The sequence below is a fragment of the Callorhinus ursinus genome, unplaced genomic scaffold (genome assembly GCF_003265705.2).
Source record: "Callorhinus ursinus isolate GAN/ISIS: 27379988/994484 unplaced genomic scaffold, GSC_fseal_2.0 scaffold22, whole genome shotgun sequence".
NCBI classification, from domain to species: domain Eukaryota; kingdom Metazoa; phylum Chordata; class Mammalia; order Carnivora; family Otariidae; genus Callorhinus; species Callorhinus ursinus.
Window position 1 is genome coordinate 13,092,565 of NW_027397084.1, and position 72,089 is coordinate 13,164,653.

Here is a 72,089-nt window from a genome sequence, read left to right on the forward strand (position 1 = left end):
TTATTTATTAGGATGTAAGGTTGGTGTTTTAGAAATAGTGTAGGCATTGAATTAAACTGATCTGAGTTCAAACACTAGCTGAAATACTTGGTATGGCTACCTCATGGTGTCATCATGAGGATTAAAGGAGATGTTTCATTTAAATGTCTGCTCGAAAAAACACTTGCAAAGTTTACAAGTGAGTTCAACTTTAGAAGGACTGGTTCAGAAAACAAACACCCCCAAAGGTTATATAGTTCATGATGGAAAAAATAACTTTCTCATATGATTGCCATACTCCCCCAAATTATTGTGTATCATCAGACTTATAAAAGACAGAAGCCGGCATTATAAAATCCAGTAATTAAATTGTTTTTGTTAAGGAATCAGAAGCATGTAAGAAAGACTACAGGTTTCATTCATTTTGGAGAGTATGGATAGTATGACACTGTTCTTTTTTGGCTTACCTCAGAGCACAAAGTGTTTTGTTTTTCCTAACTGTGGTATGTGACATTTATATTTGTTCATATTGGAAGCAGGGCAAGGTGCCGATTTTGCTTTACAAAGATAAATCTGGGCATGATCTGGCTACTTCTGATGTCTTCATCCTCAACTTATGCTACTCTCTCCCTCATTTCTATGTTCCAGCCAGCTGGCCTTCTTTCAGGTTCACAAGCTCTTCCCTAGTACAGTATTCCCTCTCTGGTACACACTCCCCTATAACCTTTATCCAGCCAAATTTTGCTCATCTTCCCAGTTGCAACCTAAATGTCACTTCCTCCAAATCCCAATCTAAATCAATACTCCTATTATTCATTCAATCATAGTGTCTTTATTATCAGTTAGGATGCCTTTGGTTGTCAGTAACTCAAAGACTAATTCAAAGGCATTGCCAGTGTCTTTAAGGCCAGGGAGGTTTTGAGTGTAGAGAACACTCACCACTACGTGTACTTTTGTTTAAAGCTCACTATATAAACCTTAATATGTAGTAAACAGTATTTCCTGGAAATACTTTGCTGTGTTGTCCAAAACAGTATCCACTAAACACATGTGGCTATTGAGCACTTGAAATATAGCTAATGCAAGTGAGGAATTAAATTTTAATTTTGCTTTTAATTAAAATTTAAAGCTGATAATTGCTTCAGTGATTGTAAATTTTTAAGTGCATTAGGAAAAACTCAAGTATGTGATTCTGTCTTTTCAACTGTAAATTTTATGAAATCTAATTCAGTTCCAGTGTTTCCAGTTGAAATTAAGCAATTAAGAATAAAGTATATACACATTCTGCGTGGAGCACTGGGTGTTATGCACAAACGATGAATCATGGAACACTACATCAAAAACTAATGATGTAATGTATGGTGATTAACATAACAATAAAAAATTAAAAAAAGAATAAAGTATATAGATGGAACTAGAGGGTATTATGCTAAGCTTTCTCAATCAGAGAAAGACAATTATCATATGATCTCACTGATATGTGGAATTTGAGAAACAAGGCAGAGGATCATAGGGGAAGAGAGGAAAAAATAAAACAAGATGAAACCGGAGAGGTAGACAAACCATAAGAGACTCTTAATCACAGAAAACAAACTGAGGGTTGCTGGAGGGGAGGGGAATGAAGGGTTGGGGTAACTGGGTGATAGACATTAAGGAGGGCATGTGATGTAATGAGCACTGGGTATTATGTAAGACCTCTACCTCTGAAAACAATAATACATTATATATATGTTAATTGAATTTAAATTAAAAAAATAAAAAAAATAAAGTATATAAGTGTAAAGTACATACTGGATTTCCAAAATAAATAAATAAATGAATGAATGAATGAATGTATGTCCGGCTCAGTGTCACAAAGAAGGTAGCAATTAATATTAGATATACTCACCCAAATATACAGCAGCACATAGTAAAGGAATCCAGTTGGATGAGAATCTTTCATGTAAATGCAGATAAAAATAAATTGTATAGGCTACTGGAGATCAACTTTAGGAAAATAGCAGGTATATTAATATTTTTGCTGTGATGGGCAAAAGTAATTATGAAAAATGCAAAAACTTAAGTCAACAAAACCAACATGGGAGGGGAAAAAAAGAGGTGCATCTTTTTCTCTCTAAAATACAATTTAATATGAATGAGGATAGAATGTCTTTTTGAATATGTTTTATAGCTTTTTATGAAAAATTTTACTTAACCACATTTAAGAAAATAAAATATTCAAACATGTTCCTTTTTGCTTTTAATACTCAGAATAAATGATGTTTTGTTTGTGCCTCACTTTATTTGAAGAAACATTATCTAAAGGCACAGTTAGAAAGAAATTTGATTTACTTTGAGGATGTTAAGTTTAATATGATGGATGGGTATATATATATATATATATTTGTGAGGCTTCTTTTTGATAGAAATAGGGAGCTGAACTAAAGTCAGGGAGAACGAGAGGTGAGGAGTGAGGTATGTAAAGCTTTGAACAGAATCTTGGCTCACAGAATCAGACGGCAAAAAGAAATTGACAAATGAAGTGTCAGCAGTGCAGGAGACTCAGAAAAGCATAGGGTCATAGAAACTACAGGAAGGAAATGTTTCTTCCAAGTTGTTAGATAGGAGTGTGAATGTGTGGTTCACGAGTCCAATAGCAAAGAAATGTCTATAGTTACAGGTAATCACAAATCCCTTAGTAAAGTTCTTTCAGAGCTTGAGTAAGTGACAATGCAGGCAGTGGGACTTAAACCAGTAAACCACACTCTACTAATGTGTTGTCTTTCTTGGAAATATCAAGCCCTAAAATAAAAGAAAATGTAGGTAGCTTCCATTGGCATGCTTAGATATAATTTGGTCCATTTCCTGTGTCATCAGTTTAGTGGAAATGTGTTAAGGAAACACAAGGTTGTTGTTGATGAAACTGACCTATGCTAGGTCCTGGTATTCAGTCTATTTTGAAATCATTCTGTGTTAAGGAAGACTTCTTGGAAAAGTATTGCAGATATGATGTAGTTTGGATACTATTTAAGAATATAACTTGTTACTACATGAACTCACTGAGTTCATAGTTTCAGAATCAATAGAGAGTGATTGCCAAACCCAACAAAGACCAGAGCCATGTAGCAGCCTGCCTCAGGAATGACTATATAGAGAATGAATTCAGAAGTGCCACTGGGTTCTGCCACCTGGGTAGCATACTACTTCAGAGCTTTGCTGAGAGACAGAAAAATAGAAAATAAAATTGTGAACGCCATCTGTGCTTTGGAAAGCTAGGGCTAGACATTTTTATACCATGTCTATGATAGGATTTGGTGATAAAATAAATTGATACAAATATTTTACTTTTAATTTCTCATTCTTCGTCAGATAAAATTCAACAAACATTGAGTATCTTGCATGTGTAAGTATTCTCACATATAGCTAATATCTTAAATTGTAGTCTAGCTATTTTTTAACTAAATGCTAAGAATGACTTTATATTCTTTTTACATTCAGTTTTATATAGTACATTGTTCTGTTTTTTTCTTTTTTTAATTCCCTCCACCACCATGCTGGTTTCAGGATTTTGTAGTTTTCAGTGACAGAAATCCAAATTACCACTTAGCTCTGCTTTCTGTTGGGTTAGCTTTTTAAGCTTACTCTTTTCATGCTACAGAAAAGATGCCCCAGCTCAGACTTATATGATCCTTAGCACTGGCTTTCCTGCAAGAAGAAAGATGATCTTTTCCTCAGCACCCCATCAGCCCCTCAAAAAGAACTGGTTTGTCATCTTTACTTAATAATATATATTGGTATGTTATTCACTCCAGGGCCAATACAGTGATGAGAAAGGTGGCTAGTCTGGCATTGAACCCCAGGAAAGGAAGAATGGTGCTAGCTTCAAAAACACCATTTAGATTAGGAATAGGAATGGGATATCCCCTAAAGAGATGAAGGACGAAATTAAAAATATACTCACTGTATGTGAATCACCATGGTAGCCTTTATTATTATTACTTTTTATTATTATGTTCAGTTAGCCAGCATATATTAGCCTTTATACTCATCTTTTCACATCCAATTTTCCTCCTCTCTGATCATTTTCCAAGAAAAAGTTATTTTTTAAAAGTCACGGTGACTATTATCTTAAAATCATTAAAAAAAACCCAAAAGACAACAACAAAAATTAGTATGACCACATTATTCCCAAATTTGAAGTCCTTCAATGGAATCCTATTATCCTTAACAGTCATATCCCAAATCCTGAATGTATTTATAAGGCTTTGATGGTATAGCCTCCGCCTCAGCCTCTTTGGCTTTTCTGTGAGCAGCTCCTCTGGTCCAGGCTTCCATTCAGCTATGCTGGTCTTATTTCTTTGGCATCATATTCAACCAAGCATCTTAGTGTTCACTTTCAGAAACATTCTCCTAAATCCATTTTTCCACTCCCACCTCTATTCTTTTCCTTCCACTCCTCTCCCCACTTTGCTCCTTAGCCTGGTCAACATGTGTTGATTTTTCAGGTCTTAGAATAAAAATCACTTTCTCAGGGGAGCGGTATTAGTCAGCATTCTCCAAAGAAACAGAACCAATAGACTATATATGAATATATAAAAAGAGATTTATTATGAGGGCTTGGCTCATCACAATTAAGGAGGCTGAAAAGTCCCACCAATGTCTATCAGCAAACTAGAACCCGAGGAAAGCTGGTGGTATAGCTCCATGACAAACCTGAAGCCATGAACAGTTTGGGGCAGGCTGAGTCCCAGGCCCAGTCTGAAGTCTTGAAAACCGGGAGCACTGATGTCTGAGGGTAGCAGGAGATGGTTGTCCCAGCTCAAGCAGAGAGAGCAAAGTCACACTTCCTCCTCCTTTTTGTTCTATTCAGGCCCTCAATAGATTGGATGATATCCACCAGCACTTGGGAGAGCAGTCTTCTTTACTAATTCAAATGCTAATTTCTCCTGGAAATACCTTCATAGATATACCCAGAATTAATGTTATATCAGCTGCCTGTGCATCCCTTAGCTTGATCAAGTTGACCCATAAAATTAACTATCACAGAAGCCCTTTCCTTCTGTGTTAAATTCTCTCAATACATGCTGCCATGGTACTGTGTATCTCTTCTTTATAACACTCATGATATTTGTTATTTCTTTTCTAAATGTCTGTCTCTATTTCCTTTACCAGATTATTAATCCCATGAGGTTAGGAACTATGTCTAGTTTTTCTCATTACAGTATCCTCACTGTCTAACATGGTGCTGGGTACAGACCAGGACATACAGAAATATTTATTTCATAAATGAATATGTGAATAAATTGTAATTTATTCTCCTTAGGGAAGTTAGTCCACTTTCTTGAAGATGTTTTTACCTCTTTGCATGGAGAACCCAGCTCTGTGATGAGTTCTGTTTGACCTTATTTTGATTTCCCTTTCTAAAATACAATTCTAATATTACAAGGTACTTGGTGTGTGCCCAGTGCTACCTATCCCAAGGCAGTGTAAATCACATGTTAAATAGATAAATCTATTTCATTCTTGAGACACCTTTTGGAGGTTGATATGATAGTCTGAATTGTTATTTTCAGCTTATAACTAAGGACTATGGAATTCTGTGCTTAAAGAATTTGATTCTGATCTCACAACAATCAGGTGGTGGTAGGTAGGGATCCAAATGTTGGTCTGTCTGAATGTCATCAAAAACTAAGTGTATTTCAACACACTCTCTCTCACCCAGTGTGTTGCTGGTTCCTTCCCCTGTTCAAAGATTCTTTATCTTGATTAACAATTAGACTATATGGCGTTGGTTTTTTTGATTTATATGATTCAATTCACTTCATTTAAAAAATATGTTTAATAAAATACCATATACTGCCTACCACATTGCTGAATATGCAGAAGAAAACCTAGTTTGTACCATGGATGTGTCTATGTCCTACTAGGAGATAGAGAATTATGGATGGAAAAACAGAAGCTAAGAGGAAATAATTAGCATTGTGTCATTAGATAATCAGCACTAAATGGTCTTGGTAAAGAGAGAGATCATTAATCATAGAGGGTAAAGGAAAACCCTAAGTCTTCCAAAAGAAGTAGCTTGGGGAAGGTGGCAAAAAGAGACCCAAAATGTGTTATGGTTCTAAGGATAAGCTCCAGAATATCCTGACAAGACCAATAAGTGTGTATAGGTAAGTAAAAAGGTAAATGAATTTAGGAAAATTACTCTGGTTAGTTAAGTTTGGGGTTCAGTTTTGGAAGAAAGGTCGGGAACTAAGCTAGGAGTCTGCTCAAAGTAATATAGGCATGAAATCTTATGTCCGATGAGGTCAATGATAGTACTTTTTTTTTTTTTTTAAAGATTTCATTTATTTATTTGACAGAGAGAGATACAGCGAGAGAGGGAACACAAGCAGGGGGAGTGGGAGAGGGAGAAGCAGGCTTCCCGCAGAGCAGGGAGCCCAATGCAGGGCTCTGTCCCAGGACCCTGGGATCATGACCTGAGCCGAAGGCAGATGCTCAATGACTGAGCCACCCAGGCGCCCCAATGATAGTATGTCTTATGGACATGTGGACTCTGTGACTGATTGGAGATGGATAAAGGATAAACATAGAATGGAAAAAAAAAAAGACTGAAAAATTGTTTGAGCTTAAGCTATGTAAATGGGTGTGCCATGAACAGAAATGTGGAAATTTGGAGGATGGAACTTGGGGAAGGGCAAGAGTTGTAAACTCAGATGCTTGTAGCAATGAGGCCAAAAGTAGGCAGAAGTAAAGCAGGCTGGGGAAAGAAGTGAAGAGGACAGTGGGATGTGAAGAGGGGCAGTTGCTATTCAGTGGCAGCCACCAAATGGGGGATCAGATTTACCAGAAAGAAAATCTAAAATATCAGAAATATCCTCATTTTAAATGTTGATAAATAATTCCGTTAAAAAAAAAAGCCAACACGGTATGGTCTAAGTAAGATATTTCCATAGGCTTTGGGAAACAATTCATGACGTCTGGCATAGAGAATAAATTCTTTTCCTTAGGATTCTATGGGGCTACTGTTAGCTCACTGGTTCTTGGGCATAGCTCCTGATGGGACTCAGTGAGTTCCTCTTTCACAACTCAAGGAAAAGAACAAAGGAAAACAAAAACAAAACCATTTACATGCTTTTATCTTGTTCTTTGAAGTTCTACAATATGTTGCAGTTTTGAGTAGTTTTCCAAGCCTTTGTATACAATCTCAAATGGAATATATTATACAACCTAAGCTTCTGAAATATCTTTTTTTTTTTTTTGTATTTTTGACTCAATTTCAGTAGCAGCTTTGATTTGTATGGTTTGTGTTGATCTGCCATATACATTTAGCATGCTCTCTTTAATTATCTCAAAATAATAATCCTATGGTGTGAATACTCATCCTGTGTTGATGTTTAAGTAGAAACAAATTAGAGCATGTGCTCAGGAAAATAAACTTCTTAACTAAGTAAACATTTCTTTTATACAAAGGAGGATGAAAGGGCCATGTGATTTTTGTGTTAAAAGAAATGGCTTATTTTTCTGTAATAATGGTGCACCCGAAAGGCATGCATTTGAGGGAAGGATGGTTTTGTTTCTTTTCATTTTAAGACCATATTTAAGCATATTGTGTCACGGTATGTTCTTAGTAAATGCTCTTACATATTTAGAGAAAGTGAGCAAGAGAGAGCATGAATGAGGGTGGGGATGTAGGAGTAGGGGCAGAAGGAGAGGAAGAGAGAGAATCTCAAGCAGGCCCCACACCCAGCACAGAGCTTGACGTGGGGCTTTATCTCACGACACTGAGAGCATGACCTGAGCCAAAATCAAGAGTCAGACGCTTAACTGACTGAGCCGCCCAGGTGCCCTGATGCACTTACATATTTATACCACCTTATTGTTTTAATACTACCTTTTTTTTTTTAGATTTCATTTATTTGAAAGAGAGAGAGAGCAAGAGACAGAGCACAAGCAGAGGGAGCTGCAGGCAGAGGGAGAAGCAGACTCCCCACTGAGCAAGGAGCCCGATGCAGGACTTGATCCCAGGACTCTGGGATTATGACCTGAACTGAAGGCAAACACTTAAGAGCCTGAGCCACCCAGGCATTCCTAATACTACCTTTTTATTTTTTTTTAAAGAATTTTTTTTTAATCTATTTATTATTTGAGAGAGAGAGAATGAGAGCTAGAGAGCACGAGAGGGAAGAGGGTCAGAGGGAGAAGCAGACTCCCTGCTGAGCAGGGAGCCCGATGCGGGACTCGATCCCGGGACTCCAGGATCATGACCTGAGCCGAAGGCAGTCGCTTAACCAACTGAGCCACCCAGGCGCCCAATATACTACCTTTTTAAATGTAGCTCAAACTCTAGGTTCATATGGTAAACTCACTACTACACTATTTTCTTTCTTTCTTTTTTTTTTTTTTTAAGATTTTATTTATTTATTTGACAGAGAGAGGGAGAAAGACAGCGAGAGAGGGAACACAAGTAGGGGGAGTGGGAGAGGGAGAAGCAGGCTTCCCGCGGAGCAGGGAGCCTGATATGGGGCTCGATCCCAGGACCCTGGGATCATGACCTGAGCTGAAGGCAGACGCTTAACAACGGAGCCACCCAGGTGCCCCACTACGACACTATTTTCATATGCCCCATGAAATTATCCATGTTTTGATACCCTCCTCCAAATTTGAAATTGGTCAGAGATGAAGGTACCACACCAGAGGTGTTGATCCAGGCACAGCAGGAGATTTTTTGCTGTAGCACAGACTCTTCCTTGTTAAGCTACTATGTAATCTTAAACAATTCTATTATTGAAAAGCACTATCAAGAAAGCCTAGGGATTTTGTTGTATAGCTATGGCCTTAGCAGTAGATTCAGTGATAGTTGTCAAAGTCAAGGAGCACTATCTTCCCATGCACTGACCGGAAGAACCAATTAGTAAAAAGGCGAAAGAAATAAAGGTTTCATGTTGGAGATGAAGATCTTGACCTGTGATCTTGAGAGAGCTGTCCACCTGAAGATGCCATCTGCTTCTGGGGAGATGCCTCTTTGGTTGATTGTAATTTTAAATCTCCAGCTGGTAAACAGTTCCCAGGGTCTGGATGAGCCATACTTAATTGGGGGATGTGGAGCCATGATTCAATGCCCTGAAGTGTGGTTGCATTGAGGTAGTGAGGAAGACCTGATGTGGTCCTTTCTAAGAAGGCTCAAGAGCAGCTTTTGTTCTTAGTGATTCAAATCAGAAGAGTGGGAGAAAATTGTAAACATTAGTCTGGAGAGTTGTAGCCAGATATTTGAGAGAAGTAGAATTCAGGATCCAATTCAGTTTATAGATATTTTACAAAACCACAAAGACAATGAACAGGACTAGAATCAGATATCCATAAGGTTGTGTTATAATTTTCTACTGAAACATAATTTTGTCCTCTACAATCACCCTCATTTCTATCAAAGATAATCACAGTAAGGCTAATTGGTTTGCAAAATACGTCTAACTTTGTTAAACTTGTCTTGATTACTTATGTAATCAGTTCTGATTGGATGGGGGTTGGTGGTGAGGGAGATCAAAGAATTTACCTGAGTCAGAACAAAGGAGTTTACTGAATACACAAGGGTATTGAATACAATACAAGGGAGTGGCAGGCAAGACAGCAAAGGAGACTTGTCTGCCATGAGGCAGTGGTGAGGAGGCTATAGTTATAGGGTTGAGTGAGGAAGTACGGGGACATATGGAATTTTCCCTTTTTCCATAACTGTGCCTGGTTGTAAGTAGCCCATTGATCAGTTAAGGTCTGTGGCTATTTTTTTTTTTTAAAGATTTTATTTATTTATTTGAGAGAGAGAGAGAATGAGAGATAGAAAGCACGAGAGGGAAGAGGGTCAGAGGGAGAAGCAGACTCTCTGCCGAGCAGGGAGCCTGATGTGGGACTCGATCCCGGGACTCCAGGATCATGACCTGAGCTGAAGGCAGTTGCTTTAACCAACTGAGCCACCCAGGTGCCCCGGTCTGTGGCTATTTTGAGGTGAGTCGCTTAGTGGACCTGTTGTGTGGGCCCTTTTGCTTTGCTCATGTTTCCATTGCTCAAGCCTGGTGTGTAAAAGCAGCCTCTACATTGAAGTGTAGCAACAATAGTGATCATACAGATTTTTTTAAGTCTGCTTTGCTACAATCTTTCATAAGAAATCTTAGCTTGAACTTTTAAAACCCTATCCATCTCCAAGCCAAGAAGACAAGCCAGGAACTCACCATCAGACTTCACCTGCAGTACATATAGATTTGGGTAAATTTCTCTTTTCTTGAGAGTCACAAGATAATCTGAGGCTTCTGGGCCTACCAGGAAGTGACCTTCCTTCCTTACCCGGTAAGGCTGCTGGGAACCTCTTAAGCAAGGTTCCAGACTTTTCTCCCAAAGGGATTTTATTGGCTCTGTAAAATCAATCAGAGTTCCTTGAAACTGTCTGGCCATATCTGATTTTACTCAAATTCTCAAATATGGCCAGTCAAAGCCTTGGGAATATAATTAATGTTCCTATTTGTGACCTATTATATAAGGGACTAAATTCTTATTGAATTGATACAATAACTGTATTGCCATGAAAATAAGAATACTCAATAAGTTTCTGAATTCCAGAGGGATCAGGTAGGGAGAAGAGTAAATGTTTCAGTTCTGTTTATAGAGACATAACTTCGCAAAATTACTGTAAGTCACAATAACTTAAAGAGGAATAAAAGGTTTCCTTAAATCTGGAGAAATAAAACATTAAGGAACTAGCAATGTTTCAAAGGAAAGGTGGTAAAAAAAAATGTTAATCACCTTCATTAGTTCATTCAATCATGTTATTAATCCTTGTTCTACTTAAATCTAGTTTTTCCATTAGTTCTAGAAATTCTTACCCAGTTCACTTTTATGTTCTTAAAGTTATCAGAAACCTATCTATTGGTAAGACACAAGATTTTTTGCTCTCCAGGTAGATTACCCAAAAGGTAAAACAAACAAACAAAACACTTTCACGATATCTCATCAAAAGAAAACCAGTAAAAAAAATTAAAAAAAGAAAAAAAAAAAAGAAAACCAGTAGTTCAAGAAACTGTCCTTTTAAAAGAGAGAAAATAAAATTCTAATTCTGCACCACTGTACTTTTAATATTAGAATCCATTCTTTAAAAACTTAAATCCATTCTAATTTTAGACAGCTCAACCACACATAAAATTCCTTTTCCAAGATTCCATTTCCACAAATCTTGTACAATTTTTTTTTTTTTTTTTTAAGTATCTGTTCAGGTTTGTCTCATGAGAATCTCCTCCCTGAAGTTTGCATTTTAAGACGTGGCTTTGGGGCCCTAGAGAAGACCAGGTAGAATATCTACATCTCACAACCAGAGAGAAAGGATTTAAGTTTCTCCAGAAGGTCTGTGTTTCCCAAATCCAGACCTTTTAAAATATCTGCATACCTTTTGAGATGAGTAAGGGAGGTTTGGGGATTGGCAAAAAGGAAAGGTGGGCTTTGCATTGTTCCTAGAGCCATGTTTCTATTCTTGCAAAGACTTCATTTGTAAGACAAATACAGTTGTTTTAATTCCTCAAAGAACTGAGTTGCAACCTGAATACTAAGGAGACTGACCAAGCCATTCAACTACAGGATTCTTAGTTTGCTTCTTTATATTAGGGATGCGAATTTAAACCAAGACTGAAATCAAAGGATCCCTGTGTTCTAGATTTAGAGCTGTGTGTCTTTGACATATTTTAGTAAATTCTTCCACAATGGCTTCAGAATGTTTTTTCTTTCCATCTGGGTATACAGTTTTATTTTAGCCTAGAGGAGAAGACCTAAAAAAAGTTTCTATCAGGCTCTGAATATCAGTCTCTAATTTAGCCAGCTTCTAACCATAGAGCTGCTTAAGAAAACTCCTTTTACATATCTTTTCAGGTTTTACTAGGACAAATAGTAAATATTCCTCGTAGCACTGAACATAAGAGGAGTCCTCAAAGAGGATGCAAAAGATGCCACACTTCCAAGATCCAGAGCAACTTCCAAAGATAACCAAAAGAAAGGAAGACCTAGACAATTCCCCTGAGAACTGGCAATGGTCAGTGGGACCCTAGCCGTAAATGGAGTGGAACCCACAATATCTAGCCATATCTGGCCAGAAATGGGAGGCAACCCACAGTTCTGTTGAAGGGGCAGGATATTTTTTTCCCCTTCTTCTAGGTTTTTTGACTGGTCTAGTAGTTAAATTAATATAGACAGATTAACAGGAGTTAAATTTTGTAGTACAGGAGTCCCATAAAAATATGAGGACCCACGGGGCAGCCAGGTAACATGGCTTATGTAATATCCAGAGCTAAGGAAAGGTGTAGGAGTCTGGGGATACAAAAGGAAGAAAGGCCATTCACAGGAAGGCAAGAAATGGTTAGAAAACCTTTTAGGCAGATAAAATTTTAGATAAAAAGGTATCCCTGATAATAGCTCCCTTTCTGGTTAGGAACCCTTTCCAGTGTAAACTTAGGTCGTTGAAGGTGAGGGAAAGCGCTTCTCCTGATTCTGCTGGGTTTTGACTGTTTTTGGCTCAAAGTAATCCTTATGCTAAGGAGACCTATTCTGGGGTAGAAAAGTCTGCTTCCCTTTACTATCTGGCCATATTTTGAGGGCCCCCAACCTGACAGTTGCCAAGCCAAGTCTTCAAGACACAAGTAAGACAAACAAGAAGGCAATGGCTATTCCTCCGAGAGAAAAAAAACATCAATAACCAATGTTTTTTCATGTCAGTCTGAATTTGGAAAGGGGCGTTGTAAAATTCTGCCTTTCTCTATCAACTAGGCACGGTAGGTAGAGATCTGGGAGAGTTGTCTTTGTTAAGAATTCTTACCCTTTGCTGGCTTGTCCCGGGGTACTGTTGGCAGGCTCCACAGTGAGTGGGGTATCCTGGAGGGTCTCACCCTGGTCACTAGACACTGTATAGGAGGAAAAATAATTTTCCCTTTACCCTTTGTACTGAGTGCCTGACTGAAAGGCTTTTCTCTCCGGGGCATTTTGTAAATGTATAAGCTTATCTAACATGGTTAAAAGTTCTCTACTGTGGCCACAGAAATTCAAGATTATCCTTGGTAAGGTTAAGGTTAACCTACTTGTTTAGCCTTAAAACAAAATTTTATTTACCTGATGCCTCACACTAGCCCTGGTCCAGTTTCTGTGTTGGATCCAGACTGACACAGACATAGTTTGGTTTCTAAGTCAGACCCAGAACCTACTGGACACTGGCTGGTTTCTGGATGAGAAATGCGCAAATTAAGTCTAAAAACTCATAACACAAAAGCTGGGGAGCTAGGATCCAGGATCATACAGGGACTTACCTACTACCTCCAGAGGCAGCAAGAAAACATCGAGCCTAAGGGCCCATAAATGATGTCTGGCTGCTTTGTTGCTCCTGGGGGGTTGCCAGGGGCAGGTGCAAGGGGTGGGAGGGTCTCATTTGGTTCTCTCTTCTGACACCAGAACTGTTAAAAGATAAACTGAGGCATATTTAAAATTTTCCAGGGGCTCCTGGGTGGCTCAGTTGGTTAAGCGACTGCCTTAGGCTCAGGTCATGATCCTGGAGTCCCAGGATCGAGTCCCGCATTGGGCTCCCTGCTGTCAGCAGGGAGTCTGCTTCTCCCTCTGACCCTCTTCCCTCTCGTGCTCTCTCTTTCTATCTCATTCTCTCTCTCAAATAAATAAAATCTTTAAAAATAAAAAAATAAAATTTTCCGATTTTTTTTTTTTTTGAGCAAAATCAATTCCAGTTGGTCAGCACCAAGCCCAAAGGGGTCAGGAATGTCCCCAAGGACTTCTTTATTAACAAATCATTGTCTTAAATTATTTACCATCATAACAAAAGAGTTTCCTATCCATCTCAAGGGTTTACAGAGTTGCAGGGTTTATAGTGCTTTAGAATAGGTAGTGAAATTTCCTGGGTTCAAATTTGGCTTCATCACTTACCATCTTAGGCAAATCACTTACACGATTGGGGATTAAATACTATGTATTACATGGAGTTGCCTTTTCTTACATAATTGGGAGGGAAAGAGCATTTACTATATGGTACATGTTGCTCTGGAGTTTTAATGGCATGCCATACGCAGAATACCTAGCACACTGCCTAGCACATTGTTGAACCCCCTTAGGATCAGGTAATTTTTCATATACAGATCACTGACCCTTCATCACATGTTATTTGCTGCCTCTTGCAAATTCCTGGTATCTCTCTTGGTGACATAAGTATTTTAAGAATTCTGATGCATATGTATGGATTCAAATTATATTTTCCACTGATTTATGAGTATATCATAGTAATCACTGCAGAGAAGCGCTCAGAATGGTATGGACCAAAGAATGGGGAAAAGTGATGTTTTTAGTGAATTGTTAAAAATGTGATTAAAAACATGCTCCTGTTGAGAATAGAATCACATGTATATAACAGAGTAAAGTGGCGATGGAGCAGCCAGTTAGTCTTTTCTATTGGCATAGAGAACTCTCAGTCCAAGTATTTTTCTCAGCTAAGTCACATTACTAATTATGCTGTTTTTTAGTGTGTGAATTAAAACAAATTTCTTACAGCACCACAAAGAGCACTCTAGATCTAAATCTAAAGTTTCATTTTCATTAGTGTGATCTTGTTAAGTATAGATTAAAAAGAAGAAAAGAGAAAAAAAATGATTATACTGTCTTGCAGTGTTGGTAGAAATTTAGTACTAAAATCTGCTGAGTTTATCAACTCTGGGCCACTCTTCATTCTTAAAATGCATGGAGTTATTAACCCCGTATAGCTCTCATCCCCTTTTCACTGATTATTTTCCTCCAGGGAGAGAGATAATTCAACCTTGAGTTGAAAACTCTTACCAGCACCTTCCCCCAGGAAGGCACAGCAAAGCGAGATTTCAAGGTTACTGTTTATATAATTACAAAAGAGGTCATTAAATATAGCAAAAGTTACTGTCTAACCATTCCTTTTGACTTACTGAAAGAAAACAAGAGGGGAACACAATGAAGTAAAGTATTCTTAGAAAATGGTATATATGGAACATTCAGGAAATAGATTTATTTTAATTCATTTGCTGTAAGTTTGTTAGTCAATTCACCAAATAATTATTGAACAACTGGTATGTTTTAGAAATGGTTATAAGGGATATTCTGATTTCTGGACGATAACTTATTAACTATTTTTATTTAATGTTAATTGTAATTACTTAAATTGTTATTAGCTGCCACACATTTTACAAGTTTTTTCTCAGATATCATCATGGGAAATAGATCAAGCAAGGTCCAATAAGACACTAGGTTAAAGTCAGCCAAACTACCGTTGCTGCACACGTGTCTCTTGGAGGCCCCCCTTCTGCTAGCATCATTCATTAAGCCCGGAAGAGTGCCTGAGTTCAGGGTGCCTATTAAAAAGATATCTGATTTTTTTTCTAATCCAAAACAGATTTGACCCTTTCCACAGCTCAAAGAGTCGTAGAAGCAACTTACACAGTACTTATTTTTCCTTCCAAGGTGATTCTGCAAGTGACTGAAAAGAGCACTTAAAATTATTAATTGTCGGCTTAATTGTATTTGTCATTATCTTGCTTTCAGTATAGATGCCTTGATTGTAGATACCAAAATATTTCTGGTGATTTTTCTTCAAGATTTTATAATTTTTTTGTTTATGTGTGTGGTTTTGTTTATTATCATTATTGAAATGGAAATTAGCATGCTTGCTAGAATGTTTGAACACATAGAAGGATATAAGTACAATGCAGAGGCTCCTTCCCACCTGACTTGCCTGACAGTTTTTTCTCTAAAGCAACTACTGTTACTAGCTTCTTGATTTTTGTTTCAGAAATAATCTATACATCTATGAACATTAAAATTTCTCTCTGTCTTGTTACTCTCTTTCCATACATAAAAGGGATAAACATAAGTAGATAGATACATATGTAGATACATACATACCTACATATATAAGCTGCATGAATATATTTTTTACTTCTTTACTTTCCCTTTTCACTTTTTTCACTAGAAACATATCTTAAAAGGCCTAATTTAAAAAATAAATTTATATATTAGTATTGAAGAGGGATAGTTTTACAAACTTTTGTATTGTTTCAGGTTTCTCTTTTAAGATATTACATTTTATGTTCATTTGAACTTCACAACCAATGAAACCAGTATTTCAGATACTTATTTTGGTATGTCCTTGACTTGCTAAATTTACTGTTGATTTTTAACAACCACCTACTTATTGTGGTTAGAAAAGTACTTCCATCTTTTTATTATACACATGGTTGGCCTCTGGAAAAATACCATGGCTGTTGCAACACTCCATGGGTTTCTCTGCCTCCTCATGATTTTTGTGCATTTCCATTTATTTCAAATCTATGCTTAAAATTTCCTATTTTAAACCACCTATCCATATTTTCAGTTGAAAATATAATTTTAAATAATTTTGCCTAAAATATAAATGCTAAGTAACACTAAAATCAAAAATGAAAAAAAGATTGATGTTAGCATTTGTATTATTATCAAGAAATCCATGATGTTTAGAAGTGAAACTAAATGTTACATTTTTAAAACTAAGATTTGAGCAAAATTGCTATATGAAATCAAACTGCTTTATAGCAGTCAGTAGTTTTATTTTGAGGGCAGCATTTTTTTAATCATTTCACAAAGTGATAAACTTATTTTCTTAAGTTTTTTTTAAAGATTTGAGAGAGAGAGAGAGAGAGAGCAAGCACGAGTCGAGGGAGGGGCAGAAGGAGAGGAGAGAGAGAGAGAATCCTTGAGCAGACTCCCACTGAGTGTGGAGCCTGACACGGGACTTGATCCCAGGACCCTGAGATCATGACTTGAGCCTAAATCAAGAGTCTGACACTTAACTGACTGAGCCATCCGGGTGCCCCTTTGTTTTTAAAGTCTAATTCCAGTATAGTTAGCACACAGTGTTATATTAGTTTCAGGCAAAGAATAGAGTCACTCAACAATTCTGTACATTACTCAGTGCTCATGATGAGGAGTGCACACTTTAATCTCCATCACCTATTTTACCCATCTCCCCACCCACCTCAGCTCTGGTAACCATCAGTTCTCTATAGTTAAGAGTCTATTTCTTGGTTTCTCTCTCTCTTTCTCTCTCTCTCTCTCTCATTTTTCTTTGCTCACTTGTTTTGTTTCTTAAATTCCACAGATGAGGGAAATCATTTGGTATTTATCTTTCTCTGACTTACTTCACTTAGCATTATACTCTTTAGCTCCTTCCAGGTTGTTGTAAATGCTAAGATTTCATTCATTTTTATGGCTGAATAATATTCCATTGTTTATATATACCACATCTTTTTTATCCATTCATCTATCCATGGACACTTGGGCCACTTCCACAACTTGGCTATTGTAAAATAATGCTGCTATAAACATAGCAGTGCCTATATCCCTTTGAATTAGTGTTCTTGTTTTTTGGGGTTAAATACCCAGGAGTGTGATTGCTGGATCATAAGGTAGTTCTATTTATAACTTTTTGAGGAACCTCCATACTGTTTTCCACAGTGGCTGCACCAGTTTGCATTCCCACCAGCAGTGCGAGAGGGTTCCTTTTTCTCCACATCCTCGCCAACACTCATTGTTTTCTTTTCTTTTCTTTTTTCTTTTCTTTTCTTTTCTTTTCTTTTCTTTTCTTTTCTTTTCTTTTCTTTTTTCTTTTCTTTTAATCTTTTTATTTTCTTTTATTTAAGATTTTATTTATTTATTTGACAGAGAGAGACAGTGAGAGCAGGAACACAAGCAGGGGGAGTGGGAGAGGGAGAAGCAGGCTTCCCGTTGAGCAGGGAGCCTGATGTGGGACTCAATCCCAGGAGCCTGGGATCATGACCTGAGCCGAAGGCAGATGCTTAACGACTGAGCCACCGAGGCACCCTGTTTCTTTTATTTTAATTTGAGCCACTCTGACAGGTGTGAGGTAATGTCTCATTGTAGTTTTGATTTGCATTTCCTTGGTGATGAGTGATGGTGAGCATCTTTTCATGTGTCTCTTGGCCATCTGTTTGTCTTCTTTGTAGAAATGTCTGTTCATGTTTTCTGCCCATTGTTTAATTATTTTTTGAATGTTGTATCAGTTCTTTGTATGTGTTTTGGGTACTAACCCTTCATCAGGTGTGTCAACTAGAAATATCTCCTCTCATTCAGTAGGTTGCCTTTTAGTCTTATTGATTGTTTGCTTCACTGTGAAGAAGATTTTTTTATTTTAATGTAGTATAAACTTATTTTTTAATGCAAGTCATACCAATAGAACCAGCTATCTATGTGCTCTGCAAGGAGTCCCTCACACACTTATAAATCCCTCCTCTCCCTCAGTGGCTTCATGTTGGTTATGCTTTTTGGCACATTAGCAGCACTTCCTCCTCGGTAGTGCTCCTGTTCACTGTGACTTGACTACTGCTCAGATGACAAAGCTTCCACCAAATTCCAGGTTATCCAAACATTCAGAACCAACCTCATTTTCTTACTTTCTTTATTCACAACAACCCATGCACAGACAAAAAGAATTGAAATGGAAAAGGAAAATGCTACTGGTTTTATTGTGCACAAAATAAAATCTTTAAAATAACTTATAACTTATTTTCCTAGATCTGTAAATGATGATGGCAAAGTGGAGATGGTATGAGGAACACTCCACATTCTGATAAGGGAGAATTTCTCCCTTCACACTCTGAGCCATAGGATAGTTTCATATGGGCTGGTAGTCTAATACATAAACACGGGACCTTCTCTGCAGAGAGTGGAAGATACCTGTCTCACTCAGAGTACACAATGTAGGGCTCAACTCCAAGCAGACTATCAGTGAGTGGGTGGGTGGGGAGCACTAAGTCTTTCCCAACCAAAATGACAGTGCTGCATTTTCAGAGTCAATAGCCTTACAAATCAGAAATGTGCATGTCACAGTCTTTGAACTATGGCCAAGTGGTAGAAGGCAGAGCTGTGGGTGAGAATTCTCCACTAGTGTCTGCAGAAGTAACGTTTACTCTATCGTTATACTGCCTATTCCCTTCTAGCTCTATTATCTTTTTATGTAAATATTTCTACGTTGCATTTATCTATTTATACTTTATTGACTTTAGTGTCTTATGAATCTGTCACCTACCTGCTCAATTTTGACTGTGAATGGCTTGAGCACAGGATCTAGTTGTTCATCATTTCCATTTTCTTAGCTCCTAGTACAAAGTAGGGACTTTTATTGTTTAAAAGAATAATCAGACCAGGGTTCTAATCCCACCACTGCTGCAGTAGTTATTTAAAAACGGAGTAATTTAATCAATTTTGTAACCTCAGCTTGGCTATCTATAGCATAAAGATCATTGTGTTGATGAAATTGAGTGTGCATGTGTATATGTGTGTGTGTGTGGGGGGGGTGGTGGTGAATTGCTTGGCATCATACCAGGCATATTCTCTAAAATGGTAGCTATCATCTCTGTTAGTGTTATTATTGTTCAGTAATCTTTACTAAATTAGATGGAAAGTAATTGATATGTCAACCGAGTTTATATGTAAATTTTAGTAGATTTATAAATACTTCAGCTGTTGCTTAATCTGAAAAAGATAATCGCTGAACCAAGAGAGCATATAACATAAATAATAAATAGATATTGATTGCAAATATTACTCTAGCTTCAAACTTAAATATTTATATTTTCAATTTCATTTTAGGCCAATATTGATTATTTCTATGAGATGTGTGTGTGTGTGTGTGTGTGTGTGTTTAATGTATTAAATTATCTATGTGTTTCCATAGAGTTTCAAAATGTCTCAGATACTCAAAAAATTTTTTTAACCTAAAATAATATTCTAATTTAAAGTGGCATGTATTTTTGTCTCAAGACACATTTCCATTTTTTTAACTTTTAGAAAATATTGACAACATGTCAATAGAAATGACATGGTAATAGAAATATACAGATGAAGAGCAATGGAGTACTATGTGAAACTTGAGATTTTTCCTCTTCCAAAACCTATCGTTCAGATGCAGAGGTTCTTTTATTTATGTAAAATGGTCAGTGAAACAGACAGAATAGAAGATGTAGTTCATTGGTACATATGGGACTTAAATTAATGCAAATTATTTTCCTTTGAAATCTGACTGATTTTAAATCTGCATAATCTTGAAAGTGCTTTGATGTGTTTACATTTAATTACAGATAATAAGTACTTTTTTTTTAAAGATTTTATTTATTCATGAGAGACAGAGAGAAAAAGAGAGACAGAGAGAGAGAGAGAGGCAGAGGGAGAAGCAGGCTCCCAAGGAACAGGGATCCCTATGCGGGACTCGATCCCAGGACTCTGGGATCATGACCTGAGCCGAAGGCAGACGCTTAACCAACTGAGCCACCCAGGTGCCCGAAAATAAATACTTTTAATGGTTTATCCTTTATTTAAAAAAGATAAAATAAGAGGGGCTAATGAACCAAAAAAAAAGTGGGGGCTAATGTACCTCTAAAGGGAGAGAGAAAAGAGAAGAAAGAGTGGGGGGTGAAAAGAGGAAAAAAGAGAGCGAGAGGAAGAAAAAGAGGAGAAGCATGAGGAAGAGAAGAGAAAAAGGCAAAGAGAAAGGAAACAGGAGAAGAAAGAAGGGGAAGGGAGAATCTGTGGTTACAGTCGAAATTATTTCTTCTTGAAATACCCAGAATGCAGTTGATCTAAAAGGAATTCATAGTGCTGTATTCAGTTAGATCTGGACATCTGCTTCCAAGTGATTATATCCAAAACAGTAATTATTCCAAATACCACTGTAAAGAGAAAAAAAATCAAGCTCTTCTTCCAGTGCTGCTGGTTCAGAAACCCAGAGGTCACAATTACAGGAGGTACTGACAGTCTAAATGATATGAGTTCCAAGTGGTTAAGTTGGTTCACAAACCTCTCAGAACCACAATTAGGTGGAAAAAAGAAAGTGTGAAGAAGTCACAGGCCAAAAAGAACAGATTCTCATCATTGCTAAATGGGTTTTCCTTGCTCATGAGATATGGAGCTTTAAATAAAACATCTGACAAAGACCAGGAGACTTTATCTACAATTGCCTATAAAGGATACAGAGAAACAAGGGAAAAAACACCATTTACAGTATGATGTCAGCTGATCAAATAACAATTGCATTAAATATACTGAGATAAACGAAGTTATGATAATTATTTGAACTTTAACTCTGAATGATGTCTGGAATATGGACCCATATTATAAAAATGCCAGAGATGCTAAACCAACAGAAATATAAATCTGCTCAATAACATATTTAAATACAAATTTATGATCTTTTAAAGCACTTTTGAGTACATTGCTATATTTGATATTTATCGCAGTTATGAGACATCAAACAGGAAAGTGTCATGTTAGTCGGTTTTTTTTTCCCCGCAGAATAACATAGTTGCTTAAAGGAGTTGAATCAAACAGAACTAAATTAGTGAAACACAGATTAGAATTGGGTCTTCTGAATCCCAGATAAGTGCTCTTTTCAATGATGCAACAATTGAACCTGTCATAATCGTTCTCTGCATACTGTCATTTCCTCGTTCCTCTTGTAGAAACTGGAGTTTCTGTTAAGGTTTTAGCCACCATACTGCCGTGCCACTCTATGACTAGTGCCTGCCCAGTGGGATAAAGCCTGAAAAGAAAATGGAAAAGTCACTCCCTTGTCATTTGCTTCTCCAAATGTTGACTCCCCCTCACACTCTGCCTGTTTTTATTGTTAAAGTGCCTAGGTAGTAGGTGTTTTGACTTTTTTAACAGGTTTTTTATTTGTAATCTGCAGAGCGGGTAGGATGTGGTAGGTTTACACCAGGATAGCATACTAGAACTCCCTATCATTGATTTAACAGAATAACATCACCATAAAGACATTTGGAAACATCCAAAAAAGACAAGATACATGCAGGTGTCCCACACACATGCTTTCAAGTCCAATGCTTCTCTTCTGCATCTGACACTCTTGACCTCACATTCCTGAAAACTTTTCTTTTTTTCATGGTTCTCAACAGCTCTGATTTTGGTTTCATTTTGTTTTTATTTTGTCATCTCTTTGTCAGCCTAACCCTTAAAATCCATGTTCCCTAATTATCTTTGACTCATGCTTTGTTGATACTAGTTAATGCAATTCTGGCTTCAAGTTTCCTGCGTTTGAAAACTGCTCATATGCTAATGACTCATTAATATTTCTCTCCAGCCCACACCATGTCCTGCGTTTTCTCACTCAGGTATCATGATGTTGGCTAATCATTACCCCTTGATTATTCCATACTCATCTCAAAATCACCATGTCCAAAATGGAAACACCTCCCCACATGAGCCAAACTCTGTAAATGGGGCTATAATCTGCTTGTTGTCAAAACTAGAAGCCTGAAAGTCATGCCACAGTGTCTTCCTTTCACTCTCCATACCCTGGCATGTGGTATCATGTTTTATAAACATTTTTCAGTCTGTTTTCTCTCTATTCCAATTGTCTCTTCTTTTAGTACTTTGTCTAGATGAATTCAGTAGACACTTCTCAGGTTTTTGTCATACCACTCCCTTTTGCTCTTAAATTCATCCTCTAAGTTCCAGTCAGTGTCCTGCATCTTTCTCAGCCAATATTCTTCAGTTGTTCCATTTTTCCTGCAAGATGGCATTCAGACTCCCATGCAAGTTGTCTTTGTGAGCAAGTTCTCTTTAACTCATTAATCTACTTACCCACATCTAGTTTTACTCCTTTTCCCTCACTTTGTATTTTCATAACACCAATCCACATATATTTTCCTGGACCCATCATAGGGTTTCATGCCCAGTGTCTTCATTTGATTATGTCTTACTAATTTTTCAAAACCATTTTAAGTGTCAAACAGAGTTAGACTCAAGTAGGGTTTAATCCTAACCATTAGGATTTAACGAAGTCTGGGTCCTGAAGGAGGAACAGGAAAGGACTAGTGATAGGTCACAATTAAAATGCAAACTAAAATTCCAAGTGGTGAGTTTAAGCTGAGGATTCAGAAGAAGTGGGATTACTTGAAGAAACTAGCACCATGCCATTAATCAATAAGGTTTAAGGGATAGTTTCAAATATATCTAACGGTATGTCAGCATTTTCTGCGTTTAAAAATCTCTACTTTCATATGATCAGGAAATCTACACCTTTAAGGGTGGCCTGTAAGTTATTTTACATATATTCTCGTGATTGAAAATAAATACCTAGTAATTCACCTTTTGTAAGATTCTGACTTTTCAGATATTTTCTGTTAGGGGAATATATTCGGGTTGTAAAGAGAAGAATGAATGTAATTTATTTTTAAAAATAAAATATTTAAAAAATTCAGGTTCTAAATACTTCTCAGAAGTCCCAAAATGATTCAATTTGTTTAAAATTGGTTTTTAATTCCTTCAAAGGTACTTTCAAGTTCATATTCTTGTGTGAGTATTAAAACCTTCATAGCCTCCTACATCAATATAATTACTCATACAGTTTTAAGGACTATAGCTTTTAAATAATAATTTCACCATTTAAACTAATTAGTAACATTAAATCAACTGATTAAAAGAACAAATGCAGGTCAGTTTGTGTAATATGTAGTATTTTAACAAGCAAAAAAAGAGGGGAATTTTCTTAAGGTGAAATATAAATTTGAAAATAGTCATTGCACAACATTTCCCTGGGATTAGAAAGTTAAAATGCTTTGGAAGTGCTGCAGAGTATATGACTGCAGAGTAATATAAGACTATTTAGTAATAAAAGACTATTGATTAAAAAATATCTCATTCAATCAGTTATTTATCCTATAAACATTCGCCACACCAATACTATGTGAAAATTCGGTGTGCTAACAGTGTAGAGAGAAGGGAGGCTCTCCTGCTTCCAAGGAGCTAGTCAGTGAGACAGGAAAGAAAGCAATTACAAAACAATGTGGCAAGTGTTATAATCAAGCTGAGTACAATGCATTTGGGGAACATAAAGAATGTTGCCTTAAATCCATACTCTGACAGTGTTTTTCTGTAAACTAAAAAAGTAACATAACTTGCACCTGTATTTGTGGCTATTTAAAAAGTATATAGATATCTCTTTAATAAAATTAACAATCATAGCATTTTCATTTCATAATATTTTTGAGTAAACATGCACATAAGTCAATGCCTGTCCATGAGGATGAGTTTGTATAAAATAATTATATATTACATATACACACACACACGTACACATATATAGTTGATTTAATAAGGAATACTCATAAAAATAAACTTGAGACCCATCATTGTTTCTCCTGTACTCTTTTACAATACACGTATTTTAAATGAGAATGAGTAACCTAGGAGCAGCAAGTAGGTTTTAGCCATGATTGACTGCTGAAGACTATCTGAAGTGCAATGGGGATAAGAATTCTAGAGCTGTCTAGATTCAGTGGGAAAGAATGTGGTTGTTGATTATATGTGCTTTGGGCACAGAAAACGGGAATACTGATACACTGTGCACGCTGTCCTTGGAATGGGTTAACAAGAGATGCTAAATGGTTGGCATCAAGAACAGGGAAGAAGAGGGAGTGCAGCACATTCAAATTAAATATTGCTGGGAAAATTACACGTGAACAGTCATTGGAAGATGATGTACTCCAGTAGGACACCTATTACAGGCTGGAGTCAGGTGTCAGGTCTGAGGGAAGGAAGAAATGATTGAGGGGCAGTGGAAGGGGGCAGTGGAGCTCTGCTGCAGACCAACTCCATTTTTCTCTCATTTGTGTTCAACCTGCAAATCATGAGGGGAAACAAACGTGTTTGGAATATATTGTTTTATGTGTGCTTGAGGTTGATTTTCAAGAGTTATCCTTTAAGGGGGAGAAAGTTTTTCACCTGGAAACAACACATCTATTATGACTATAGCTTTGAAGGTACAGGAGCCTTTGGGCAACAATAGGGGACAAAATAGTGTGTTGTTCAGTTACATTCATACAATTCTTTGAAAACTGTCCTGAACGACAGTCAGATTAAGAGCGTTGAAATGCTGAGCTCCACTGAAAAACACAAATCTTAGCTTGGTAGAATAACAATCTAGAATTAATCGCTGATAGACACAACATATTCGTGTTGAGTATAAAATCAAATTAACACCAGTAGGTTAAATGGTAGGACTTATTTTTAGAGTAAATTTCTTCCCTTGGCATAACCTATCAATCTTGACATTTCTTGTCTTTTTGCTCCTATGTTTTCAGTCCCTTCTCTCATGCATTTTTATGTATACAAAATTGAAACTGACAAGCATATTCCTCCCACTTGTTTGCTTTCCATAAGTGTGTGTGTGTGTGTGTGTGTACGTACTATGGAGGCCTTACAAAATTCAGAAAGGGTATGCATCAAGTCAACTAACAAATGTCCAAAGTAAAAATATGATATCCATTTCAAAGTTTTCTTCAATTCTTACATAGTAATCGGAAAGTGAAGACTTTCTTATTGGATCTGAACTCAGGACTAACATCTATTTTCATGCTAGCATGGATATCTATTGGTGAAGAATCATTGTACCTTATAAGAAGAAAGACATTTATTTATATGTATATACATATATATATAGAGAGAGCGTGCAATGCCGTGTTTTGTATGTATACACATGTATATGTATGTGTATATGTGTGTATGCATGTGTGCCCAATCAATTTATATATATCATACATAAAATTGGTCATTGCTATTTTAAATTTATATGTGGCTTACCATATTAGGAAAAAAAACTACCCCTTGGTTACTTTAATGATTTATTCCTTAAATAATTTAATAATTTAATAATTAGTGGTAGAAGTGAACCCAAGTGGCTATTTTCTCAAATCTGTATCCTTGGAAAGAAATATGAAAACCAGCTCTTCTATCCACTCTAGCAAAGGGGAGGTGAAGCCTATTGGTAGCAGAGAGAGCACTGAGGCAGTAGAAGATAAGGGTCTGGATTTGTGAAATGGCAATAGAAAGGGAGTGGGAAAGACTCTATGGTGACAATATTTGACCAGTTTTGGCTACTGTTTGGGTTTAGAAGAGAGAAACACAGGTGTAAGATGAAACGAATAAACAAAAGCCAAACCAAAACAAAAAAAACAACCAAACAAACCAAAACACCCAAAATCATATTGAGTTCTTATGTTTGAGCAACCAGAAAAAAGTCTTTTATCAGAAATAAGAAGGGATAATTTTGTGGCAGATTACACTTCAGTTTAGATATAAACCATAGCTGGTTCACTTAAATGTGATGTTCCAAAGAAAGAAACACAGATTGGGGCCCAAGAAGTTGAAGAGTTCTATAGACCTCTAGTGAATCATGAGATCATAAAATGTTCATAACAGCCTCTTTACTCATCTTCTGTTGCTTCAGCATATTCATTAAAATTGCTAAAAAAAACTCAGTTTTCTCTCTTCCCACAAACTACCCCCATCTTTTAGAGCATCCCATTCCTTCAAATTGTGTTAGAATAGCTTGGAGTTTGATTACAAGGAGACAGTATTAAATAAGCCAGACAGTGTTCACTAGGTCATGGGCCTTTTTCTAAACACTACATATATTAGCTCACTAACTTTTAAAACTGCTGTGTAAATTATGTGCTATTACTATATCCCCTTTATGGAAAAAAAACTGGGGCATAAAGAAGTTGTATGCTCAGAGTAACTTAGCTGTGAAGCTGGAACTCAGTCTGGCTTCAGAGAGCCCACTTTCAGTCACTCCCTAGAGTGTCTCTCTAATGACTGCACTGTTTTGCTTACTCAGTGGAGAGATCAGGTGATAACTTGAAGAGTCACACCATAGCCCCATCATCTTTTATGTGGGGAGGAAACAAAACATGGGCAAATTTCATAGCTCAAAATGTAGAAAGTTAATTGTATGTTGGTTTCTCTCCTCTGTTGTGCCCAATCAGTAAAAGAGATGTCCAATGAATGCCTACTGGCTTTGCTGGTCTTTTTTTGTTGGACTGGGTAATCAGATTTAAGAATCCAAGAAATAGTGCTCACTTTGGCAGCACATATACTAAAATTGGAATGATACAGAGAAGATTACGACGGCCCCTGCACAAGGGTGACACACAAATTCATTAAATGTTCCATATTTTTTCTGCTAAACAGATATTTTAAAGCATTAAGAAAAAGAATCTAAGAAATAATAGAAACTGGTTTGATGCTCTCTGAACCCATAGTTTACTTTGTACTCTACATTGCACCTTTAAAGATGGTATCTTAGTTTTCTGATGCTTGAAGCTAAAGTGGAAAAACACACAGACAAATTTGATAGAGCTGGATGTCATGGACGTGAACTTGAATCTGAAATACCTGATTCTAAGAAATCTTGAATTTAATTACCGGAGCCACAGTATGCCTATAATAATAGATTAAAACAAACAAAGAGTGGCATCCTCTTCACTCCTACACCCTAAATTTGGTCTTCTTGTCTACTTTTTCCATGGACATGGAATGTAGGAGATGAGGAAAGAAGTTCCCTTAATCAGAAAATCACAATATCAAAGAAGTAAAAAAAAATGCCACATTTATGAATATAAATTGTAGAGTGACTCAACCTACACTATGCAATTTGGTCTTCATAGTCACTCTTTCAAGTAGATAGAGAATATTTTTATCATCTCTATCTTAGAAAGGAAGCATTTGAAACTCAACAAATTTAAGTGACTTACGCAAGTTGACAAAGTTATTAAGTTGGGTGTCATCCAGATCTTCTGAATCCAATTCCTTTGCTCTTTTGACTCTTAGGATTTTTAATTAGGATAGGCAGTAACAAAACAGCCCCAAATCTCAGTAGCTTACCCCAGAAAAGTTTCTCACTCTAGCTTACATTGCTCTCATGGTTTGGCAGAGTGTGCTTCTCCACATGGGGATCCTGGTTATAAAGCTTCCCCATCTTGCAGCTACACCATCTGGAACTTGATGTCTCCTTAGTTGCTGAGGCATGGGAAAGAGCACTGAAGGGTCTCAGACCAGCAATTAAATACTTCATCATTTCTTCTCACAAACCATTACCCAAAAATAGTGATATGGTAGGAAGTCTCAGCCTTGTGTGAGTCCAGAAGGGGAAGAGAATTGGATATGACTAAGTACTAGAAGTCTTCTGATATGGTGACTTTGGATAAGTAATATTCACAGGTAGGAAAATGAGCATTAAAACAATTATGAGGGACACCTGGGTGGCTCAGTTGGTTAAGCATCTGCCTTCGGCTCAGATCATGATCCCAGGGTCCTCAGATTGAGTCCCGCATTGGGCTCCCTGCTCACCAGGAAGCCTGCTTCTCCCTCTGTGTGCTTCCCCCTACTGTGCACGCTCTCTCTCACTCTTACAAATAAATAAATAAATAAATAAAACAATTATGAAATAATTTCCTTTACCAGGGCTTTCTGTAATTTCTTTTTTTTCACTTTAAAATTTTATTGTTATGTTAATCAGCATACATCATTAATTTTTGATGTAGTGTTCCATGATTCATTGTTTGTGCATAACACCCAGTGCTCCATGCAGAATGTGCCTTCTTTAATACCCATCACCAGGCTAACCCATCCCCCCAACCCCCTCCCCTCTAGAACCCTCAGTTTGTTTTTCAGAGTCCATCGTCTCTCATGGTTCGTCTCCCCCTCCGACTTACTCCCCTTCATTCTTCCCCTCCTGCTATCTTCTTCTTCTTTTTTTTTCTTAACATATATTGCATTATTTGTTTCAGAGGTACAGATCTGTGATTCAACAGTCTTGCAATTTCTATTTCTATAAATGACAGAATCAAAAGATAATACCCTTTTAAATTAAACCCAAAACACATCATGTATGCTAGCCACATTTAAAGTGCCAACAGCCTGAAAGGCGGGCAACTAAAACATTCCTTACACTCTGTGAAAACAACCACCTGTATTGACCTGAGATTACTGTCAATCCTTGTTTAGGAACTGAGATTTTAGGTGGGTCCAACTTAATGTCAAACAGAGAAAAAGAATAAGTATAGCAGCAGATTTACTTGTTAATTTATTTTTTTCCTGGTGTCAAGACATTAAAAACTCCCAAGATCTACTCTATTACTTCAGAGACGTAGAGCTGTGATATTTTTTATAGCTAGAAGTCTCTGACAATTATGGGGAAGGATTATTGAATATCATTCAATATTGCTCTGAACTCAGAAAGCTTGAGAGAATAGCTAGGTAAATGACCAGAGCAATTTTATATCTTAGAAATCAAAGAAACAGCATGATTTAATGGAAAAAGAATGAGCTGCAGAGTCAAATGCCCTTGCTTTGGTTTTTGATTAAACCATTCATTGAGCCTCAGGCTTATTGAATGTAAAAAAGGTATAAATATTAACACCTGCTTTACTGGGTAATTGTGAAGAACCCATGGGACAGTTTTTTGTGACAGCAGTCCCTAGGCTGTAAAGCACTAAAATCAAACTTAGATGCTATTGAAAATTTGTTGGGTTGATATAGAGGAAACGAAAGACCAAATTCTGTGACATAAGAGCCAGGGTCGGACCATTAAGAATGTGGTGAGCGGAACTTTTTGCTCGGAATTTTCTTCCTTTCCTTCTTATTGCCAATGATCTAAGCATGGTATACTCTCTTCTTCCTTCCTCTATGCAGGTACAAGAAACTTAGAGCTCATTTTATGGTTAGAAGCAATGATCATTTTTAGAACTTTTTTTTTCTAAATCCGTGAAATAGCATGTGTGTAGGAAAAAAAGAAAAAGCTTTAAGTTTTCATGCATGCTGAAAAGATAATTTTTTTTCCTAAAGCATTTGCCTAGAAAGATATTCCATGTGTTCAATATAATGAGGCTTAATCCACTTTAAGGAGGATTACGTATTTGTCTCCCGCAAGTAACATGTGCTCCTTTAAATAAAATGTATGTGGGTGAAATGCTGCAATTTAAACTGTAGAGGTGAACTTGATCAAATAAGTGAATACGTTCAATAAATGAAGGAACTAATAATTAAAATTGAATTTCTAATGGATAAACTATGTGGTCAGTGTTGCAAAGTGTGCCTTTGCTACCATGGTGTTAGTATTTTAGTTCAAGCTAGTGGGTTGAAGAACAGATGTTGAAAAACTGTGCTTTTTGGTTATAAACACTATTTATATGAACTAATTTCTTCTGAACTATAATCCTCATCTTTAAACTATTTTTAGAGCCAGAATTTTAATATGTGCCATTTTAAACTGCCTAAATAACCAGAGGATTAGAAATCTCTTGGAAAGAAAGTGCTTCCAGGGTGCCTGGGTGGCTCAATTTGTTAAGCAGCTGCCTTCAGCTCAGGTCATGATCCCAGGGTCCTGGGATCGAGCCCCATGTTGGGCTCCCTGCTCAGTGAGATCCTGCTTCTCCCTCTCCCTCTGCCTGCTGCTCTTCCTACTTGTGCTCTCTCTCTCTCTCTCTCTGTCAAATAAATAAATAAAATCTTACAAAAAAAAAAAAAGTGCTTCCAAAGCAGGTAGTTACTCACATCTCTAGTATACTTATGAATATTTCCGTATGAACAGCCTACCGTGGACAAAAACCCAACCTTGCCATATCTCTTCCCTCTCAACTGGATTCATCCATTCATTTATTATTTTTTTTTATTTAACACATAATTTGCTGAGATTTACTATTGGTAGGCACTCTTCCAGGTGCTAGGAATATAGATGGTAAGGACATAGATGGTGACTGTGGATGTGGCGTACTCTTTAGAGATAGAGGGTCTCTCTGAGGAGTTGAGAGTAAACAGAGACCTAAATCAACCATACAGAATTGGAGGGGTAAATTTGGAAGGAGAGTATTGCATACAAAAGCCCAAGGTTAGAGTGCCATTAGTGTCTTTGGGAAAGAAGCAAATGTGGCTGCCTTGGCATGAGGAATTAAAAGAAAGGTCCCTGAAGCTAGGTCCTGGAGGGCTTCAAAGGTCAGAATGAGAATTGTAGATTCGCTTTTAGAAATCATGGCAGCTATTGGAGGTTCTGGGGTAGGAGAGAGGGACGTGATTAAATCTGTGTTTTAAGGATTTCCCTGGCCACAGTGTGGAGACTAGCCCACAAAGGATTAGTGTGCAAATAGGGAAACCACTTGGGACATCTGCAGCAAACCAGAAGCCCACCTTCACATAGCAAATACATGTCATGATTCTCATTAGGGAGCAAATTAATATACAAAGTTAAAGACTGGAAGCCCAATTCTGATATGGCTGAATTTTGTGACTGGTTACTGGTTTAGTACTCCTTGACGAAGTTGACAATTGTGAAATCTGTAAAGTCTCAGTTCCACTTATCAGTAAAATAGAACGATACATGACTTCCCCTCTGCATGTAATGGGGGCAGGATCAAAGGAGATAATGTACATTGAAAACACTGAGAAAACCATAAACTTCAAAGCATGGTACTTTACAAGTGCTGGGTATTGTTATGCATAATTATCTGTCCTGATTTGACTTCAGCAAAGGACGTTTGTTTCCTCTGAATTGGTCAAAGAGGAACCAAGCATCATTCTGAACTGCAACTAAATCCAGTTGTACGCCAGGTAAATTAAGTGGAATCTAAAGATGATCATTTACGATTTTTTTTTTTTAGAAAGAGAGCTTTTCTTTGAAATTCAGGTGGCATAAAATTGACCAACCTGAAATCCTTAAAGCTGGCGGGGTCACTTGTCAGAAATATCTCTGTGAAATGTCATTGTTATCATTATGAAATGGAGCCATGGTGGTTTAACTGACTATATTGAAGATTATAACTGTTTCTCAGGACACTGCGACATCTGTGTATGCCCAGGGAACCTGGCCTCTTGTTCAGACAAACCACAAAGCATAATGAAGTGGTGCTCCTGATGTTTGTGGAATTTAATCTCTTTCTGAGTGGCAGGAGAAGCAACATGATGTTTCCCCCAAAGTCTCCATCCTTTCATCCAGCTTACTTGTCTATTCTCCTTTTTCTTTCTCATTGTATTGAAAATATTGAGGCCTATGAACAAGCTGACATGCCTGGTTAAGGAGTTTAGGCTTGTTTCTGAAGAGTTTTCATCTATCAGAGAGCCCCCTTGCTCTGTATTTGACTAATTGCTCCCTCATAATTTGATTCAGTCCTTTCTCAAAGCTCCTCACTCAGATCTTCTCGCCACGGTTTCCTGTGACATGACTTCACAATCAACAGCCTTTCTCTTCAGGAAGAGGCAGACGATAGAGGTGAGGAAGGGAAAACAAAGAAAGCCATTTTCAAGAACGTCGCCTTCCTTCCCATCAGGTCTTTTTTGGATAACGTCACAACACGTTATTTGTGATCACAACTCGTATTTATAGAGATCTAGATTTGACAAAATGCTTTTTATATATTATGTGTTAAAAAAAAAACATGGACACACACAGACGCACATACTGTGAGAGAGCTAGCCTCATTTATGGAGCAGAAATTGAAACACATATGCAAAAGCACATTGTGGAACAAGGGAACTGACCCATGTCTTACAATTTTAACCTCACTTCTTTTCTCCTCTGGACTCAGAGTTGCCTAGAAAAAGTATGTCAGTATAGTCTTGCAGATGTATACTCACAAGGAATGTGCTATTTTATGTTATTAAAGATTTTATTTGTCAGAGAGGGAGAAAGAGCGAACAAGCAGGGAGGGCAGCAGGCAGAGGGAGAAGCAGCCTCCCTGCTGAGCAGGGAGCCCGATGCGGGGCTCGATCCCAGGACCCTGGGACCATGACCTGAACCGAAGGTGGACACTTAGCTGACTGAGCCACCCAGGTGCCCCCATTTTTTACTTTTTGTTGAGGTAAATGGCACACATACTGAGAAAGGCACCTAAGGGTAAAGCAGGCAGAGGGAGAAGCAGGCTCCCTGCTGAGCAAGGAGCCTGATGCGGGACTTGATCCTAGGACCCTGGTATCATGACCTAAGCCAAAGGCAGACGCTTAACCCACTGAACCACCCAGGCATCCTGGAATGTGCTCTTTTAAATCAGATACCAGTGTATCTGTCCTGACAGGGATTAGAGGCATAGAGGAAAGGAGGTTTTAGGAGATGGATCCATGTGGGTTACAGTTCTGCCCCTTCTGTCACTAGTTGTTTAGTAAGTGCCCATTTATTCAGCAAGTGTTATTGGTTGCTTATCAAGTGTTGGGCACTGTGACAGAAATATGAGAAAACTAGTAAAGAGAAGCATATAACCTACATTTACAACGTGAAGGCAGGAGAAGGAAATACTCCTGAATTCCAGTCTAATTCTCTACATATTATGTCATACTGTGCTCCAATTGCTAACAAGTATACTGATTTTGTTTAAAGAATATGACTTTTGCAAAAACTATTTCTGTAGAACAGGTTATTATTTCTCTAAAAGAAGATAAAATTCAAACGGATAAAATAGTTTATGAGAAGTTTGGATCAAGATGTTGGATGTTTAAAAATCTGTAACAGCTATTCCTAAACAACCACTAGTAGACAGAAATTAGAGAAATAAGTCAGGAAGTAAAAAATTGTTCTAACAGATAAGAAATTAGTGATAACTATTAACTTATACATACCTCTTTAGAATGTCACAAATTTGAGATGTGTACAAAGAAACTTGCCAAAAAACAAGGGTAAAAGCTATCAAAAATCATATAAAATATGTAAAAGAATTTTCTTCATAATTTAAAGGGAACAAAATAATAAGAAAAGGGAAATATATTGTAAACAAATTGTAAATTATGTCATAATATAATCATCAAAGAAAGGACACAAAAGTCCAGTGTGGTTAAAGAGTAAATAAATATAAAAAAAATACATAAAGGAAAATTGTGAGATTTATTTTCATTACATCTTAAATAATTTAACAAAGAAAGAATTTTTAAGAGAAATGATGGCATGTTTTAGAGTATATTTCAGTTCACTATTTAATTTGTTTTCAGTGACATTAATGGCAGGTTTATTTATTTAAACAAAACCTGTGTGTCAAGGAATTTTACAAACCTCAATGTATAAAAAGTTGATGGACGGTGAATGTGTCATTTTTCTTGTTTTTTGCAGCATAGTTCTCCAGGTATTTGATGTTTTATTTTTTAAATTAAAGAAGTGGCACTGAGCTAAATTGGACACACCAAGATTTAATAATTATATTTTTCCAGCTGTGTGTATTACCAGACCCATAATTCTGAGTCATCCACATTACTCCTATTCAAGGAAACACCTATGATTCAAGCCCATTAAAAGTGGTCAACAGAAAGAATATTTTGAGGTAAGAAGATGACATTTTGAAATGCACATCTATTCCTATAACATCTCAGAACTTGGGCATAATTTAATAAATAAGTAGAGGCAGGTGATAGATTAGATAGGTAGGTAGGTAGGAAGGTAGAGAGATGAATAAAGAGGTCCTTGCATTATATGTAAAATGTTCTGTATAAAAACTATTATTTCTAAATAATCAGAAGGAGTTCTATTAGGCAAAATGTGCCACTTTAAAATTACTTAAGTCAGTAAAATAGCAGTTTCCAGTATTTATTAATTACCATCAAATAAACGGATGTGCTAAATAGCTCAAAAGTACATCTCTCAAATTCCCTTTAAAAAAAAAACAGCTTTATTGAGGTATTGATATACAAAAACTGTACATACATATTTAATGTGCACAACTTGATGAGTTTGGCTTTCTTGACTTCTTATAGTATGTTGCAGACATTTGGTTTTTTAGTTTAGATACTCTGCCATTTTTATCTACCAAGTCTTCTTTGGCATTTTTCCTTACAAGGCAGAATAAAATTATCCGGTTTCTGTGATTATTTCGGAAGACACAGACCCAGCATTTGGGCCCTCCTATTGACACTGTCATCCCAAATGTTGCAGCCTTTCCCAATGCAAGGTTAAAAACAGGATGATTAGTTCAAAAGGAGGGTTTGCCAGAAACCTATTGACTTGCTTAACAAAGGCTTTCTATTTCTTTTCCTTTTTTTTTTTTTTTTTGGTCTTATTTGGAATCGTATGTTTGACTGATATCACCTTGGGAGATCCTAGCCAAGCTAAAGAACATTTTGTTTATAATAACAGCTAACATTTATTCAATGCATATACTTTGTGCCAGCTCTTTTTTAATGTTTGGCATTTAACATCTCATTTAATCCACACTTTAATTGTATGGGGATGGAAAACAATGACATCGTTTAATGTGGGAGGAGACCTGAAGAGAGGGAAGTACGCACCCAGGATCGCTTCTGCATAGTGGGTGGAGCGAGCCTGTGAACCCAGGTAGCCTGGGGCCAGTCAATCTGCCAAACAGCTTCACTCTTACTATCCTGTGATACAGTTTAAGCCAAGCTCAAGCAGTATGGACTCAGACATTGACAGTTTTTGTTACATCTAGGCTTGTATTGGTTTTATGTAATTATCAGTCCCTTCAGAAAGGAATAAAACATAGTCATGTATCATGTCTGGGAAAACTGAACAGCAGCAGATCTTGACTGGAACACCTTTCCTCTCAATTCTCTGATAAAAATTCACTTGTGACATTACTCTGTCCTGTCTCTCTCATAGTTCTTTCTCACTGTGGTCGGCAGAATCATTTTCTTCCACACGTTCTTCAAATATTGATGGTCCACAGGATTTTGGACTCAGGTCTCCTTTCTATCAATTTCTGAGTGATATGAGCCATTCAGCATCAGTGCCCACTTGTGTGTGTTAATGACTTCTGAATCCTCTCGGCTAGACCATGTTTTTCTTCAGGCTCTGAGTTAGTATATACCATTGTCTTCTTAAGAGCTATGCCAAGATCTTCCAAAGGGATAAAATGCCAGAATTAAGCTTTCCCATGTCTTTCTTACCCAAATGCCTTTTCCTCCTATTTTTATCTATTGTTAGCCTCATCATTAGCATATAACCTCAAGAAGAAGTCACTAGTATACTTTGGTTCCTTTCTCACTTCCTCTCCCTTTTATAGTCTTCCAGTCACTGAGTCTTGTAAATTGTACTTCCCAAATGCTGCTTAAATGTACTTCCTCCTTCCCATTCCTTTTACTGTTGATGTATTTTAATTTTTTATATTCTGATTTATAGTCTGTTGTAATAAACCCCTACTTGGTCTTCATTGATTTTTTTTTTCCATCCTGTTCTATTTTCCACTTTAAAACCCAGTATTCTTCCCCAAAACACACTTTCTTGATGTTGCTTACATGTTACAACCTCTGAAAATTCTACACACTGGTAGAAAATGACCTGACTCTTTAATGTAGTATGTAAGATCTCATAACAGTCTTGCCCACCGTCCTTTCCTACCCCCTTTTCTTCCTCCTTTCACACTATGCTATAGCCAAGCCAAACTTCTTTCTTTCCCCAGAACGTACCTTTTTCTCATTAAAAAATAAACAACAGGTATTCATTCTCTCTGAGCTCTCTCCCTTGTTTACATAGACCAGAATAATCCTACAGCTTTTATTCATGATATAAATTGCAACCCCTTCATAAAAGAACAAACATTGGTAGAGAATTCATTCCCTCTTCTTTGTTTGATAACCCTCTGTTCTTATATTTACTATTGCAGTTGGCATGCTGAATTTTATTTTTCTTAACTTGGTTTTCCAACCCAAGTTTCTTTCTTTCCTTTTTTTTTTTCTATATTTATCAGAGATATTGGCCTGTAATTTTCTTTTCTTATGGTGTTCTTGTCTGGTTTTAGTATTAGGGTAATGCTAGCTTCATGAAGTAAATTTAGAAGTGTTCCTTCCTCTTTGATTTTTTTGGAAAAATTTGGGAGGAATTGGTATGATTTCTTCTTTAAGTGATTGATAGAACTCACCAGTGAAGCCATCTAGTACTTGTCTTTTGTCTGTTGGGAGGTGTTTGATTACTAATTCAATCTTCTTACTAATAATTGGTCTATTATCAATCTTGGTAGGTTGATGTTTCTAGGAATTTATCTCTTTCTTATTAGATTGTTCAATTTGTTGGCCTATAATTTTTCATAAGATTGTATTTCTTATGATATTTTGTATTTGTGTGCTATCAGTTGGCACATTTCTTCTTTCATTTCTGGTTTTATTCATTTGAGTTCTCTGCTTTTTTTTTTTTTTTTGGTGAGTCTGTCTAAAGGTTCCTCTGTTCTATTTCTTTTTTAAAAAAACGGGTCTTAGTTTCATTGATCTTTTCCATTCTCTTTTAGTTTCTATTTCATTTATTATTATACTGATCTTTATTTCTTTCCTTCTACTAACTTTGGGGTTACTTTGTTCTTTTTCTAGTTCCTTGAGGGGTAAAGTTAGGTTGTTCATTTGAGATCTTTCTTGTTTCTTAATGTAGGCATTTATCACTATGAAATTCCCTCTTAAAACTGCTTTTTCTGCATCCCATAAGTTGTAGTATATTGTATTTCCATTTTCATTTGCCTCAAGATACTGTCAAATTTATTTTTTAATTTCTTCTTTGACCCATTAGTTGTTCAGTAGTTGTTCAGGAGTGTTTAATCTCCATAATTTGTAAAAATTTCCAATTTTTTTCTTGTAATTGATTTTTAGTTTCATATTATTGTGGTTAGAAAAGATGCTTGGTATGATTTCAGTCTTCTCAAATTTATTAAGATTTGTTTTTGACCTAACATATAATCTATCTTGGAGACAGTTCCATGTGTATTTTGCTGCTTTTGGTTGGTATGTCTATAAATGTCTGTCAGGTTCATCTGGTCTAACGTGTCACTTAAGTCCAATGTTTCCTTACTGATTTTCTGTCGGGATGATCTATCCATTGATGAAAGTGGGGGGTATTAAAGTTCCCTACTACTTTTGTATTGCTATTTATTTCTCCTTTTTAGGTCTGTTCATATTTGCTTTATATAAACCTAATTTCAAGATGAATAGCATTTGGTATTAGTTGTACAGGCTTTATAAAAACTTCCCCTGTAAAATGTTTTGGTACATAGTAGACAAACAGCATATATTGCCCAGTTAATAAATGACTGAAGGATAGAGAATAATTATGAAATTTGTTTGGAATTGACATACAACATAAAATATCTAGTGTGAATGCCATAAAACCTGAAAAAGGATACTTGCTTTAATGTAAAGCAAAAATTTATTCACATAATAGCAAAAAGTACCACATTGTTATAAAATTCTTAATACTACACTGCAAAAGACTTGCAGACATTAATTTTTGCAATACAGATCTATAACAAAACTGACATTTCAAGGTCAAAAATGCTAATTGAGTCTTGGGCAAATGTAAGATGCCTTATTGGAAAGAAGTTGGAATAATTAATCTTGCGGATAAAGCACCTGACATTTGATTAATAAAATCAGAATATCAGGTTAGGGTAAAGGTTAGTGAAAAAAAAAAAATGAAGGCTTTTCTTTTCTCCTTAACATTACTTTACAGACAATTTTGATACCAATATTTTTGTCCAAACTATTTTCTGCATATTATTATTTGCTCAGGAATTTTGTTCAATTTATCTTCTAAATTTGAATCAGTATTTTTCTAATTTCAGCATGCGTATGAACCACCTACAGATATTGTTAATAATATAGACTCAGATTAAGTGGGTCTGGGGTAAGGCCATGTTTCTGCATTTCTAGCAAGCTCCTAGGTGATTTTGGTGCTACTGGTCTGAGAACTACACTTTGAATAGATAGTATGTAGGACAGTGTCTCAAAGTTTTGTTGCACATTTGTAATGTCAGAGGACCACAGATCATCAGGGAAATGCAAACTACAATGAGATCACCTCACATCTGTCAGAATGGCTCAAATCAACAGCACAATAAACAACAGGTATTGGTGAGGATGTGGAGAACGGGGAACCCTTTTGCACTGTTGGTGGGAATGCAAACTGGTACAGCCACTCTGGAAAACAGTATGGAGGTTTCACAAAAAGGTAAAATAGAACTACCCTATGATCCAGCAATTGCACTACTAAGTATTTACCAAAAGAATACAAAAACACTAATTCAAAGGATACATGCACTCCATTGTTTATAGCAGCATTATCTACAATAGCCAAATTATGGAAACAGCCCAAGTCTCTATTAACTGGTAAGTGGATAAAGAAGATGTGGTATATTTATATAATGGAATATTATTCAGCCATAAAAAGAATGAAATCTTGCCATCTGCAAAAACATGGATGGAGCTAGAGAGTATTATGCTAAGTGAAATACATTAGAGAAAGACAAATACCATGTGATTTCACTCATGTGGAATTTAAGCAACAAAAGAAATGAGCAAAGGGGGAAAAAAAGAGAGAGAGAGAGAGAGAGAGGGAGGCAAACCGGGAAACAGACTCTTACTATATAGAGAACAAAGTGATGGTTACCAGAAGGGAGGTGGGTGGGAGGTGGGTTAAACAGGTGATAGGGATTAAGGTGTGCACTTGTGATGAACACTGAGTGATGTTTGGAAGTGTTGAATCTCTATATTGTACACGTGAAATAATATTACACTGTTCATCTACTGGAATTTAAACAAAAACTTAAAAATAACTACTGATATCTAAACAACAAAAGCAAACATTAATAGGACTATATTGAATTCAAAAACTTCTGCACAGCATGAGAAATAATAAAATAATGAAATGCCTGTGGGGGGGTCAGTAAGTTAAGTGGCTCCCTTCAGCTCAGGTCATGATCCTAGGGTCCTGGGATCTCGCCCCACATTGGGCTCCCTGCTCAGTGGGGAGCCTGCTTCTCCCTCTCCCTCTGCCACTTCTCCTGTTTGTGCTCTCTCACTTGCTCTCTCAAATAAATAAATAAATACTTAAAAATAAATAAATAAAATGATAAGACAACCTATAGAATCGAAGAAAAATTTTGAAACAATGTATCAGGTAAGGGGTTCATATTCAGAATAAATGAGGAACTCCTGTAACTTAAAAACAACAACAAAGCAATCTGATTAAAAAGTGATCAAAAGGGCTAAATATCCAGTTTTTCCAAAGGGAATATCAAAATCACCAATAGGCACATGAAGGGATGCCCACTATCACTAATCATCAGGGAAATGAAAATAATAACCTTAAGATATCACCTCATACCTATTAGAATGCTTATCACCAAGAGGACATGAGACAATGGTAACATGATGATATGGTGATAAGGAAACATTTATATGTAGTTGGTAGGGATGTAAATTGGTCCAAGCAGTATGGAAAATAATATGGAGGTTCCTTAGAAAGTTAAAAATAGTTCCACCATACAATCCAGCAATTTCACTGCCAGGCACAAGCATACATTGTTTTATTGAGCTTCACTTTATTGTGCATTGCAGATAATGTGGTGTTTACAAATTGAAGGTCTGTGGTGACCCTAAATTGGGCACATCTATCATCACCATTTTTCCAGAAGCATTTGTTCACTTTGTATCTTTGTGTCACATTTTGGTGATTTTTGCAATATTTCAGACTTTCTCAGCATTATCATGTTATGGTGATCTGTGATCAATGATCTTTGAAGTTACTATTGTAATCATTTTGGAGTTCCATAAACCATACCCGTATAAGATGGTAGACTTAATCCATAAATGTTATGTGTGTTCTGACTGCTCCACCAAAGGCCATTCCCTCATCTCTCTTTCCGCAGGACTCCCTATTACCTGAGAGAGATAATTAGGCCAATTAATCATTCTACAGTGGCCTCTAAGTGTTCAAGTGAAAGGAATAGTTGCATGTCTCTCACTTTATTTTTTTATTTTTTATTTATTTTTATTATGATGTTATGTTAATCACCATACATTACATCATTAGTTTTTGATGTAGTGTTTCATGATTCATTGTTTGCATAAAACACCCAGTGCTCCATGCAGAACGTGCCCTCCTTAATACCCATCACCAGGCTAACCCATCCCCCCACCCCCCTCCCCTCTAGAACCCTCAGTTTGTTTTTCAGAGTCCATAGTCTCTCATGGTTCGTCTCCCCCTCCGATTTCCCCCCTTCATTCTTCCCCTCCTGCTATCTTCTTCTTCTTCTTCTTCCTCTTTTTTTTTTTTTTTTTACATATAATGTATTATTTGTTTCAGAGGTACAGGTCTGTGATTCAACAGTTTAACACAATTCACAGTGCTTACCATAGCACATACCCTCCCCAATGTCTATCACTTTAAATGAAAAGCTAGAAATGATTAAGCTTTGTGAGGAAAGCATGTTGAAGGTGAAATAGGCCAAAAACTAGGCCTCTTGTGCCAAATAGCCAAGTTGTGAATGCATGCAAAGGAAATGTTCTTGAAGGAAATTAAAAGTGTTACTCCAGTGAGCACATGAATGATAAGAAAGCAAATAGTCTTATTGCTGATATAAAGAAAATTTTTGTGGTCTGGCCAGAAGATCAAACCAGCCACAATATTCTTTGAAACTAAAGCCTAATCCAGAGCAAGGTCCTAACTCTCTTCAATTTTATGAAGGCTGAGTGAGGAACCTGCAGAAGTTTGAAGCTGGCAGAAGTTGGTTCATGTGGTTTAAGGAAAGAAGCCATCTCCATAACATAAAAGCACAAGGTGAAGCAGCAAATGCTATTGTAGAAGCTGCAATAGGTTACCCAGAAGATCTAGCTAGGAGGATTATGGAAGGTCTAGACTAAATAGCAGATTTTCAGTGTAGACAAAACAGCTCTATATTGGAAGGAGATGCCATCTAGGACTTTCATAGCTAGAGAAGAGAAGTCACTGCCTGGCCTCAATGCTTCTAAGGACAGGCTGACTCTCTTGTTAGGAGTTAATGCAGCTGGTAAGTTTAATTTGAAGCCAATGTCCATTTACCATTTCAAAATTCCTAGGGCCTATAAGAATTATGATAAATCAGTTTTTGCTTGTGCTGTATAAATAAAAAAACAAAGCCTGGATGACAGCACATCTGTTTACAAAATGGTTTACTGAATATTTTAAATCCACTGTTGAGACCTACTGCTAAAAAAAAAAAATTCCTTCAAAATATTACTCCTCATTGACAGTGCATCCGGTCCCCCAAGAGCTCTGATGGAGATGGACATGGTTAATGTTCTTATGTCTGCTAATACAACAGCCATTCTGTAGCCCAAGGATCAAGGAGTAATTTTGACTTTTGAGTCGTATTATGTAAGAAATACATGTCCAAAGGCTATGACTGCCATAAATAGTGATTCCTTTGATGGATCTGGGTAAAGTAAGTTGAAAACCTGGGCAGGATTCACTGTTCTAGGTACCATTCAGAATATCTATGATTCATGGGAAGAGGTCAAAATATCAACATTAATAGGAGTTCAAAGAAGTTGAATCCAACCTTCCATGGATAATGTTGAGAGGTTCAAGACTTCATGGAGGAAAGACTTGGTGGAAATAGTGAGAAAACAAAAATTAGAAGTGGAGCCTGAAGATGTGACTGAAATGCTGCAATCTCATGATCAAAGTTAAATGAACAAGGAGTTGCTTTTTATGATGAGCACAGAAAGTAGTTTCTTAGGATGCAATCTACTCCTGCTGAAGATGCTGGGAAGGTTGTTGAAATGACAACAAAAGATTTAGAATATTACATAGTTGAGTTGAGAAAGCAGTGGCAGGGTTTGAGAGCATTGACTCTATTTTTGAAAGAAGTGCTACTGTGGGTAAAGTGCTATTAAATAGCATCACATGCTACAAGTTGTTCATGAAAGATAGAGTCAATTGCCATGGGAAATCTCAGTGTTGTCTCATTTTAAGAAACTGCCACAGCCACTTTAGCCTTCAGCAGCCACCACCTTGAACAGTCAGCAGCCACCAACATCAAGGTAAGACCCTTCACTGGCAAGAAGATGAAACCTTGCTGGAAACTCAGATGATGTTTAGAATTTTTAGCAATTAAAGCATTTTTAATTAAGGTATGTACATTGTTCTTTTTAAGACTTAATGCTTGGGTTTGAGTATATTGTTACCAAATACCTGGTCTTTTAATGGCCCATCCAGTAAGCTAATATTTTGTTAAGCATTTGTTTTTTAGATTAAGACAGTTAGAACCTCAACTAGTAGCTGATGGCCATCTGTGAAAAAAATTTTGTTTTTCACTTGAGGTAGATTGTCTAAAATAGACATCCTCATGTAGTATACAGAACCTCGCTCATTGTTGTGTGCACTACAAGTTGCAATTTGGAAAACTTGCTGTATTGGAATTCTATCAGTACATAGTTCTTTGAATACTGATGTTCTCTCCCAAACACTGGTTACAGCAGCAGCATTTTTCATGCATAAAAGTAGAAAGGCCACTAAGGCCAAAGATTTAAAAAAGGATTGTACAAATTCTTATGTTAAACTAAGCTTTGCTGTAATATTGTTTTCCCTTCAATATGTGACAGTACAGGAATGTTGCTAAATGAAGGGGGTAGAGTATTGCAGGGCAGCATTTTAAATAAAAAGTTTTAATATTTATAAATTTTGATAAGTTTGTTTCTATAGGGAAGATTTTTCTTCCCTACAACTATTTCTGGAATAGCAAATTGCTTCCATTATTAAAAGGCAAAGTTAGTTAAAAATAGTTTTAAAAAAAGACTTAATGCTCTTGCACACTTAAAAGACTATAGTATGTAATGTAAACAGAACTTTCATATGTACTGGAAAACTGAAAAATTCACTTGACTTGCTTTATTGCAATATATGCTATATTGCAGTGGTCTGGCGCCAAACCCACAATATCTCTGAGGTATTCCTGTACCACACTCATTTAGAAAATGAGGGAAAATAATAGCATCTACATTGTGAGGTTATAAAAATTAAATAAGTTAATAAATATGGGGCAGTATGCACCCAATATGTACAGTATTAGCAATATATTATTTTATCATTATAGTTATATTATTGTTGTTAATGTGATTATTATAACACAAGTATAATGAATATAACTTATTTTATAGATGCTGTAATGAAAACCAATAAAAATTACCAGTATATAATCCTGGTTAAGGTACATATGTTTCTAATTCTAACCTTCCACTCTTTGCTGTTATTCTTAACTCCTACATCAACACTTCCTGAAATTTGATATAAATACTGTGATTGACAGTTTACAAAGCACACATAATAAGCTCATTTACCCCTCACAAAAGTTTGTGTGGAGTTATTGTTCATCCAGAGATGAGGATTCTAAAGCTTTAAATTGTCAAGTGACTTCCTCAGTTTCAAACAACTAGTAAGTAGTAAAAATGTGAAGTCAAAGCCAGAATCTCTCTAGGAGGCTGGTATTACTCTGATATCATAGACAGACAAAAATATCACAAGAAAGTAATTACAGACCAATGTCTGTTATCAATGTAGATGTAAAAATCCTCAAGAAAATGTTAGCAAACTGAATTCAGCAATTTATAAGGAGTATGATATACCATGGACAAGTGAGATTTATGCCAGGAACACAACACTGGTTAAACTTCATCAACCAGTGCAGTACACCATAGTAATAACATAAAGGAAAAACAAAACAAAACAAAAACACTATACAGGATCATATCAGTACATGTAGAAAAAGTTGACAAATCCAACACATTTTTATGATAAAAACAGCAATCTAGGCATAGAAGAGAACTTCCTCAATTTGACAAAGAACATCTTTGAAAACCCATATCTAACATCATACTTAATGGTGAAAAACTAAAAGCTTCCCCCTACAGTCAGGAAAAAGACAAGGAGGTACACTCTCACTTATTCTATTCAACGTTGTACAGGAAGTTCTAGCCAATTAGGCAAGGAAAAGAAAAGTCATCTAGATTTGAAAGGAAAAAGCAAAACTATCTTTGTCAGAAGAAATGATCTTATATATAGAAAAATGCAAAGGTTCCACACATGCAAAACTACCAGAGTTAATAATGAGTTCTGCAAAGTTTTAGGATGTAAGGCAATATGCAAAAATCAATTGTATTTCTGTACACTAGCAATGAAATATCCAAAAATGTAATTAACAATTCCATTCATAATAACATCATAAAGAATAAAATGCTTAGGAATGAATTTAACCAGGTAATTGCAAGTTTTATAGACTGCAAATAAAGTATTATTGAAAGTAACTAAATCTAAATAAATTGAAAGGCATCCCATGTTTATAGATTGGAAGACAATATTAAAATAGCAATACTCTTCAACTTGATCTACAAATTCAGTGCAGTCTCTATTAAATAAATTCCCAAACTGCCTTTTTTCTTTTCTTTCCTTTTCTTTTTTTTCTGAAATGGGACAAGTTGATCCTAAAATTCACATGGAACTTCAAGAGATTTCAAGTAGCCAAAATAATCTTAAAAAAGAAGAACAGAATTTATGGACTTATCCTTCTCAATTTCAAAACATACATCAATGCTACAGTAATCAAAACACTGCCATACTGGTATAAGGATAGATATATAGATCAATGGCAGATAATCCAGAGTCCAAAAATGAACCCATTCATCTATGGCTAATTGATTTTCAATGGGGAAAAAAGAGAGTTTTTTCAACAAATGGTGCTGGGACAACTGGATATCCACATAAAAACAAATGATTTTGGACCTCTTTCTCACGTGGCATATGACAATTAATTCAAAATGGATCAAAGACCTAAATGTAAATGCTAAAACAATAAAAATCTTAAAGGAAACATGGGTGTAAATCTTTGTGACCTTGGATTAGACAATGTCTTCTTAAATATAATACCAAAGCAAAAATAACAAAACAGAAATAAATTGAACATTAAAAGTAAAATCTTTTTTTCATCAAAGGACACTATTAAGTATAAAGAGTTGCAAATCGTGTCTGATAAAAGTCTAGTAACCAGAATGTATTTTTAAAAATGCTTACAAGTAAACAAAAAAATAATGAATAATAGGTAAACAACTTGAATAGCTATTTCTCTAAAGAGGATACACTGTTGCCAAGAAGAATGGGAAAGGAGGTTCAGCATCATTAGTCATTACGGGAATGGAAATTAAACCCACAGTGAGACACCACTGAATATCCATGAGGATATCTACAATAATAATAAAAAAATAGAAATAACAAATATTGGCAAGAATGTGGAGAAGTTGGAAAACATACATTGCTAGTGGTAGTGTACAAGAGTATAGCCACTGTGGACAGCAGTTTGGCAATTCCTTAAAAAATAGAGTTACCAAATGAAACAGTAATTCTTCTCAGTATATAGTTAATAGAACTGAAGACATAATTTCACACCAAAACTCAGACACAGGTTTTTATAACAGCATTATTTATACCAGCCAAAAAGTGGAAACAACCCCAAAGTCCATCAACTTCTGAATGGATAAATAAAAGAGATATACACCTACAATAGAATATTATTCAGCCATAAAAAAAAATACTGGTGTGTGCTATAACATGGATAAACCTTGAAAATACTATGCTAAATAAAAGAAGGCAGAAACAAAAGCCCACATATCCTATGATTCAATTTATAGGAACTTTCCAGAAGAATTAAACCCAGTTTCCAGCATATGGGAGGATAGATGAATGGAAAGATACAGGTTTTCTTTGGAGTGATGGAAACATTCTGGAATTAGGTAGTGGTGATGGTTGCACCTTATAAGTGTATTTAAAATCACTGATTTGTGTACTGTAAAATTATTAAAATGGTGACCTTTATGTTATGTGAATGTTATCTCTATTAGAAAATAAATAAACAAAACATCCAAAGGAAATTATCACTCACTGCAAGTTTTCACAGTGGCACTGTGCCATTCAGTGCCTGCATTTTTATCTGAGTAAAATCTTGAAGAGTTGCTTTTAACATTAGAATTCAATACATGAATATCTTTCACCATAATATAGAGTGCACACCATGTATATTTGTTGAAATAGCATTTTCTACAATCTCATTCAGAGAATAAAAGCATAGAGAATACTTCCTAACTCATTTTATGAGGCCAGCATTACCCAAATTACAAAACCAGACAAAGACATTGCTAGAAAAGAAAATGACAGACTAATATTTCTCATGAAATTAGATGCAAAAATACTCAAAATATTTTAGCAAATTAAATCCAAAAAATATAAAAAAGAATTATATGCCACAAGTAAGTGGGATTTGTCCTAGGTATGCAAGGCTGGTTCAACATTCAAAATTCATTTAATGTAATCCATCACATCCACAGGTTAAAAAGAAATCACATGATCATATCAATAGATGCAGAAAAAGCATTTCATAAAATCCAACATCTGTTCATGATAAAAACTCTCAGTAAACCAGGAATACAGAGAAAATACTTCAACTTAAAGAATGTCTACCAAAAAACGTAACAGCTAACATCATACTTACGGTAAGAACCTTGAAGCTTTTTCTCTACAATCAGGTACAAGGCAAGTATTTCCCCTCTCACCACTCTTTTTCCAGCATTGCAATACAAGTCCTTGCTAATGTAATTAGACAAGACAAAGAAATAGAAGGTATACAGTTTGGGAAGGAAGAAATAAAACTGTTATTGTTCACTCATGTTTATAGATGAATTTTCTATGGAAAATGCAAAAGAATCAACAAAAACCTGGAATTGATAAGCAATTACAGCACAACTGCAGTGTATGAGTTTAATATACAAAAGTAACTGCTTTCCTTTTCATGCCAGCAATGAACAAAAGGAATTTGAAATTAAAAACATAATAATATTTACCTTAGTCTTCAAAAAATGAACTATTTAGATATAAATATAAGTCTAACAAAATATATACAAGATTTATAGAAGGAAAACTACAAAACTCTGATAAATGGAATCAAAGAACTAAATAAATAGACATTCCATGTTCATGGATAGGAAAACCCAATATTGTCAAGATGTCACTTCTGCCTGACTTGATCTATAGATTCACTAAAATTCCAATTAAAATCCTAGCAAATTATTTTATGGATATCAAAATATTGATTCTAAAGTTTATATGGAGAGGCATAAGGGGAAGTATAGCCAATACAATATTAAATAAAGAACAAAGTTGGAGGACTGACACCACCTGCCTTCAAGAATTACTCTAAAGCTACAATAATCAAGATTGTGGTATTATAGAAGTAACAAACAGATAGAGACATGGAAAAAATAGCCCAGAAACACCCTTGTAAATATAGTTAACTAATCTTTGACAAAGGAGCAAAAGTGAAACAAGGAAAGACAGTCTCTTCAACAAATGATGCTGGAACAACTGGACATTCACACAAACAGAAAAAAATGTATCTGGACACAGGCCTTATACTCTTCACTAAAATTAACTCAGAAATCTGTCACAGACTTAAATATAAAATTTAGAACCATAAAACTTCTAGAAGATAACATAGCAGAAAACCTAGATGACCCTGGCCATGTCTATTTTTTGGATACAGTACCAAAGGCATGATCCATGAAAGAAATAATTGATAAACTGGATTTTGTTAAAATCAATTACTTCTGTGAAAGACAATATCAAAAGAATGAGAAGACAAGCCACAGACTGGGAAAAATATTTGCAAAAGACCCATCTGATAAAGGACTGTTAGCCAAAATATACAAAGAATTCCTAAAACTCAACAAGATGTAATAACATTGTATGATGACAGATGGTGACTACATTCATTGTAGTGAGCATTGAGTAATGTATAGAATTGTCAAATTACTATGTTGTACACCTGAAACTAATATAACATTGTATGCCAACTATACTTCAATAATGCAGTTTTAAAAAATGAACACATAAACCTTGGGGCTGGGGGGTTTGCAGGAAGGAAAAACAAAACAAAACTCAGCAAAACAACATACAACCTGATTTAAAAAATGGGCCAAACACATTAGCAGACACCACACCAAAGAAAATATACAGGTGGCAAAAAAATCATACGAAAGGATGTTCCACATCATGTTAAGAGTGAAATGTATATTAAAATAATGAAATAACACTATATACCCATTAGAATGGCCAAATTCTAGAACGCTGATAACACCTAATGCTGGTGAGGGTTTGGAACAGCAGGAACTCTCATTCTTGCTGGTGGGAATACAAAGTGGTACAGCCACTCTGGAAGACAGTTTAGTGATTTCTTATAAAACTAAATGATAGTCCTATATGATCCATCAATTTTGCTGCTTAGTTCTTACCCAAAGGAGTTAAAAACTCCTTTGTTCACAGAAGTATCTGCACACAGATGTTTGTAGCAACTTTATTCAAAATTGCCCAAACTTGAAAGCCAACCAAGATGCCCTTCAATAGGCAAATGCGTAAATAAACTGTGATATATTCAGACAATGGAATATTATTCAGTGCTAAAAAAAGAAATAAGTTACCAAGCCATGAAAAGATATGGGAGAACCTTAAATGCATATCTCTAAATGGAAAAAGCTAATTTGAAAAGGCTACATAGTATATGATTCCAACTATATGGAATTCTGAAACCACAAAACTATGAAGAAAGAGGAGCCCCTGGAAGCGTCTGCCTTCGGCTCAGGTCATGATCCCAGGGTCCTGGGATCAAGCCCCACATCCGGGCTCCCCGCTCAACGGGGAGCCTGCTTCTCCCTCTCCCACTCCTCCTGCCTGTGCTCCTGCTTTCACTATCTTTCTCTCTCTCTCTGTCAAATAAATAAAATCTTTAAAGAAAAAACTATGAAGAAAGAAATTATGAATTAAAGATCAGTGGTTTCCAGGAATTAGGGGAGGATGAATAGGTAGAGCACAGAGGATTTTCAGGGTAGTGAAAATACTCTATATGATAGTATAATGATGGATACATGTCATTATACATTTGTCCAAACCCAGAGAATTTAAGAGTGAACCCTAATGTAAACTATGGATTTTGAGTGATTATGATGTATCAATGTAGGTTTCTCAATTGTAACTAATGTACCATTCTGGTGGGGGATGTTGATAATGGGACAGGGGGATGTGCATGTGTGAGGACAGGGAGTATATGGGAAGGTTCTGTACCTTCCTCTGAATTTTGCTTTGAAGCTAAAACTACCCTCAAAAAAATGAACTTTTTAAAAATATATAATCAGATTGAGTTTTGTAACATAGTAAAATGGATAATGTATTCTATATGGAAAATCAGGTCATGTGCCTTAACAGTTACATGCTAAATCCTCTGCTTACCTAAGAGTAAATTTCCACTATCTCAGCCAAGTATTATTATTTTCCAGGCAGGGAAGCCCAGGCAAATGAGCTCAAGAAAAGAATAATGTTCTTTTGGACAAAAAGATTAAGTTCTTTCTAAGCTAAAAATTTAGTAGTGATAGGCAAAAATATACTTACGTATTCAGGAATTCCCATGTCTTCCCATAAACCAACGTGACACATATGTATAATTTTTCATAAAAATCATTTTTTGTAAAGGAATCTCTTCCTCAATTCAGTTCAGTCCTGATCAACAAGTAGTGATTAATCAGTAGCTACGTTCAAAGTGCTGTGCTAGGTTCTGGGTGCAAAACGATGTATTAGACAACATTTATGCCCTTAAGTGTACAGTATGAACAAAAACATTTATACCTAAGAACATGTAGAAGGATATTGATTTGCTTTGGGGAGACATCACCTTGAAGGGCATAACAATTTCCCCTCTTCAACATTACTTAAAATATAACCAGAAATTTAAAAATATATGAAATGTATATAATTTTATAAATATGGTCTTTAAGAATCAAAATTTTATAGTATTATTACTACTAATAGAGGAAACACCTCACCATACTGAAAAGTTTTTGGTTCTTTACTGTAGGAACAGAACAGAGTGATGGCAAAAAAAATTACACATTTCTGGAATTGGGTCATGACCACTCTGGTCAAGGACTCTACCATCTTCTAGCTGTGTGACCTTGGGAAAGTTACTTAACTTCTCCATGTCTCAGTTTCTTCCTCTATAAAATCGGTGTGATAATAAGACCTACCTCATAAAGCTGTGAAGATCAATTGAGTTAATACATGTAATGTGCTTGGCACAGGGCTTAGCCCAAGTAAGCACTCATCGGAATGCTGACTGTTCATGTTGTTTCACAAACCGAGTTACTTGCTTCCATTCTGCTACCAATCATCTCTCCCAACCATCACACTGGAGGCTACCACTCCCCATTCTTCATTTCTGAGCTTAGATAACATCTCCTCCAATAGTCATCTTGGCCCCACTCTGACAGAGTAGATGTCTCTTCCTTCACTTTCAGATCTCTTTGGAGGTACGCGTAAGGGCATTTGTTTTACTGAATTAAATTACTTGCTTAGTGCTCTATGCTTTTCATGAGACAAAAACCAAATAATAGGATAGGAATAGAGCATGACTTCCATAGATTGTTGAATAAAAGAACCATGAGGGAACATGTCAGATCTGACCATGCAGGATAGGAGGCAAGAAGGAACAGAGAGAACCTAGTCTGAAATAAGACACAAGTAAATAAGGGGGGAGTAAAAGAAGGATGGGAAGAAAAAGAGACAGCAATGTTTTGTAGTAATTTGCAACATGTAATTTTGAATCTTAATGTCTCAGTTTTCTAGGGCATGAGGTTATTTCATTCTCAGTAACCCACTCAAGAGTTTCTCCTAAGAGGAACGGGTTATCAGAGGTCCCTTTCCCCCATATTTCCTGAAAAACCGATTCCTAGGCCCTCCCATGAACCAGGGACTTTTCCAGAAAGATTTAGCAAGGCCATATTACAAGAAAATGTGGTCTTTGGAGCCTAGAGGTGTCAGATAACTTCTTGCAAAACGAATACATTTATTTGGGATATAATATGCAAGCTCAGTACAGTCATTACGGAGAGTGATCAGACTTGATTTCATTTTCTTTCCAACAGAAAAGAAGGAAGGAAAACAACTTCTTTTCAAATACCTGAAAGTCAGCTGGGGGACACCTCTCTGTTTCTTTCTTCAATTTATTCTTCAAAATACACAGCAAAACAAATAAATAAACTTCAAACATATTGTTACCATGTAGTCAGCTTTCAAGAAAGTAAAACAAGATTGCTGTATTCTGGATGATATCTATTCAAACCATTATTATTTTTTTTTTATAACACCCATCTCTTCTCAATCCTCAGAACCATTATCTCCCTTGTGACAGCAGCATCATTAACTATCTCCTACCTAGTACCCTCTCTTCAGTCTTACCATTCTGGATTCCATTTTCCAGAGATTTTGAGAAAGCCTGACTTTGTTCACTTCACCTTGCTTTTGTCTATACACCCCATGTTTGCTCCTGCTTCTAAATCTTCATGAAATCCTGCCCTCCCTGACTGAACACTTCCCATCCCTAACCAGCTAGTAATCTCTTTCTCTTCAAGGAGTCAGCTCAAGAGTGACTTTCTCTGTGGGGGAGCCATCCATTTTGGTTTTCTCCAGGCTGAATTAGGTGTTCTTTCATGTTCTCATGACACTCTCTGCATCCTTCTACCCTAGAAACTCACAGAGTGGTTCTATAATCATAACACTTCTAATTTTCTGGTGCACTGTGAGATCATTGAGGCCAGACTATGTCTTATTGATCTTTATGCCTCCAGCTCTTAACTCCTGGGCACATAGGGAATACTCAGAAATATTTCATGAAATGGATTCATAAAGTTATTATAGGCTGCAAAAAGTATAGTCTGGCATCAGGAGTAAGAATATAAAATCTGGGACAGCCCATGTAATCTGAGATCTTTGAACAACCTAACTACAACCACTGGGGGGAAAAAAATCTGGCTTTGAGTTTTATTTTCTTTTTCTTTCTCATTTTTAATATATTCAGGTTAGTCGGAGAGCTAAAAGCTACAGAAAAAAGTATAAGATGGCTAGTTAAACAGAATTACTCAGACTATTGTGAGCTACATTTTTCTTTTTTTAAAATAATCACTTAGAGGAATTGATATGTAAAGCAAATAATATTCACACCATTAGATCACATAGTTTTAAATTATATTCAACAAATATTTTCAGATCCCTTCTATATACCAGACACTGTTCTAAAAATATCAATTCATTTAATTCTGATAACAACCTTAAGAGGTCATCACTAGACAAATTTGGAACTTTTTTTTAATTGTCATGCTTTATTAGGCTGACTCCTTTTACATACATCCAACAGAAAGATTTTGAATTGAAGAAAACAATACCTACAGAACTAAAAGTTATTTTCAAATGCCCTAAAAGATATCAAGAGATGTAAAGAAGGATATTACATCAAAATGAGTACTGTAATATTTATCATCTCTAACATGTTTACAAAACATAAAATGAAAATTTGAAGATTTGAGTGAATTTTTGTATGGCAATAGAGTACCATGTATTTAAAATAAAGTGCCCGACAAATTATGGACAGAAAGAAATGGAATACTTTTCAAGATCAATATCCAGGCTTGTCGCAACAGAAAGCGATATCAGAACAAAATCTTGAAACTATTCTTGTTTCTCCTTATTTATACTTTTAGTAGAGTGATGATTAATTGCAGGTAGAAAACTTAAAAAGAACAGATTGAAGTAGAAACAAGTTGAAGTGCCACACACAGAAAAACCCTAATGGCACTGAGTACTTACAAAACAGTATACGGGGTCCATGTTTGTGGATTGTCAACGACAAGAAATTTGAAGACGTTAATGAATATAGATTGCAACTAAAGTAGCCACAACCTTTCCCATTTTTAAAAGAATCATACATGGAAGAGGAAAAACCAGACATTAATAAATCAGAGGGACACATTATACCACAGGATAAAGTTAGCAGATTTGTATCAGTGAACTTGAATGAAGCCACAGAAGGCCTGCTTGTCAAATTTACTGATGACAAGAGGTCTGGTGAAATGGCTAATGCTTTGGATAATAACAGCAGCATTTAAGATCTGGTTAAACCCCAAATTAACAAAATTAAATTAATACATGCATACATCATGTGGGTATCCTACTTAGCTGTCACCTCTTCACACAGGCCTTTTTGACCATCTGTTTCTAACATGGCCTTTGGGATTCTCCACTTACCATCACTTCACCCTATTTTGTTTTCATCATAACATTTATCCCTTCCTATTATTTTCTTATGTATTCAGTAGTTGATTTGTTCGCTTTCTAACTTCCCTAGAAAGTATAGTTCATGAAAATGGTAACCTTGCTTAACTTATATCACTGAGTGGAATAGAAACACTAAGTAAATATTTGTCAAAGAAATCAAAGGCCTATTTATTTTCTTCTCTTAAAAAATGACTAATGCTTGGGGTACCTGGGTGGCTCAGTTGGTTAGGCGTCTGCCTTTGGCTCAGGTCGTGATCTCAGGGTCCTGGGATGGAGCCCCTGCTCACTGGGGAGCCTGCTTCTCCCTCCACCCTCTCCCTCTGCGCCCCCATTCATGCTCTCTTTCTCTCTTGCTCTTTCTGTCAAATAAATAAATAAAATCTTTAACAAAAATGACTAGTGCAGATGGGAAAACTATAACAATAGTATTTCTTGTGAAATATGACATCTGTAAAATAATAGAAACCCCAAGCTGGGATCAGAAGAAATGGATGGTCTTGCCATAGATTAGTCACTTGACTTTTGGTAAATCATTTAATTTCTCCAGAACAGTTTCCTCATCTGTAAAACAGTGCTAATCATGTCATCCCCTCAGCAGTTTTACAACAATGTGTATGAAAACATTTTCCAACTATAGAGTACAAAACAACTGTGAAGAATTATGCCTAGGGTAGGAGTTAGGGCGATTGACTTAACACTCAATACCAATCAACAGTGTCTTGTGACATTTGAAAAAAAGGAATTAGATACAGACATTGGTTGCATCTACATGATAATGTACATTTTGTACCAGCAGGACCCAAACCAAATTACTGTATCTCCTCCTAGTTTCATATTATGCAAGACATTGAGAATTGTCTTAAAGGAAGACCACATGAGTAGAGTTTTGGGGAAAGTGTCATTGAAAAACAATGGAATTAATTAGGGAAAAAGTAGAGGAAAGGGAAGGAGACTGTGATACTTATTTTAAATATATGAAGGGTTGTCATGTGGAAGATTTATTCCATGTAGCCCCAAGAGGCAAACTAGGTATTGAGGGTAGAAGGCTAAGAAAATTGTATGTTGGTTTAAGACCTTATTTTAATGTAAGGAGCAGTTTCAGAGCAGCCCCATGATGGTGGAAGTCATAAGTTAAGGTGGTCCATCCAAACCAGGTGGGGAAACATCAGCAATGCTATTAGAAGGCTTCTAATATTAACCGAAGTTGAGGCTAGGTGATGTTGGAGTCCCTTCCCATATCCAGAATTATAATCAAATGCAATATTCCTATCATGGATATTGAGAACGAAAGGATCCTGAACTCATACTGTGATGAATCCCAAAATATACTTCTTAGAGATTAAATCAATTTCATTAGAGAGTGGCAGGTGACATCAGTCCTGAGTCAGTAAGAAGAAAGACCAGTGGGGTGTGGTATTCACCAGAGAGCACTTCTGCTTATACCACAACATCCTCCTAAGGATCTGTTTAACATGTGGACGTCTCCTTTGCTTGACAACATTAACTATTAGCACGTTTATGACCCTTGTGCCCTTCAAGCTTTTGCTGCTCTGTTTCTTATGACACTTGGTTTTGCAAGTACAAATTCCAGCTAAATATATCCTTCAATTCAAAAATCGTCTCATTCCCCAGTTTGGAAAAGGGGGAGTGGAGGCGATATCTTCAAGATTCAGCAAGTGCTAAGTTGTCAAAGCCAAACAAATGTGAAAAGGTTTGCCTGAAATGACTTTTGCGTAGTCCTGCTTGAGGAACACAGTGGCCTCCTCTTCGTTACTTAAATGTTGACATTAAAAAGACAAATGCATCAACAAATCCTGTATTAACCACGGGTGAACATGCTTGTCATGTCCATAGCATACACATGTCTGTGTATGGGTTATGGAAATTGCATGTGAGAAATGGAGGAGAAAAGTAGAAAAGCGGGAGATTTAACCCACGGAGAAATAGGTTAAAATAATTTTTATGACTCCCCCACCCCTTCCCACCCTCCTTCAGCTTCAGCTCTCCCTCAGCGCAGGCGGAGGCTGTGAGCTGTGGACTCAGTGCTGGAATGAGGAGTAATTGAGCCCGAGCCGAGCCCGAGGTAGCTTTCTCCCCACGGTGTCATTGCTGCAGCCTCCAGTGCCAGGTCCCTAGTTCCTCAGCCGCCTCTCTTCACGGTGCAAAATCGTCTACAAAGACAGTGAAGCCGCCGCAGAAGTTGCCCGGCACAAGACTCCGGAGGCATTGGCTCAGTAACTTTTCACGTCATTTTCTGCTCTGGAGCCCCTTCTCGCGTCTCCGCGCAGCCTTTCGCACCGCAAATCACAGTGCTCATGGGGCAGGCGAAGAGCGGCTTGCGGCACTGAGCAGAACCGGACTCGAGCCCGTGATGTCCGGTACCAAATTGGAGGACTCCCCCCCTTGTCGCAACTGGTCATCTGCTTCGGAGCTGAATGAAACTCAAGAGCCCTTTTTAAACCCCACCGACTATGACGACGAGGAATTCCTGCGGTACCTGTGGAGGGAATACCTACACCCGAAAGAATATGAGTGGGTCCTGATCGCTGGGTACATCATCGTGTTCGTGGTGGCTCTTATTGGGAATGTCCTGGGTGAGTCTGGTCCCGGGCAGCCCTCCAGAGGGCTGTCACGTCTCCTCCGCCCCGGGCTGCAAAGGCTCTGAAGACCTCTCCCTCCCCCCTGGGATGCAAACAAAGAGGTCGCTGCTCTCCGGGTGGGGTTTTCTGTTAAAAAAAAAAAAAAAAAAAAAAAAAAAAGTTTTCTGATTTTCGGAACCAGGACCGAGCCCTGGAATGGTAATTCCTTTTTCTGCAGGGGGAAGCGTGGAAGCGCATTTCTTTTGCGATCACCACGGTTACAGGCGGAGAGAGGGAGGCAACGACAGGGTCTCCAGGTGGATTTTGTTGAATGTGGGGGAAATTGGTCATTCTTTTTTGTAACGTAGCCAGAGATTTCGGGGGCTTTCTGGAGAGGGAAACCTGGGAGAGGACAAAGCTGTGCCCCTAAGGAGCAAACTCTCTGTGGCCACTGAAGTCAAAAAGGATTTGTGAGGCAGGTAGAGTGTCCTTTGGCGAGGAGGTTAGGCTCTGTCTAGAGGTGGTAATGAAAAGGCAGGGAGTGGAGACAGGCGAAGCACGGAAGTGCACTCACGCACTGAAGCTGAATTAAACAGGAACCATGCCTGGAGCCAGCAAGAGGGAGGGGCATCTGAGAAAAGTACCAAAGAGATCTCAATCATTCATCTCCTATCCATTCATTCATTCATCCACTCAACCAATATTTTTTTTCCAGAGCATGCTTGTTGCCAGGCTTGAGGAAATTTTGTAATGGATTTTTTTTTTTTTTTCGCCCAAAGACAAGACCAAGCTAAACGCTAGCCTCCCTATTCGTCCCTGAGTTCTTATGCAAAGGTAGATTTCCCTGTCCGTTTCCCAGCTGGGCACAATTTCAGAGTGTTGGGGAGGGGGTGCAGTGCGGTATGGGGCTGTGGTGATGGAGTTTATTAGGGCAGTTGGGGAATCCACTTAATCCACTGGGGAATCCATTTAAAGAAAAGGAGCTTTGGAAGGCAGGGACGACTTAACATGAATTGTGAATGGAAGGAGCGTGTACCTTGATGAATGGAGAGTGGGAGGCGTTTCAAATGCAGAGGGCAGCGTGGAGGCAATCTCTGTTGAAAATGACAGGAGAAGATGGGGGAGGCTAGGAGAAGATGCTCTTGATTTTCAGTTACAAAAAGTGAAGATGGGTGAGGTGAGATAGGCTGAGGGGCTTTGAAGTGCAAAGCAAAGAATTTGTAGCTGCAATGGAGAATGATAAGGAACTCATCAGCACTAATCTGATTTTTACCTTCTCTCCCCAAGTATGTCAGTCTGGGTAGGAAGCATTCAAGGGAGTCTGTCACCAATTCAGCAAGCAGAGTAGTTGGTAGTATGTGACTGAGAAGCATTCTGGAGAGAGTTGGTAGAATATCATTTTTTTAAGACAGATACAAGTCCTCTGAAAACTTTTTTTTAAAAAATAATACTATATTGTTTTCAGGCTATTTTTGTTGTTTTAAAGGTAAACATAAAGGGAATCTTTGGGTGATGCAAACAAGGTGGATGAAGGTGAAAATACACATGCTTAGGGTCCTTTGCTATAAGGATAAGTCTGCTAATAATAATGACTTTCTTGTTTCCCTTCCTGGCATCCATTCTTAGAGTTACAACTATTAAAACACATGGCCGCCAGCATAGAAACATATCACTGTTATGCCAACACTTAATGATAAGTAATCTAAATTGAACATCCATTGAGTACCTACCTTGTGCCAGACTCCTTCACATACACTCTCATTTAAACCTCAAAGTAACCCATGTTTGATAGAAGAAGAAACAAGACTTAGAGAAATGAAATGGCTTATTAAAGAACATGATTCAGATTCAGCTCCATTTCTTCTGACCTCAGATCCAAAATTCTCCATTGATATTCCACTCTAGAGCTAGAAAGCATGGAGAGAATGAATTCTTTGCTCCTTGTTGTCTGCAAGCCTATTAAATGTATTTCCTGTTCTCTCTTGCATCTATGTCCACTGTTAATAAATTACCATGAAGGGTTAATGGCTCTGTCATTGTCTCCAACAAAATCCTATCCAGAGAGGAATATTATTGCATTGCAGTAAAAATTTGACCTGTTTTGCAGGAATAGCTGCAAATCATAACTATTTCCCTTCCCTAATTTTTATTTCAGGCTTAATCTCTGTGATAAAATTTGTTTCCCTTTGCTGTTACTTTATTCTGGCCTTACACAGAATGTTGATGCATAGTCTTCATATTCTAATTGCATAGTTTAGGGGTACGTGTTTGCAAGCCTAAGGAGTTAAAAGTCTCAAGAAGGAAACACCTCTACAGTTAAGACTATGTGTTTCATAATATCAAGGAAAAGAGCACTGTCCACAGCCCCAAGTGCTGAAATGGCCAATTCCATTCAGCTTAAAAAGAAGAATTTACTCAAAGCACTGTGCTCTCAAGATACTGACAGCTATTTTCTCTGGGACTAAATGACATTGAAATCCTCTCTGGCTGAACTGAAATCCATTCTTTACTGACATATTCCCTGAAAGTTGTTGAAGTTTAAGTTTGACATTTAAACAAATGATCAGTGTGTCATTACTCACAGACAACTTCCTGCTCTTTGATATCACTGTCAAATTTGCAAAATGGATTAGATTGAGAATTGCTTTTTTGCCCCTTTAGTGAAAGTAATTTTATGCATAGAGTGGCAGGACAAGGAATCACATTATTCATGCAAGATAAAGAGGTAACTATTAGGTATGAAGGTGAAAGACCACAGTGTAGGCAGCAGATGTAATCCCTGACCCTTTGGGTCCACCCACCATTTGCACTTTCATGTAACTGACTACTTGTAAAATTTCAACCTTGTTGAACTTTCAGATATAATGTGATCAGTTAGAAGTCATTTCCCCCACAATGTCCTTTTGTGAAGTGATGTAACAGGATATGCCCTGAGCAGAATGACAAAGTCTTGATCATCTCCACCTCTTTTACTTCTCTCCACCGTTCCTCTCTCTCGTGTCCCTTCTCCCATTTCTATCATATGTTTCTTCCCAATGATAAAAAGCAGTTTTCTGGGAAAAAAAGTGCAATACAAGTTATTCAAAATAAGACAAAGGTGACCCTACGTTAAATTTCATGAGTATATGCATTCTAATAAAAGACATATGCATGTCTACTTATAAAATTTTAGGTCATAGGAAAGAAGATAGGGTAGAGTTCTTTTTGGACACAGTGTTTTTCCAGTATCTTCAAAATTATGCCACATATAACCTATTCCTAAGTATGTCTTGTACTATAGCCAAATAGACGCATTCAATTATTTGACCAGTACATTTTGAGCAATATTATGTTTTTAAAATTAATGTGTTTTGGGAGGAGGGCTCATGGGGACACTCAGAGGAATATATTTGGTGTTATTCCTACTTCTTTTTCCTTGAGTTGAAACTGGATGGAGTGATGGGTTCTAGTCAATTCAAACATTAAATAGCTGGAAGAAATGAGTAAGTCTCTGTCTGTCTTACTTCTGCATTCAAAGATATCATGATTTTTTTTTTAATCTGGAATGCTTCTATCTTCCCTGTTGTTTTCTCCATATGAAAAATGAGAACATTCAACAGATGACATCAGTCCAGGTGTGCTTCTTGCTTCTTGTGTGACCATTAGTATGTTATTGAACTCTCCAAGTCTGTTTTTTCTATTTGAAGATTAAGATTGATAATGTGGGCCTTGTAGAAATATATAATATATACAGAAGTATACACACACACACGTGTGTGTGTATGTGTATTTTTCTTGACACATAGTAGACACTGAATGCCAATTTCTATCCCTTCATTCCCACTAGTGAAATCTCTCCTTGATGTAGTTTGCAGCCATCTTCCTCCATGGCCAGTCTGCAGCTCTGTAGCTCTTTATGACCTCTGTTCTGCCTTTTTCTCAACTGAGAGGTTTCCTAAAAGTTATTAGTAAAATGGAGTTGGCACATGTTGCTTTCCTTTTCCATACCAGCTCCACCTACTCATCCCCTAACAGGGGTTTAGTGCCCTCATACTAACTACTTAACATTGCCTTCCTAGCTCTCAGTGAAAGTCATTGCTAACTATCAGGATAATACTCTCTTTCAGCTTAAATTTGCTTGCACTTGGTCCCACTTACTCAGAGTTATGGGTTGTTGTTGGGTTGTTGTTTGGTCTATCACTATTAATGTTTTAAATAGCATGTGTGCACACATACATACACAGGTAATATGTTGATTTAACTCAGTTGAAACACACTGCCTATTAAGGAATTTACCCAATAACATTTAAACTAAATTGGGTGAATGAGATGGGAGAAATATCTGTAATGGGTTGCATCTTACAGAGCTAATCATATGTCCCAGATATGGAACTGGCAGAGTTACAAGTCGCTACTACTTCTAAGCCTAAGAAACATTTGTTTCCTCCTTCTCCTAATGACCAGTTCACATCCATGGGTGTTTCTAAACCCGCCCTTTCCTACACAGGAGAAGGAAAGAGGTTAGAGATAATACATTACTCATTTCTGCCAAGACCTGATAGAAGTCATGAATGATGACTGTAAAAGGTAATATTAGCCATTGAGCTTTAAACTGGTGTGTTTTTAAGTTACAGAATGTAAAATATGCTTATCTGAGTAAGAATTAAACTGATGCCACCACACTTTGACTAAAAGCAAAACCACCTAGTTTTACTGGGTAAAATAAACCATGTTTTTGATTTGAACAGAATCTCAGTGATAACTTTTTAAATGGCTGTCTCATAGAAAACAGCAACATTTATTATTTACAGACAATAATGAAATAATACAAGCTACTGATAATTTAAATGTAATGGATTCTTCCTATATTTGGAAAAAAATTAGGAAAATGAAATAGTGAAAATAATACCAATTTTCAAAAGAGGCCAAATCCAACACTTAAATACAAATACAGTATTCAAGTTTTTAAATGTTTTTTTATTGATTTCATTAGGACATACATATATATTTACATTAATATTCATCATTTTATATTCTAGAATATATTTGCAAATCCTCACATATTACAGCTAGGTTAGCATTCCAAAGTTCCTGAATTCTCAATCAGCTCCCCATATTTCAGGAGTATCCACTGCTGGTGTTATTTTACAAGTGAAAAAAGAATTTTCTATCTTTCTTCTTATAGCATTATGACATACACCAAAACTGTAGGGATGCGTGTTCTATTAAGTACTGGCTCACTAATAGGAGTCAGTCAGTGACCTGTGATGGGAGAAGCTGAGGATTCATCTCTAGTTCCCCTTCTCACTGCAAAGGAAAATGGAGAATATTTATGGAGTACCAAATGCTAAGTCCTGAATGCTAGGCTCTACAATGCATATATGTAATTTATTGATGCCTCATAATAAACTTATAAGGAGGAGATTAGTAGCTTTGTTTTACAAATGAGGAAAATGAAATTCAAAAGCTATTTTAACTTGTTCCAAAGTTTAGTCAGACAGTAAGGAGCAGAACTAAGTTTCAAAAATGGATTGATCAGGTCCCATGGCCCAGCTGTGTTCCATTATTTCATTCTGTCTCCCTTGTTTCTCATCTTGACTCAGAAACACAGAAGAAAAAAGAGTGGAAATGATGCTTAGATGTGCCCTCTAGACGATTTACAGAGTTGTTCTGGCAAGTTGCCATGCTATATTTCTGATAGACTACAGTTCTTTAGCTCTGTGGATGAGCTCATTTGATAAGCTAATCAAGGTCAGGCTAGGGTTACTTTACAAGAGAAAATTTCAAGGTAAAATAGGTGCTGCCAAAAATGCTTTTGCCTGTTCGGGATGGGGGTGGGGTGACTCACTGAATAAATGTTAGATAATTGTGGCCAAGGATTATTTTGTTTTTGAATGTGCTGTCTTTAGACACAACTTAGACCGAGAACCTAAACATTTAATATATCAAATAATCCAAAGATTTTTTTTTTCTTTTTTTGGTTTTCAAATCTACTCATGTACTTTATTTTTTTATTTTTCTGATATAATGACTGTTAACTTTTTTAAAAAAATCATAAGTTTCTATTGATTTGATTGAATAGGTCAATCTTTATATCACATAATGGTGTTCCTGGAGCATAATGGTGTTATGTACGTCCAAAGAGCATTGAGCATCACATCAGACATGAAATGACCTTTAAATGCAGACAATGAAACACTTTGAGATGCTATTGGATGAAATAGATGACATATATGACCAGTCTTTTGAATTGCTGACTCTTTGGGCTGAATTTATTCATTTTACTTTTGTTCCCAATGAGGGATTATCTTTTAACCAAGTAAATGGATATAGGATATATATTTTTTTAAATAACATTAAATTTGTTTCCAACCGAATAATTTTCTTATAAACAAAAAACAAACTTTCAGAATAAATATGTACTTTATTCTTAAAAAAATATTTTGGGATTATCATCATTGATTCTTTTCCAGTGGTTTTCTTTCAATAGTAAATACGTATGAAGAATGTTTAACAATTATGTAGTATTTTACTCTTCAGAAGACATTGTTACATATCTATTGTCTCACTTATTCTTCACAATATTATGAGGTAGTTCTTATTTAATGAATCAAGTACTTGAAGTGATTTAAAATTACTTTAAAAGTTTGAGTAACTGGAAATATCAAGGGGTTCTATGTCACTGTGGGAAAAGCTTGCCAGTTTCTTGTATTCCAAGAGACCAGGGTAAGGGATGCTAACCACCTATGGCTTTCAGCTATGATGTCTTTGATACCTGATTTTGTCAATGTTCTGAGTATAGATGCACATTAACCAAATTCACAAACCTGGCAAAAAAAAAAAAGAAGGAAAGCATTCCAGTGTTTTGATTTTAAAAAAGAAGTCACTTTTTTTAGAACATTATTTATTTATTTATTTATTATTTTATGTTAATCACCATACATTACATCATTAGTTTTTGATGTAGTGTTCCATGATTCATTGTTTGCCTGTAACACCCAGTGCTCCATGCAGAACGTGCCCTCTTTAATACCCATCACCAGGCTAACCCATCCCTCCACCTCCCTCCCCTCCAGAACCCTCAGTTTCTCAGAGTCCATAGTCTCTCATGGTTCGTCTCCCCCTCCGATCCCCTCCTTCATTCTTCTCCTCCTGCTATCTTCTTCTTCTTCTTCTTTTTTTTTTTTAACATATAATGTATTATTTGTTTCAGAGGTACAGGTCTGTGATTCACTTTTATGAATCTTAGAATACTTGAAGTGTGTTCAATCATCATAGTCTCTTCCGATCGTCATATCTATATGAAGAGCTTTATTGGTCTGAATAGCTAGGCTATGTCGTAGTAGCAAATAAACCCTGAATTTTCATTGGTTTTATGTCACAGGAGTTTATTTCTTGTCTGTTTAACATTTAATGTGGGTTAGAGAGTCAGTTTCATATAGCGACTCAAGGTTGAGGAGTCCCTCATGTTTTATGTACCACCTTAACATGTGGCCTCTGTCGTAACCAGCCTCCATACTGGTTCTCAATGTTCCCACAACAACTGATAGCCACACCCTGTGTAGTTCCTTTCACGCTGTGCCAGAATTGGTCTGGGTGACCAATAACGTACAGCAGAAGTGATAGTATTTCACTTTCAAGATCACATTATGAAAGGCTACAGCTTCTGCCTTGAGTTTCCACACTTTCTCTTGCTCTTGGATTTCTTGCTCTGGAGAACATAAGCTGCATTGTGAGCAACCCACATGGTAAGGAATTGAAATATCCAGCCAACAGCCATATAGGAAATGCGGCCTGCTAACAACCACATGTATGATCTTGGAAACAAATCCTCATCCAGTCTGAGATAACATAGCATCATCCTCCCATTGCCCCCTAGCTTGACTGAAACTTAAATGACATACTCTGAGACAGAACTATCTTACCAAATTTCTCATAGACACTTTAGAAGCTGTGAGATAATAAAAGTTTCTTGTTTTTAAATGTTTAAATTCAGGGATAAGTTGTTAGGCAGCCTATAAAGTATCATGCAGCCTCATGGTAGAAGAGTGAACTGGGAAAAAATACTGGCTCTAAACTATCTTTGTCAATGATCAACACATGTCAGTCATGCCCATAATCATTTGGCCAAAACCAGTCATATTTTATCAACCTAACTACAAGCAGGACTAGAAAGTATAAGGGAACACTGTCTTTGTTACAGAAAGTATAAAGGAACACTGTCTCTGTTTATGCAATAGTTAAAAGTATTTTTAACATGAATGGACTCAGAACAAGGGGAGTTAGAGGAATTAAGGACCTGATGGCATAAGCCTAAGATAAGCTGATAAGATATATCCACTTCACATTTTGGATCTCTGCCAATGGAAATAACATAAATATGGGGAGACTTTGTGCCAGTTACTGTGCTCAGAATCTAGGGTACAGAGATAATAGAAACCAAGGAGCCTACATTTTGGTTGAAGAGACAGACATATTAACAGACGATCTCAGTATAATGTGACAAGTGCTCTTGATAGATGGGTTACAGGGTGCAGTGGAAGCATATAAGAAGGACACTTAGTTCCATTTGGGGGATTAGAGAAAGATCCAGGAGGAGATGACACCCACGCTGAGTATTAACGCATGAATTCAAGTTACACAGGTGAAAAAAATTGGGTAAGGATGTTCTAAGCAGAGGAAACAACATGAGCAAAATCAAAGAGGCGTGAAATAGCGTGGACTATGAAGAGAATGCTAAGCAATTGGGTAACTCCAGTATAAGTAAGTGCGGATGAGGAGAGTCTAGGGATGAAGCTGGAGCAGTAGATGAGGATTGGGTTATGAAAGGCCTTGTGTACCATACTGGAGATTTCGGCTAGCTTTGACACTGCAGTTTAGAGGGGGCCCTTTGAAGATTTAAGGAGAGTGCCATCATTAGTTTGCATTTTTCATGAGAGCATTGTAGGGATAATGTAAAGAATAAATCTAAAGGGATAGGTATTTGTGAAGGTTTTCACCCTGGGATTTGTGTCCTCTTTGGGGCTCATTTAATCAAGCCTATTTTAATGAAAACAAAAATTGATAATAAAAGACATAATCAATATTTTCTAGATAATTACCTCTAGGAGGCTAGAAATGTCACTTTCAAGTTCACATTACAAAACATTACAGCTTCTGCCTTGAGTTCCCACTCTTCCTCTTACTCTTGGACTTCTTGCTATTGTGTTGCATAAGGAAGGAAAAGAGAAAAGCAGAAAGTGAGAAATGGAGAGGAAACAAAGGAAGAGAAGAGGAAGATGACTAAAATATAGCAAAAACTGTTGCTATGTCTGCTTTGTAGACTATTTCAATTTGAGAAGTAATTTCTCATTTTTAAAGCTTTTAAAAAAATTATTTATTTTAGAGGAGGGGAGGGGCAGAGGGAGAGGGAAAATCTCAAGCAGACTCCACCACACTGAGTGTGGAGTCCAACATGGGCCTCGATCTCATAACCCTGAGATCATGACCTGAGCCCAAACCAAGAGTCAGACACTCAACTAACTTCACCACCCAGGTACCCCGAGAAGTAATTTCTCTTTAAAATAATTTTTCATATGTCTTTCCCGAAAGAGGTATTTAGGACTCTTACATGCCATCGCTCTATTAACATTTTCCAGTATTCTGTATAATTTTTCACTAAAACGATTTTTGTAATGACTTATTTTTGAGGTTTTGATGGGTCGCTATGCCCTCAGCTATCCATCTTTTTGGCTTTTAAATCATTTTTTGACCTCATACTGAGATGCAAAAGATAAAAATTTGAGACCTGATGAAAATTTTTCATATTTTCCAACTAAAGCCCCAAATTTGTACTACAAATTACTTGTAACTTTCTAAATATGTTCATTTGAAATCTTATCTTAAATGGGAATTTCATCATTCCAATAATCAAAATGATATTGTGTTGACCCCAGGACAGCCCTTAGGGAATTACAGGGAATATTTTCCCACAAGTTGACATGGGAACACTCCAAAATTTCTAAAACTGTGATTAGTTTAAAGCCCTTTATTTGCTATTCCTAGCTCACAATGGGAATAGAGCGGTGATTAAAGATTGCAGCATTCTTTTCTAGATTTTCAGTGAGTTTTTATTCCTACTCAGTGACTATAAAATGAACTTATAAAACACATGGTTTACAACCATGTAGGGCTTTGATTTTATCACTACATTGCTAGAAATGGGGTAAGAAAGCCATTGTCTATAATAATTTATTTTATCAATTTAGAATGAATTTGATGAGTCATCCACTTTGGTAGAGAACCATATTCCTTATAAATACCATTTTGAAGCCAATTTGTCTTTCTTAAAATGTGCAGATAGTGCTGGTCTTTCAGAGACAGAAGTAAAGAGGTATGATTAAGTGCTTATCAAACAATTTTGTCATTGGGTAAAACTGAGTCAACTTTTAGTTGTAAAAGAATGGCTAAAAACTTAATCTTTCCAATGAAAATACTTACTATAAAATTTCCCCAATCTTAGAAAGCTCAAAAAGAAATACATTAACAAATTTCACCAGCTGGTGCAGGAAAAAGACTTCATAATTATTGGGACATCTATATGCTTGGACTTGATTTATATTTTAGATACAAGAAAGCCTAGAAAGACCTTGTTCTTTGAAGTCATCAGAGATGGTGATAGTGACTCATAGATTCCTGAAAGTCTATAAGATTACCTTGTTTATAAATCTATGTGTTTTTCCCACAGGCATGGTGAATTTTGCAACTGGTCAGATGGGAAGAATTATCTCAGAGCAAAAAGGGAAAATAAGAATTTAAGAACTTAAAAACACATAAAAATAACACATGTATACACACACAGGTATTTGCATTGTATGACTAATATGATTTTAATGCACCCTAGTTTTTTTTTCATGCAGGATTAAGAATCTACCTTCCAAATTGAAAAATTCTAAAAACTCTATATAACCCCTTGACTTTGACAAACTTAAGAGATATTTTCAACTATCCCCTGAGAAAATGAACTAGGCTTTAAGGATACAAAAAGAATATATACCCCAGAGATGAGTAAGTCCCTGAATGAATGTCCATGTAAGAAGGAGTATCCTTTGGGGGATCCATCCTTGTAGCATCATTTCTTTTCCTTGAACTGACTCAGTGTATTCTTGCTTTAGAGTCTTCACAATTTATAATCCTCTCTGACCCTCTCACAACTGGCTCCTGCTCACCTCACCTGTCATATCCTCAGAAAAGTTCTCTAAGAAAGCCCACTCTGGATCACCCTGAATCCCTCTTCATGTATTATGATACCATCCCTTTTTATTTTTGTCATAGAACTTATTATTTTTTAAAATTATATTGTTGGTTTGTCAATTTTTCTATTGTCTCCCTCAAGTAACGTGTTAAGTTCCATGAGAGCAGTTTCTTTATTTTTCTTTTTTTCAGGTACATCCTCAATGTCTAGAACAATGTCAGGCATACAACAATTTTTAGCTACCAGATAAAATACTAGACTTCTACCAAGAGGAATTCCTTAGGAATTATATATATATATTGCAGACTTTAAATTTCTTTTACATAAAAATTAAAAATAAAACCTCAATAATTAGAGTTTTCAAACATCTTAAGGAATGTACACATTAAAATAAATACATAATTATGAGAGTAATGATTATGAGATACCAATTGTAAAATTTCTCCCAGCACTGAGATCCCCTTGATATTACAATGAAACTATTTTGCTCTTACCATGAAAAGAAATGGGAGTTATAAACTGTGGCAGGTTTCTTCATTTTTTCTCAAGGAAGTTACACCAAGATCCTTCCACCAAGATTGGCATATTTCTGCAATAACTGAGAAGAACATGTAATATACAAAATCTTTACTTAAACTGTGTTTGTTTCAAAGTAACTTTTAGTTGTCTTTTATGTTTTATAAAAGTCTAAGGAAACATTCGACCATTGGTGTCCCAGATGAAATAAGAGAGCTGAGACTGAATGTTACGGTGATTCTGCACTTCCTGCAATTAAAAGGACCAAACATATCCCCCTCTGAGCCCAGTATGTTTCAGAAATGCTCACAAAGTCTCAGGTTTAGGAATTCTTTATCATTCTTCCCCATTGCCAGTGACTTATGCCAATTCTGATACACTAGACTGTTCAGAAAATTGAAAAAAAAATTCTTCTTTCAGGTAGAGTGCAAGAGCAATGTTGGCAATAGCTGGATGCTTCTTGACATTTCATTTAATGAGGGATAAGGGGACAATAAACGCTTTTGACTAACTTCAGTCTTCAGTTTCTGGAAATACCCATCAAATTATAAATTTTTAAAAATTGAAGTGCAGTCTTGGGGTGCCTGGGTGGCTCAGTCTGTTAGGCGTCTGATTCTGGATTTTGGCTCAGCTCATGATTTCAGGGTTGTGAGACGGAACCCTACATTGGGCTCAATGCTCAGTGGGGAGTCTGACTGAGATTCTCTCTCTCCCTTTCCCTTTGCCCCTCTCCCCACTCATACACGTGCTCTCCTTCTCTCTCTCTCTCTCTCAAATAAATAAATCTTCAGGAAAAAAAAATCGATGTGCATTCTTGCACAGGGATGGGAGGTATTGCTAATTCTAGCAGATCCTTCACCTACTGAACCGATTGTATTACTATTTCTCATTATTTTATGAATCACTTGAATTACAGACATGTTAGGTTTCTTGGAATTGTTATATTGCACTAATTACATAAATCTTCAACAAAAATATTTGCCATCCATTGTTTTAGTTAATCCTACAACAACCTGTGTGATATGGCTATTATTTGTTCCTTTTGCCCAGGTAGTGAAATTTAGTATTAGAGAGCTGCCATCATGTTAGTTGTGTGAATAGCTTTACATATTATCACTTAGCTTCCCCATTTCTGAACAGTAGGTAAATACAGATCTCTGTTCTCCATTTCCATTCCTCCTTTGATAGCACAGCTATGCTAGTATGCATAGCAAGTTGAAAAATATGTGCATAATATAAGGAAAATACAAATTCTCATGCAAATTTTTTTGTATACTCAACTGAAGTTTCAGTGTCTAATCACCACTGCCTTAGTGATCTATAAGTCATCATCAGTAACTGGCCACAGAGTCTAGAGGGGAAGAAGAGCAGTAGCAAGTCAAGCCTAACATAGAATTTCTCTCCTGGTAAACAGGAGTTCATTATGCCTCTCTGAGTGCTGAGTCACCATCAGCAACAATGGCAGTATCTACAGATTGTTAATTTGAAGTCATGCAAATATATCTTTATGATCCAAATGGAGGTAAAAGCAACATAGAGAATCAGTGGTCTCAGTACAACTGTAGCAGCAAAAGGCACATACCCCAAAAAATAAAGCAGCCTGTACCAACACACTGGTTTTCCAGGGCTTATCTAATTTGAAGCTATTTCCTTTTCTTATTTCATTCAGCAAATATTTATTGAACACCCACAATGTGTAATCTGTTCTATTACATCCTGTGGAGGAAATACAGAAGTGAATGAGGCATAGTCCTTACCTACAAGGAATTTCTAATCTTGTAGGAGAGACAAACATGTAAACAATAGACTATAGTATGAGGGTTATTGAAGAGGCATATGTTAAATGTTAGAACACAGAAACATAAAAGTTTGATCTGACTTGGGGTAGGAGGTACTTCTACACTGAGGAGGTACCATTTGAGGTTTTTTTGACATGAGAGCATGAGACTTTTAAAAAGTTCCAAAGGTTAGAAAGAAATGACACCTATATTGATGAAGTAGAAAGAGTAAATTTATGATTGCTTGCAGATATATAAACAGCTATGCTGAAATATCATCCAAGGAATCCCCTTAAAACATAGGGTTTCATGAACTTTTCTGGATGGTTTCAAAAAATAGAGACTCTAAGTCATCTCCCTTAATGCTTTGCTTTACTTCCATGGTCTTCTTTATTTGATGGGTATCATTTGGAAATAAGTTCTAACATATCAGAGCTTCCCAAAGGAAAATTAATCTGGGGCAATGGTAAGAATGGGTTGAAGTTATGAGAGACCAGATACTGGGAAGTCTGTTGAGACTCTTCAGGAAAGTGATTATAAGGGTAAAACCAAGGCAGTAGAATTGAATATGGAAAAAAGGGAAACAAGTATGAGACATTCTGGAGGTAGAAATTAGCAACTCATCAGATGTAGGGATTGATAAGAACAGAAAAGAATCTTCTGATTAACAGAAGTTTTTAGTTAAAGTACAGTGATTATCTTATTTGTCTTTTTCTTAACATAAAACATATAGAAAGAAAATCAAGTGTCATTAGTAGAGGGGTCATGATGAATTTGGCCAAGGCAGGTTTGAGTTTGAATTGCTAGAGGAGTACACATGTAGATCTGTCCAGTAGGAAGGAGGGCTTGCTCCCCCACATGCCATTCACAATTAGTTTGCTATTCTGAGTGATCTTTTCTTTGTGCCTATGTAAGCAATGTATACAGTTTATATAAGAATTACATAGACAATGTCTTCTGGAATAATTGAAAGCATACACAGAATATAAATTTCTTGATGGCTATATCAAATGGCAAGACATTTTTTGCAACACTAATTGAATTCATTGGTTCAAAAAAATATTTATTGTGTGCCTATAGCAGCAAACAAAATAGACAAAGCTTCTTCTCTTAGGAAACTTTTATTCTAGTGGTGATATTTAGGATATATATTGGCAATAGAACCAACAGGATTTGCTGAGGAATTGCATAAGGGTGTGAGAGAAAGAGAGGAGTCAACATTTTCATATCAGGATTGGTGGTGGTACTATTTATTGAGATATGAGACCCTGGGGAAAGATGCAGATTGGAAGCAGGGAAGGAGAATCAAAAGTTTGGTGCCACACATTCTAAATTTGAGATAGTAAAGGTAAGTGTATGATGAGCATTTGGAAGTGAAGTCAGGAGGTTAAGTAGAAAGTCAAGCCAGGGCACGAAGGAGGGCACTTGATATAATGAGCACTGGATGTTATATGCAACTGATGAATCACTAAATTTTACCCCTGAAACTAGTAATACATATTATGTTAACTGAATTTAAATATTAAAAAAAATAAAATTAAATAAATAGGATTATAGTACACTGAATATGAAAATCCTTGCCATAGGAAAAAATGAAGGTAGAACTCCTATTATTTGAGACCTCCTATTTTTGGAAGCCAAACTGAAAGTCAGATGGTTGTACATTTGACCCAAATTCAACTGTGTCAATAAAGAGATATCTGAGGAGAGAAGATTAAAAGACCTGATTTAAAATGGGATTAGGCAGAAAAACAAGAAAATGTAGCATGACGGCCAATGGGAGGAGTCACAGGAGAAAAAGGAAGGCCAAATGTGCCAGAGCTCCCAGTTTTCTCAGTGATAACTTTGAAGTTGTAGGGGTGGAAAAAATTTCCTTATCCCTTTTTAAGTTCGTCAGCTGGTCTAATAATTAAATTCACATAAAGCAGATTAATAAGAGAAAAACAAATTTAATTTCATAGGTATGAGAGCCCCAAAGATATGTGACCCACGGCCACGTTGGTCAATTGAGGCTTTTCTGCTCTCCTGAACTAAGGAACGGGACAGGGGCTGGGAGCTTCAAAGGGGAAGAGGGTGACTTACAGGACAAGAAGAAGAGCAGTTGTTTGGTAATTAGATGCTTGTGCTGCCATGTAGATAGGCCTTTCAAATAAAAATTTATCTCTAGTGATAGATCTCTTTCTGGGCCAGGCCTCCTATCCACATTCTTTTAAGCAGTTAAGGCGGAGATAAAAGTT

General features: G+C 36.6%; 1 protein-coding gene and 1 non-coding gene across 2 annotated transcripts in view; both read left to right on the forward strand.

The window, feature by feature from the left end:
* Positions 1-26,920: 26,920 nt before the first annotated feature.
* LOC112838075 (U6 spliceosomal RNA) lies at positions 26,921-27,027 on the forward strand. The gene has a single exon (XR_003211876.1). It is a non-coding gene; the product is annotated as a U6 spliceosomal RNA (small nuclear RNA).
* Positions 27,028-56,138: 29,111 nt separating this feature from the next.
* The window catches only part of HCRTR2 (hypocretin receptor 2), a 126,374-nt gene continuing 110,423 nt past the window's right edge, over positions 56,139-72,089 (forward strand). Inside the window, exon 1 of the mRNA XM_025890548.1 lies at positions 56,139-56,361. Coding sequence (XP_025746333.1) covers positions 56,139-56,361 — 223 coding nt within the window. The remainder of the gene's footprint in view (positions 56,362-72,089) is intronic.